This window comes from Colias eurytheme, chromosome 22 (genome assembly GCF_061535395.1).
Source record: "Colias eurytheme isolate Ceu_HAF_F1 chromosome 22, ilColEury1 Martin Lab GWU primary, whole genome shotgun sequence".
Classification (NCBI taxonomy): Eukaryota; Metazoa; Arthropoda; class Insecta; order Lepidoptera; family Pieridae; genus Colias; species Colias eurytheme.
In genome coordinates, this window is record NC_143001.1 from 2,954,679 (window position 1) to 3,015,027 (window position 60,349).

Genomic DNA, 60,349 nt, shown 5'->3' on the forward strand with positions numbered 1-60,349 from the left:
ATAATTAAATCACACAATTGATATTTACAGATAAACCTATATAAACAATGTACTTACAAGCTTAAAAAATCACTTAAATCAAGCATGATTTTATAACTTATAACTTAAAATCTATATTTTGACATAATTTTGATTTGCTATTACGTTTTAAATTATTATAAAAGTTACATGCAAATGCTTTATAGAAGCTTCAAAACTGAAAAAACGATTGCTTTTAAATTTCCAAATGCAAATAATTGAAATATGTTGCAGCAACATTATTTACTTATTTTTAAAAGCAAAAAAAAACATGCGTAATGTTTTAGAACATAATCTTTAAACCAATATTTAAAACTGGCACGACATTTTATATGATGAAATAAATAAACAGTATATTTTATTTTGTTGCTTGTTTTTCCATTTTATAAAGTTGAGTTTTTTAGCCTACATTTACAAAGTAATCAATTTAAAAAATCTGTTTGAAGTTTTTTCCAATATAAATGATCGGAATTTAAATAATCATTACGTATATAACAGTATGTTATTGCTTTATTTCCTCCCAAATTAACCTGAAAGACAGAATGATACAAAAAAAAAAAAAACATTAATTTTCCTTCTCAAATTTTTTCACATAATTTTATCTAAATGAAAAACTGTATATAAAATTATATTTTTCGATATTTTATGGCAGTTTTTATTTCAAAAGTTAAGTGATCTAGGTTTTAAAGCGGTTTTCCGTAAATATTGATGAGCCAGCATTGTTAGGTCCAATTGGTCTTGAGTTTTTCCACATGCGAAGGTTTCCCATTGATTTTCCGTCTGAAATGTAATGTATTGTTAATTTGTTAGTATATAACAATATTTTTTGTGCTTAGTTTTCTTATTAATAGTAAAAAACTACTACAATACAAAGAATTATAATCTCGAAAGGTACGGATCTAGGATTGCTATTTTTGTCTAAAAAATAATAAATTATATACTAAAATCTTCATCTTGAATCACTCTATCTATCAAAAAAACCGCATCAAAATCCGTTGCGTAGTTTTAAAGATTTAAGCATACATAGGAACAGAGAAAGCGACTTTGTTTTATGCTATGTAGCAATGTAAATTTCAATGAAGAAAAGAAAATAGAATGTATCTAGTCAGATAATCACTTTAGCTTGAAAGAAAGAAATAATAGTTAAGTTTATATAGGTTATTTAAATAATATACTAAATACAAGTTATTCTGTTTCCTAGAATATGTTCATATTTATCAATCCTTTTAAAACGTAATATTTTAAATTGGTTGGACCGATATAGATGAAATTATTTTTATACCCACTTTATTTCAAGTACTTTTTAAACTCACAATTTCTACATAATATACTAGTATATGTATACCAGAATTTTTTTAGTAATTATCTACAGAAAAAATACAAACCAATATAAAAGACGGTTTCTCCTCCTTAACCTGCGGCTCTTGATCGAACTTTATAGATCTTACTGCTGATTTCTTCAATACCACCGGTTCGTCGGATTGACGTCGTACCTATTTTATATTTCATGTTAAATATGTTTTAATTTAAATGATAATTCTAGTTTTTATGAGGTAAATTAGGATATTCTAGAATGTTAGGAAGTAATGTTTTAGTGTGTTCCATAGAATTTTGAATGTTGTAGATGTATTATTTATCTGTGCCTGTCTTAACCTCATATTATCATACTTGTAAGTTTGAAGAAAAAAGCTATTTATAGCTGAGTTGTGGTTATTGAAACATTTACATTTTTTTTTATAGTTTCACAGTAAGTCTATCTATGGTAACTATCCAATTTTCGTCGTTGTAGTTGTCGTTAATTGTGTTAATTTATGTAGACTATAGTTTTATACCTTATTAAAATGCTTTATTATGAATAATTATCTTTGTATACTTTCATTGATAACAGTAATCTTATGTTTTTTTAATTTGGACAGCAAATAAGCTTAAACAAGATTTATTTTTCAGAATTCTCGGGATTCGAACCCAGAACAATGTAAGAGGTAACCATTATTATTCATCAAATGTATTTGAAATTAATACTTGTGTAGTAAGTAAGTAGTTAATGTATTTTTCACTTCTGGCAGCCTAAATAGTTGTTTGAAATAAAATCATGAAAAGTCATAGTAAATGTTACCAGTTTAGGATATTGTTATATTGTGTTGTCTCATGTTAATATGGTCAGATTCAGAAATATTGAATTCATTGCTTTAGCTTGCATAATTTGAGTAATAACTCTCATCGAAATCGGCTCAGTAATTAATTAAATAATATATATCTACTGAAAATATTGCTCGCTTAAAGTAGGTATCTACTTTTCGGAATATTGTATCATATTCATAAAAATATTTATATAACCTGTTCTTTATAAATTCTACAACCGAAAACCAGTTTTTTTAACATTAAATATATAAATGGACATTGGACATGTTTTTCACTTTAATACCAAAATATCTACGATATTACCAATATATTACGCTTTCGTTTCATAAAAATTAAAAAAGAACACTTTATATTAATAAGGAGTAACTTAAATAAATGAAAACCAACAGATACTGTGATAAATAACTTTATTGAAATAAACAATGACATCGGACTATATGGAATTTTGGATTGGAAACTATCAATATTGACAGCGAAACAAAGTAAACAGAAAAAATAATACAAAAAACATAATTACAAAAAAAATCATTACAGCTATAGAATAAATTAAAACAATTTAAGACATAAATTAATAACAAAAATATACAACAAAAAATAAATATGTTTTTAAAGTATCAACACTGGTCTGTCAATATTGTAGGAGAGGTGTGGGATAGAATGGGACAAGGTGGGATTCAAATGGGATCAAGAATGTCATTAATTTATTTCAATAATTATTAAGTAGCTGCCGATTCAATATTTAACAGAGATAGAAAATAAATAGTTCGTAATTATATTACATAATACGTAGGACATAGCAAATTACAAAGCAAATAGACTTTTAAATAATAAATATAAGGATGGGACAGGTCCTAAGGGATTGTTAGTTTTAAGCCTTCCAATTTATCAAACCGCAATATATAAAATTAACGCAATACTTTTGTTATTTCATTCCTTCCGCCAAATTATTAATTAGTCGAATTATTATTATGTCTTTTTATTAGCCGAAAACTAAAACTACCAAATTGGTATAACGATCAAATCCGTTCGATCGCGTAACAAGTATCAAAACTTTAAATCTCGCAAAAGAAATAAATTTTCAACACACATAAAATATATTAGAACCTATAGAAACCCGAACTTAACCAAATAAATAGCCGTTAATACTCACGAAGCTAAACTATAAGTAATACTTGCAACTTAAATATAAATTTGGTGCGTGGTAAACATGAGGTATCGACTTTAACCTAAGGGATTTGACGAACAAGTTATTTTTATAGTTTAAAGGAAATTAAAACTTGTAATAACTTACTTTACATACATTGTAAAAAGTATAAAACCAGTCAGTCGCTGTCGCTGTCTGTCCGTCCCTATCTTTCGAACTACGCAACGGGTTTTGATGATGTTTTTCTAATAGATAGTGATTTTTGAGGAATATAAAGGCAGTTAAAGAAATACATAGTTTCCAATCAATCATTATTTCTATTATACTTTTTTTCCGGTCTAATTCTTTTCTTTCTTATATATGCGTTAATTTGATTTCACGTTAAAAAGTTTTAAGATTGGTTTTTTTAACATCAACTAACATGCAAAAAAGAAAAACCAGTAATATTTATACCCAAAAGTGAACTCTATATGTATAACATGCAAGCTCCAATTTCCTTTAAGCTTACTTTAAACTGTAGCGTAAAATCCCAATAAACCTAATTAACCAATATATTAAGAAAATTCATTTGATGAAACGTTCATCTTTGGTCGCTTATATTAATTCCGTCATACGTTAAGTAAGTTCTTAAACAAAATTTTACAATCGATTATATATCGATTCGAATCGAGTACATCGATAATCGAGTTAATATATTAGTGATTCTAACTAGAATCAATTTTACCGTAATATACAAATTCAATTGACATTATTTTTAACGCAATTGTTAAGTCCGATATTGCTATTTGCTTCAGCAAATTTTATTCGTATCACTACATAGTATAAAACAAAGTTGCTTTCCGCCGTCTGTTTGTCTGTATGGATCTCTAAAACTACGTAACAGATTTTGATGCTGTTTTTTAATAGAGTGATTCTCGAAGGTTTTAGTATATAACTTATTAGATTTTAGACAGGTCGAAGTCGCGGGCGGAAAGCTAGTTTTGTATATAAATAATTACATATTAGTAAATATATAATAATCGTTATACAGATCGTCATTCTGTTTCTCACTATCCGTGTACGTACTTTTTTCCATACTCCACCACTGATTTTCCTTTTCGACCTCATTATTTTTCATTTTATTAGTTAATACTTGATCTATTTGTGACGTAGACGGTTTTTGGTTAGTCACCTTATATATGTGATCTACTAACGCGTTGGCTAACACTTCTTTAGGAGCTATTAAATTATCACAAACTAGATCACTATTATTTATTGTTTTTAATCTATCCGCGTTGAGTCTAGCGAAGCTTCTAGGCGATTCTATATTAGTTATGTTTCTAAAGGGAGTCTGATACTCGTAATTATTACAAATTAAGCTCGGAAGGGTGTTAGGTTCAGGATTAGTAGGGATATAGGACCTGTGTTGTACCTTGTTTTGTGTGATAACGTTCTCTATATCCATTTCCTCGTATTTCATTGGTTCTGGCGTGTTTTCCGTGCTCATTAAACTATGGAGGCTCGTTGATTCTTCTAGAAGGGAGTTTTTTACGATGGAAGGCGGAGAGAATAGTACTGAACTGTCACCGGCTAGCGTTTTGCTCTGTAATTAAGAAAAAGTTATATAAGTTGTTGGTATAGCAAATTACTGTGCGAATTATGATTTAAAGTACATGATGAGGGGCGGTATGAATTTTGTAAGGCCTATGTTTCGATTAAAAATTCGATTAAACATGCGTATGTATTACAGTAAGTTCTAATGTTTTGTGTACCCTTCTTTACTAAACAAAAGAGAGGTTATATAACTGTACATATTGCCTAACACGGCTTTGTGAGGGCATACATTATTGAAGTGAAACTTCTTTATTGGAAAAAAATTTAGTGTAACATTTTTTCGTTACGCGCCATCTTTTTCTTATCCCTACCACGCGTATTTCTGTAAAGTTGCACATAGTAAATAATTTTTTTACGCGCGCACACATTTTTTTTATCACCGCAGTTGTCATTTTCACGCAGCACCCAATCGCGTCGGCATCACTAGCCAAAATGCATGCATAGAATAGTCTACTATGTGTAGTGGACTGTGCTCTATAATATATCATATAGAGTATGCATATTCTGCCGCCACGGTACACATTGCGTCACTCCACTCACTCCATAGAATCTCACTCTACAGCATATAGAGCAGGCACGTTCCGCTGCCACACGTTATACACTGTAACTCTACACACACGGCCTTCGTCAGGAGGTCGTGCGGGGAATGTTGTTCAGGACGATTCGTCCTCTTCAACAGATATCCCGTCCGTGAATACGGGCGGGTCATTGTGAGGACGAATCGCCCTGAATATGAATTTGGGGCACAGTATGACTGTGCCCGACTCTGATAATTTCAACCTTTTCGCATTTTGCGAAGACTTTTGTGTTGACCTTTGTTTTGTGCGGCACGCTCTGTTGTGCCGCGCTATACACCCTCTCTTCACCGCTCTACACACCGCTTGTGCGCTGTATTACGCTTTTTCGATCAGGTCACGTGTCCTGACGCGAGTTTAAGATCTTATACCCACCGGCGTCTCTAGCGCGAAGCACACGTCGGGCACGGCGTGCGCGTGCGGCGTGCTGGTGGCGGCGCCCCAGCTGTGCGCTAGCGCCTTGCGGGCCCGCTTGTGGCCCGGCACGTTCTCCTTGCCGCGGGACCCGGACCCGATGCCGCTGTCGTTCACCTGCTGGTTGTTATGTAGAGTTATAGGTAGAGCAATAGATAGATAATGATATATATAATAGATAGATAGATAATGATGTACATACAATTATAGATATATAGCTACATAGAGTTATAGATATAGAGCTATAGGTAAATAGACATGTGAAGAAGAACACAGAACAAATAAATAAGATTAGAAGAGCCCTGTTTTTAGGCGGGACAGGCTCGCCGCAAATACATACATGTAACGCGCATGTGTCAACTTGTATGTTCACAAAAACGACACAATCGCAAACCGAGTTCGTATTTGTGGGTCTCTTGCATATTATAAAGTTAAATAATGGCACAAATACACGTGTTCTAACACAAGATTTTCTTTCTAAGCTGTTTTATCAGTTCTGTGTAAAAAAACACATTGTTGCTATTTATTACTTAGTGTAAAATAGTTAATAAGAAACTTTTTCATTTCTAGACCTCTTATCAGTTCTATGAAGAACAATCGCTATTCACTTGATAAATGAAAATATACTATACCTATTTTGAAGATCAGAAGACATCAAAAAAAAATTGGTTGTTTGTAAAGTAGGTTTACGATCGAGATGTTTACGTGATAACGTCTTATTGGTGGCAGCGCTCGAGATGAGACGGGAGATCGGTCCGTCTCTCTCTCGTTATACCTGCGATCGCGCTCGTGAGGTTTTGGTGTGACACAAGTTTCTGAACATGTCACCCGACTAAAACGATTTTAAAAACGTTATCACGTCAAAATTAAAATATCTCACCTGTACATCATTCTCAACATTGGATATAGCGGAATCATTATTAGCACTTTCTTCCCGTTGAATCATTTCTGTGATATCGGCTACTAATACACCAGGACTTGACGGTGAATACTTAAGCCCGGATTTCTTGCCGATTTCAGCCATTGCTATTTTGAAGGGGGTTGGTGTTCTGAAATAAAGTAAAATGTTTATTAAGCTATTGCATAGCTTCTATCGCGGGCCTTGAGCGCGGGGACAGAATCGAGAAATTCCGTAACGAAAAAACCTCACGCTCCCCACGGGGACGGGCGCGGAGGTGTGGCTTGAAGGCATAGCATGCAATAGCTTTACCGCGGCTGTCCCCGAGTGACACACGTCTTTTTAGATATAGATTAAAGTATTTGGTTTAGTTGTTTGTGTAATTTGAATATAATCTTATATTTTATTTAAAAGTTAGAAGAATTTTCGTTCTTTCCGAGATAATAATTTGTCTGAGAACTGTTTTCTTTGTCATCATGTTACACTGTACAAAAAGCAGTTGAAAAACATAAATTTATTTATTTATTTATTTAATCATTTATTATACCACACCATTTAATATTACAATGTACAGTATAATATATATTTGTATGGATGCGAGGTAAAGTACAAAAGGCTGACCTTATCGCTTAAAAGCGATTTCTTCCAGGCCACCTAAATATACCGAACTACTGTTGAAATTTCTTATGATAATAAAAACTTGTCACAACGAGAATTTATCGCAGGATTTGCATGTCACAACCACGAGTTCATTTTCTTTCTAATATTCATATTATGTACCAAATTGCTTATAATTTTTGTACTGGCTATAGTAAAAATATACTCACTTTGGTGTATTTTTAAGTTGCGTTCCTCCGGGTGTAATATTGGCGGGTGTAGGCGTATGTAATAGTGGACTTGCTCCCCATTCCTGGAAAATTTTAATGTATTTTAGTATATTTATTAGGTATATATGTATTATATATTTATTGAATTGAGGCATGAAAGGGATTATGCAGTTAATGCAGTTAAACTTTTAAATTATTATTTATGTAAGTATTAGGGGTCTGAAAAGTTATCACAGTGCACAAATTAAATCAATTTTATATTTATTTTCCTTAGTTTTGAATTGATAAATTATTTTATCTAATTTTGGGTATCTTCTTACGGTAGAAACAATAATGAAGCAAGTATCGTTAATTTAACAGAATGGATAATTTAATAAGCACTTATTGAAAATATGCTGCAATATTTTAATACACTCTCCATATAAATAAATAAAAAATAAAAGAATGTTAATATTTGTCTGTATGTGAAACTAAAAATACTCTTCTAAACTTAGAAGAGTATTTATTTTAGAAGAGTATTTTCGATTTTTTTGTGATAATTTGTAGTAAGTATATTTGCCTGGCAGAGATGGCTTAGAGCCATAAGGCCGCCATTTGTACATTTTGAATGGTTTTGTTGTACTTTTATTTTATAAGACTGTTGTACAATAAAGAGTAAATAAATAAATAAATATATTTAATATACTACAAATTATCACAAATTTAAACCTACCTTACTAACAGCCTGCCTCAACGGTGTAGAATCGAAATTAGGAAACGACAAAGTAGCCGGTGAATTCAAAAACTGTGATGGACTAAACGGTAAAGCTTTTATGGGAGTCGCTCCTTCTATTGATTTAACGTTTTCTGTCCAGTTGTTCTGAAATATATTAAGGTTTTATTAGGTGGATATTTCTATGGTAGATTTTAATTTATACTTTATAATTTATATAATAATTATTTGCTTTAATATAATAATTAGTACAGAAACTTTAATACATATTATGTCATTTATTAACTAATAAGTTGTAAATAAAAGTAATGATTGTTTGAATATGATTTGATTGAATTCAATGGTCTATTTTATTGCTAGAAATGAGAATTACTTTCTATTCTATTGTTGATTGCAAATAATATTTTTCGCTTTTGCATTTCCAAATAGTTTACATTGCATGAAATATTATAAAAAATTTCTATTAGATCTTTGTTACATGATAATTTTTACACAAGCGAAATTTCTCAGCCATAAGGCCCATATTTGTTGAAATAAATATTCTATTACCTATTAATTCCGTAATTTTCTTACAATAACTCCTTTACCAACTAGTTAAAACTCATAAAACATCAAAAAAGAACTACATCCTCTTTTATCAACTACTAACAAGCATCAAAAAACAACTACACCGATTAAAAATCTAATCAAAAACAGTGATACAAACTCACATGTACTGGTTTCTTATTCTTTCGCCTCAATATCGGCGGTGGACTGGATTCCGTTAATTTCTTTTTTGGTGACGAATATACAGACGGTACGATTATTTCCTTACTTGGTTCTGTACATACTGAGTATGTTACTGAAAAAAATAAATATAAATTTAATAAAATTTTTATTTAACTTATAAATGGGAAAACTTCTATTAACCCGTGACGCGTCCTATGTACAGACGGTTAATCGTAACTCAAAATGGTACTGTAGCGTCCTGCGTAACAACGACTGTTCATAACGCGGCCAATGACTTTGAAGGTCACCTGTAGTTCTTACAAGTGAATGTTTCCAGTATAAAAAATATTTCTCTATGCCTTAAACATTTATAATTCGAATCGACACGACTCCGAGACAGGCAATAGAGACCAAAACCACAAAATAAAAAAAAAAGTGAATCATTGATTGAGTTGCGTCATCGGCCATAGTTTGTGACATTTGTCTTGTTCAACGAATATTTGGATTGTGAATTATGCCGAGAGGAATAATTAGATGAGTGATAATTGAGACGTATATTACTGGAAATTTTACGTAGAATACGTTTATGATATTGGTTTTAGGGATATTTGAAGAATACTCAGTGAAAAAGTGTCTCAACTTTTCAGTGCGGAAGACGCAAAATGGCGCTTTTTTTCTTGTTTGTGAATAATGGAGATTTGTTATTATTCATAGTGAAATACGTTGTGTTAAATGTGTGAAAATATAAGTGAATGTATTTGGCAATCGTGTAGTGATATGAAAACGTGAATATGATCATTTGATGACTCAGCATTATCATGTAAGTGTTAGTATGTAAGCAATTAAAATTAAAACAAAAGAAAATCAATTTTTTATAATTTTATAGAAAAAATATATCGTCATGATTACATTTTTATGCTATAACTAGTTTCTTCCTCTTTCCAAAAATATATCATACATGGCATATAATTATAGAACAATAGGGTAAATAAAATTTTCAAACTCGGTAGTCATAAAAAAGCTAGATTTCGTGAACTCCCTTGACACTATCGGGATCGGTGCCGGCTGTGTGCCGGACGCGTCACGGGTTAAAATTTGGATTAGGAATATCTAGACGCAAATAACGAATATAAAAGTGTGATACTTATACAAATAATTTTATATTGTAGATCTACTAAAATACCAAAACATTTTTACTAGGAAAGTTAATCACTTGAAATTGATTAACAAGTACATAGTATGTCAATTTTAAATGAGATTGATCACAATATTTTTTGATAAAATGATATTATTGTTTAAAGATCCATCGGTAAATCCAAATTATATGTCTGTTCCAAAATTCATATACTATACTACATAAATTCATATACTTACTGTACTAATAAATAATAATTTACTATGTGAAGTTTCTGTTTAAACTCACCGCTATTTTGATTATTATTGCTAGTGGACGACGCTTGTGATAAATAATTTTTTATTGGCGAATCCATTGGCAATGTTTCTATATTCACGAATCTGAAAAAATAATTATTTATTAAAATTGATTATTTTGGGTAAGGACATATTTTCAGATAGAAGATTCCCTAGTTCGGTATTAAATCTTATTTAAATAGGGTCATTTCTTGTAATATTTTACATGTTCTAAATTCTAACAAATACAAAATAACATTGTTTATATTTCGTAGTATTTTAAAAAGTTTATTATTGTTATATTTTTTTAGGATATCTCTGTTCGACATTTATACATACCATCAGCTAATTTTACGTGAACAAAACATATTATTATTTACCTACTAATTAAATAACTTACTTAAAAGGCGATTCAACGATCTCAATATCAGCGGCCACCAACCCGCCTCTATCAGGCGACTCCCTTCCCGAACTCTGTACACTTATATTTTGTTGTATGTTTGTCAGTTGGTCCTTCAGTAACTGCCGGAAATGTAACACTTGTTTGGACGGCGGCTGGCTTGTTGTTGATGAGTTGCTTTGGATTGATTCGTTGAATGGGTCTGACCAATTGCTCTGGAATTAATGATTTTTATTGAAATTATTGGGTATTGAAAGTTTTATGTAAAATTTAAATACAGTAATATAAAATTGGATAAATGACTACTATAATGAGCACATAAAGCATGCCAAAAACACGCAACAGAAACGAAAAAAAAGTACTGCTATTAAACATATCAAAATGGTGCATTAAAAATGAAAATAAAAGCTGTACTTCTTTGACCTACTACTACCAATTTACAAAATTTTAGAGAATGTTTCTGACTTTGCCTAATGCCGAGCGTCAAACCCGTCCATGTACAAGTATTATTCACTTATTTACGACTAGCGGTCCGCCCCGGCTTCGCCCGTGGTACATATTTCGCAATAAAAGGCCTATGTTCTTTCGCAGGGTCTAAAGATTGTCTGTGCCAAATTTCATCAGAATCGGTCCAGTAGTTTATGCGTGAAAACCATACATGTACATACATTCATACATAATTACAAACCTTTCCTCTTTATAATATGTATTAGTATAGACAAACACAACTTAATACTCACACCAATGCCCTAATCACTTAGCAAGAGAAGTTATTCACGAAAAAAAATTGCAAAAAATCACAAAAAAAAACATTTTTTTTTAGACAAAACTCAAAAATAACAAAAAAAACACGCAAACTAACATCGTTATAAGCAACAGCGACTCTATCACTACTGGCGTTCAACTCGAAGCGCTTAACCTTCGCCTGTCTCCGCCGAGCATCGAACCCGTCCATGTCTGGTTCGTATTTCCTGCGCATTGTCGAGTTCCAGTGGTTTTTGATTGCATTGTCGGTCCTGGAAAAGAGTTTTTTAGTGTTCAATCATCTTCTAGAAAATAATAGGTCTAAGCTTGCGTTGTATGGTTAAACCTTGAATGGCAACTCCTGATCACATTCAGGGAAATCTTAAATTGTTTTAAATAGCATTAAAAATAATGAAGTAATATATTTCACATGATAAACAATAACATAACATTATAACATCATACTTTAGTTTAAATATTAAAGTAGAAGAACCGGTAACCATTGCTAGTAGAACCCCGGTGATTGCTAACAAAATAATATACGGTATCATCATTACCTTTTATTTGAAACTAGATTTCCGCCCGCGGCTTCGCCCGCATTTTCAAAGGAAAACCCGCATAGTTCCCGTTCCCGTGGGATTTCCGGGATAAAAACTATCCTATGTGTTAATCCAGGTTACCCTCTATATGTGTGCTAAATTTTATTGTAATCTGTATCGGTTCAGTAGTTTTTACGTGAAAGAGTAACAAACATCCATACATCCATACTTACAAACTTTCGCCTTTATAATAGTAGTAGGATGTCTTGTCTGGATCTGTGTCAGTAAGTATCTCAAACTCACCGGTCACAACTTTTAAAATAAAAATATTATTAAAACTAACTTACCTGCCAGGCAATAATTTAGCGATCTTAGCCCACTGGTTGCCCAACTGTTTGTGCGCTTGGTATATTATCCTATCTTCATGTTCCGTCCATGCTGTTTTCTTTATTGACGGGTTTAAATGGTTGTGCCAACGCTCTCTGAAATATATTAAATTATTTATAAATAAAATATATAGTTAGTTGTTCATATATAATTTCAGTAGAGATTGTCTAATCTAAAAATGAACGCCCCTCCACTAAACTTAATTGTTTCAATGTGTGAGGACAAATAATTATTGAACCACTTTATATGTGTGCGCGCGTCGATTCTACTGCAAACTTTGACACTCGCGCACACTGATTTGTCAACTAATCGGGCGATCAGTTCAGGTGCCTAGCATTGTATGGCGGGGAGAGCGCGCTATGTACGGAATGACACGTCCGTTCTGTCGTGCATCGCGTCATTTATGCACTAGTTGGCCAACTGGTCCTGTCGTTCGGGCATGGACGGGACTGGAGGACTGAACGACCAATGAGGCAGACCAATTTGTGTGTATTGCGTCTATACACGTACTTTGAATGTGAGCGTAAACACAGTGGAGGGGCGTTCATTTTTAGATTAGACAATCTCTACTGTTATAAATATGTATGGTGTGGAATATGAAGATTAATTTTGAAAGAAATTTTAATGTATCGATTTGGTTGAAAATAAGTATTATGTAATGTTTTATATTTTATGCATCCTAAGCTTAAGTTTATATTATTTGTAGATATTTATTTTTATGTAATCTTGCTTTGTGGCTGCAAAAGGTTTTGTCATATATTATGAATATGTTTGTCAGGATATTTGTATGTTTATTGTAAGGAAAAAATGAATTTCTTACATAAAATTGTATTGATACATGTTTATGGTAAAAACAATATTGGCGGTAAAATTTCCAAATTGCAAAATTAGTCTATAATTACTTCTAAATATGAATATTAAATATTCAAATATAAATGATACTTTACCTGCACTGTTTCCCTATCCTGCCTTTTAAATGCCGCGCGATGAGTGTCCATTTCTTTGGCCCGTACTTAGCAACTAATTCCATAACTTTCTCATCCTCCTGCAAATAAATACTTATTTTAGTAAAAATCATATTACTATAGCAATTCTTTGTGCAACAAATTTTAAAAGTCATGTAGTAACATAGATTCAATAATTTTAATGCGGAAGCAAGTATGTAATCAAATTTAATTGGCTTACTTAATCAATTGTGCGTTATTATGTTTTGTCTCGTTTTGTCATTAATAAGTAATTGAACTGTGGTATTATTTTATATAATTTAGAACTGGAATGAAATACTTAAAATTGGTCATAATATAAACTTTTTGAATTAGATATGAAGTAAAATAAGATACTGTAGTGTATGTGAGTGAAAGAGAGGGAAGTATTATGTCATCTCTTGCGCACGTGCAACGGTGACACCGCTCACACAGCTCAGTTGGCTGCAGGCGGTCGGAGTGAGAGGTCGTGTGCGTCTAAGAGCCGATAATAGGGAAGGACATACACTACATTTTTGGCGACGAGGTAAATCGGGAATAAATGTAAGTAATTTTTTTTTGATAATAAAAAAAAATTACAAAACAAAAAAAGGGAGGAAATAGGTGTGCTGTGATAACTATTGAACTAATTATATCCACAGTCGAGTTACATCGAAGGGAATATTAAAGTTAATAATAATATACACACATACCTATTTTCATTATGATATTTTGTGCCGCTTACATAAAAAAAAAATATCCGCACAAAGTAGATAAATAACATGTGCGTGCCTTTCGAGAGGCCTCCGGCCTCCGCGCCGTAGAAAACGAAGGTTTCGTTTACATAAAGATTTAGCAAAACCTCTTAAATAAATGTAGCCAGAAGGATAAAGTAGGTGTTGTCAATTGTTTCTCGTATACATAACTACACTTATACCAATGCATACGCGGGCTGTCTTTATTGCTCGAGTGTATGGTGCCTGTTTGATAAATACACTGTACAGTGTACGGGTATACAGCTAGCGTCGTCCAGTATATGTACTCACGTAGTCATGCATAGGACTGTAACTGCGTTATGCGAGACTAAATGTGATATTTTGTTTAGTCGAGGCTGTAGATTATTATTTTGGGACATTTGTTTACATATAAATTTATTGATACTGATATGTAAAAACCTGCTTAAAGGATTGGTTAAACATGATTAAATGAGCTAAGATGGTTCGATTCCCTATCAGCTCAGAATAGATTTGTCTGGTTACAAAAATATAATTATACCAAATACCCACTTATATCTTATTTAATTACTCGATGTGAAGTTGCATGAGTATTATTTAAGATTATTCATTATTGCATAAAGAATTAATTAATGGTTATCATGCAAGGAACGTAATTTTCCTGGACAGGCTAATATATTATGTAGTAACATTATGGAAGTTCATGTAAGTTGATGTATGTGTTTCGATGGTGATGTGGACCACGACAAGGGATTTCTAAAGTTGTTGTTGTTAAGCTATAATGTTACAAGATGAAGCCTGACAAAAAAAATGTTGTGTGGTTTTATGAAACCACGGTAAAAGTGAAACTGTTCGAACGGTTCCAAACACTGCTTTATACCTACTCGGCAGCTGACCGTCACGCGACATGCGCTACACAGACCAAAAAGTTTGAGACGATGTAATAAAAGTTTCACTTTAAAAAGGGTAACGCCCGTGTATGTAATTTGTACTGTGTTACCAGATAATGCCTGGTGGTCAAGAAAAATCGGGTGACGCCCGTGTGTATTTTATAATGTTGTACCAGATGATGCCTGGTGGTACAAAAACAAAAATCGGGTGACGCCCGTGTGTATTTTGTAATGTTATACCAGATGATGATGATGCCTGGTAGTGCAAAAACAAAAATCGGGTGACGCCCGTGTGTACTTTGTAATTTTATACCAAATGATGCCTGGTAGTCGTAATATAATTACAATACAGGTGATGCCTGTAGTGATGTGATTCGGGTGATGCTCGTATAAAATGTTTATATTTTGGGTGATGCCCATATTGCGAATTCATGCACTTAAATACGCGATCTTAAAAAAAAAAAGTGATAGTTCGTCACCATTTCACAGTGAAGTATTGTTCGTAAGATAGATTGTATCTTCGAAATTACTTACGGTTAGTATTGATATCCCAATAAAAAATGGAATAATACAATTTTTAAGAGCATACAGTAAATACTAAAATATTTACAGTAGATTTTATTATTCTTATCTAAAAGTGATTTAATATTTTCATAATTACATAGCAGATTTTGTTAAACAACGAAATAATAATCATAATGATAACAATACCTAAAATATCTGCGATAGGTATTGCACATTTAACCGACAACTATAAAGTTAGACAGGTTAAGTGATAATATAATAATGATAAACAGGGTAAGGTAATAAAACAATGAATATTCGAAAACAAAAATAAATGGAATGAGAGACATACAGAGTAGTCTCAATATTCATTATTTCAAACTACCCACCTGGCAGACGTTGTAATGCTCTTTCGCCTTTTATCGGTTCGTTAAACGAATTGGAACATGAATATTATCCGAATTGGTCGAGCCGATAACGCTGCGTGCCGAGGTTTGAGTTTTACACTTAGCAACTATATTTGGCTATTCATTTTTATTGTATGTATATACTATGTGGCGTTGTAGGTGAGGTGGAAACAAAAAATAATAATAATAATAAGAACTAGATACTCACCATACAGTTGGCAATTAATTTAGTTATTTAATAAAATAAAATACAAATATCAGTAACAATAAGGTTCGTGGTGTGCCTAGGTCCAAACCCTCTGGTAGGGCTCTTACTGATATAGGTGGACGTAAGATGGAGTGCGCGTCTCGTTGCGAAGGCTAGGCGGTAGGGTGTCTTTAGGGTTGGTCGCTGAATTCCTTCAACAGGAATTAAGGAGCCGAAGCAAGCAAGACGTAGAAGGATTTCCTCAGCGGCAATCGTAGCAATGTGGTAGTACTACTGAAGATGGGTCTTAAGCGGTATGTAGGAGCGTATGAGGTTCCTTATCGGAACGTGGCAAGGACGCTACAAATCCCTGCGCGGGAACGTTGCGGGTATGTAGAAGCTTTCTAAACGGAACGTGGCAGTAGCATAACACCACTCTCTCAGCGGAAATGTTGCACCCCGGTTTGGGGTTAGGTATAACACACTGTTAATCATTACCTGTTGGAACGTTGAAAACGACTTTTACGTAATTTATACAATAATATACCGTGAAAGACAAAAGTTGGACAATAGACAGTTGGCATAAAATATGAATCGTTAATTGTTAATAACTAGCAAACCTGGCGAAGTCCGTTTCGCACCAGAGACACCTTTTCCTTGTTATAAACCTCACGGAGCCCGAGACCTTTCCAACGAGTGCAAAGCCGTGGAAATCGGTTCGTGCGTTCTGGAGTTGTAGCGTCAGGAAGGAAAACCCGACTTATTTTTATATAGTAGAAGATTACTTTGATAGATAGTGTATAGTGACAAACAACCTGTCAAATATACACTTAAAATTTTTAGATAGATAATAAAGGTCAATTTCAAGACGAACATTTAATGTAAAATAAAAAATGGATCATAACCACATCATACCGCAAATATTGGTATATGCAAGGTATATGTAAGAACCATGGTAAAATCATACACCATGTGCATCTAGTTATTACTATATTAATAACGACTGTTTTTAATTAAAAAACACCAATTTTCTAATAGACGAGAAAATCAGCAACACAAACATCACCGTGAATAGTATTATAAAAGTCAATACACTAATAATTTTATTTACAAGTTTAAAAAGTTATTAAGAATTTAATAAGATTTACAACGTAGTAATTCATATAAAATCCAAGTTTTAATGGTGGTTTGTAAGACTGGTCTGATTTCATATTCATAAAGTAGGTACTTACGTAATACATCTTTTAAGAGCTCATCTTTTGAACATTAAATATCGCACCTAATGCATTAACACCGCTGCGAAAAAATAATGGATATCGTACTAGATTGAATAAAAGATTATCAATTAAGAAATACGGTAAAGATTTCTTGTCAAAGCAAAAAAAAAAAAAAAAATGTATTATCGCGAAAAGGCCACCATTCGTGCCTTAGTCAGAATATAAATTCCAAGTATTAATCTCTACAATATTGAGGTGGTATAGTGGTATTGATTTCGAAATGCAAAATTGAATATTGTAAATTCAAGTTTTATTGATTGTTACAGTTAAATTTGTATTACTGATTGTTACAGTTAAATTTGTATTACTGATTGTTACAGTTAAATTTGTATTACTGATTGTAACAGTTAACATTGTACAGTTAAAAAAATATGTATCCAACTACTTATTTTCAGACCATTAATGTGTGATTAATGTCTAGCCATTATTATTGTCATTAAGTTATATTCTTTTTCTTTTTCAAGTGGCTATTAAGTTGTCAGCAATACAAATACAAATGTTATCATAAGTAACAAATAAAAAAAGTCATCAACAAAATGATACATTTTGATTCGTTTTAGGTTCGTTACATTAATTGAATTTTAAATACCTATGTGTTATTAATGTAATAATCATACAATGAACAACACCGCGTGTGTGTTGAGGTTACAATAAGAAGTATAAAAAAAAGTAATTCATTATTAATCACGCTTTACTAAATATTCATTATTGTATTGTCAATAAATTGTTGTAATATTGTCACTGAAGTTAAATCTGTACGGTTTGGGTAGGTCATAAGCGAATCGAAAAGATTCGGTTGCATACAGTCATACGAACATACAGGTGAAGCTAAAAGCGGTTCAATAGAAGTCAATGGCACAGTATAGTAATGATATTGTACTGTTGCAGAGCAAGCTCCACTAAGACTATAATTCTGTCAGAGTGGTTTATACCCAAAAGTTGGTATTTAAATAATTGATAATTATGAACCTTAACGTTGTAACTATGTATCTGTATGAATTAAATATATTTAATGCGCTATAAAAAAAGGCTGCCACTTTCTAGCCTCTAAACTATCACCCAAAAATATATCATAAATCGCTTTATTGCGATATGAAAGAGAGACGGACAAACGAATAAATAAACAAATCTTCCTTGTGCCTAAGGATCATATGATAAGTTGTTGTTGCTTAAATAAGAATAAATAATGAACCAATTAATGTTTGGTTACAATTTTGCCGTATAATATGTATTATATTATTTAGGGTACAGATATATACATATTATATTACATTCCGATTTTATTAGGTATATTGAATTAAAATCGGAACATATATTGTTTTAGTAACGAAGTACATATACAGAATATAGATATTAAATAATAACCGAGCATTTAAGTATGTACCCAGTCTATAGGCATTTCACTTGGTAATAATTCGGTTTGCAGCTATCGTTTATTAATAATTTTAATATGTGGGAAAACGGTGGTTACTTAGATGGTGCAGATGCCGGTGCAGGTAAAGTGAATTAAATTAGACAGAAGAAGCAGCATTCACCTCTTCTAAATGACCTGGAGTGCAGGTCATGATAAATAGTGAGTGAAACATATCAACAAGGTAGTGCAATAGTCATGTAAGGAAAAAATAAAACAGGTTAAGTACAGTACAGGTACAGAACAGGTACAGTACAGTGCAGGTACAGTACAGGTACAGTACAGGTACAGTACAGGTACAGTTAGTCAAAAGTATAGTTAAGTTACAGAAGGAACATTAAGTTACTGAAAACGATTTCGTCCCATTGGTTAATAAATAAATAATGACTTAATAAACTTAAATATAAGTATACAACTTATTCATGATAGATTGTCGTATACTTAAATAAATTGTCATTATTGTTATTATAAATACCTATGTAAGATGTTACATTTCTATGATTTTGAAGGAGCGACTACATGCCTATATATTCTTGCCGGCTCTTCTCTGTTGAGGCGGCTTTCCGAACCAGTGGTAAATTCATATTTTGTCCTTATACTGACGAAACGTTTTAACGTTTCTGGACGAGGTATGGTTGATGAATGAAGGTTTGAGTTTGAAAAAATTATTAATTAATATCGATTTGAATACATATATTGTAAAAATTATTATAATTTTGAATATACATATACTTAATGGAAAAAAAAAAGAAAAAAAAATGAAAAGGAGAGATGTTGCATATAGATAGAATTATATTACTAGGCCAGGTGACACATTCTACTCTATCGCTGGTATGGAGCGGACGTGTCCCCGAGCTGTGTTTACTAACTGATACCTATGATATATAAAACAGCTAGATACGTTACCCGCTCTCTATTTTGGCAAGAAAAAACTCAGCTAAGTGCCCGAGTTTCACTTAATCACGCACCATTCAGCGTCGTGGCTGGACGTTCTTTTATATTTTAATCGGCAGTTGTTATTACGAAGTACAGGAGTGAGACATGTATTATGTCTCGTGCGTGAGAGTGAAAAAGAGAACAACTGTATTGGTGATAATGCGTTAGTAAGTAGGTATGTATTAATTACGCTGTTTTTTTAGTGCAATGATGTTGGCGTATGCCGCGTCTACTAGTATAATAGGTCATTGACTGATACTGGTGCTTAGGTATAGACTAGAATAGAAGCATACATATAACATACTCGAATACTATACATACTAGAACATAATATTTTATTTAATAAAATTAATTGAAAAAATTAAAAATTTCTAAAATAAAGGAGGGATGTAGTGTATGTGAGTGAAAGAGAGGGAAGTATTATGTCATCTCTTGCGCACGTGCAACGGTGACACCGCTCACACAGCTCAGTTGGCTGCAGGCGGTCGGAGTGAGAGGTCGTGTGCGTCTAAGAGCCGATAATAGGGAAGGACATACACTACAGATACCTTAAGTAAGCTTGAAAATTTAATAAACTAAACATCATTTGCAATGTTTTTCTTTATCGGGTATTTAGGTTATTTTTCATATATTTCATAGGAAGTAGTTTAGAGATTTTACGCACATTTATATTTAAGGAAGCGAACACGAATAAAATCCTAAAGTCCGTTAGCAAATTGCTCCAATTCGAAATCACCAATAACAATTCTTCATGCATTACCAATATGGCAATACATAATATTGTTATTAGTTATTACTTAACAAAAAGTGTTTATAAAAAGCTCCGTGTGAAAATACGTTACTTTACAAGGTGAACCACTGCGTGGGTGTGCTAAAAAATATGAATCGAATCAGCTGAGTGCTGAGTGACTAAGCTATCTGCATATTGTTTGATAAATACTTTGATGCTATTATTCGTACAACTTAAAGATGACATTTCCTTTTAGGTTACGTCATTAATCTTATAAGACGTTGTTATAAATTATACGTATACGACTAATATTATATAAAGAATAGGAATTACCTATAAAAAGGGATTATTTAACAGTAACAGTTTTTTTTTTAATTCAGCTTAAGTTATTCCTTATAGCCAGGTTCTTATGACAAAGAAAAGTCTACCTACTCAAAACGGATCAAGAATAGTCGGAAAAAACAGAGAAGGTTTTAAACAATCATCGAGGTATTAATGTAAACAATTGATAATTTTTCATGTTTTAAACACCGTGCATAATTTTTATTTAATAACGCGGCTATATAAAAAATGATGAAAAATGTCTATATAAAATCCTTAAATAATCATTTTTTTCTTATCTATCTTTAATAATTGTCACCTTTTTGCGGCTAGCCTTTGAAAATTTAAATTTCATTGTAGCGATGGGTGATTATAAACACGAGTCCATTAACAAGTTATTTGAACATACAAACAGACAAAAAATGACCCGCCAAGGTTAACGAGTGTGTCATACATCTAGATCTAGTTACATAAGTCATCTTATTATTATGAATTACTGTGTACAATTGTACAGAAACGAGACGAGCCATTATAATATGTAATATGAAACATATTGTATGTTTTTGTCTTGATTTAATGAATAATAATATAATTTATTTTATAATAATTTACAAGTCGCAAAGAATGACACAAATATTCTTTGCGACTTTCACCCAAAATTTTGTTTCGGTACAATAATATGTATACAATTTACTTGTAGATAAGAAAGTCATTTCTATTCTCCAGTTGTCTTTACTATCTATACTTCTATATCTATACTAATATTATAAAGAGGAAAGGTTTGTATGTATGTATGGTTTTCACGCATAAACTACTGGACCGATTTTGATGAAATTTGGCACAGACAATCTTTAGACCCTGAGAAAGAACATAGGCTACCTTTTATTGCGTAATATGTACCACGGGCGAAGCCGGGGCCGACCGCTTGTTATGGATAATTTTTTTTTAGAAATAAGTTAGTGTAAAACTCTGGTTTATAAAATTAAAAAAATACCTACTCGTAAATTATTCAACTTTACGATGCAATTGATTTTTGATGAGATACAAAAAGCTTCTGAGGTTGCATAGCTAATAAAAATTTAAATAAAAACATACTACAAAAATTTCTAAGCATCAATAAAATTAGAAAATCAACGCTTTAACGATAAAAGCTTATCGAGAAGTAATGAACTCATTAAAATGTGTTTTTTGTTCGCAAGGGCAAATATTATCGCAGTTTATTTGTCTGGTTTGCTTAAATAAGTCATAATGCATACGATTTAGTTTGGATTCGTTTATAAATTCGCGTTTTGGTGTGGTGTGGACTATAATGATAGACAAATAATGATAAGATACAGCAGTCCAGATATAAGCTTAACCATACAAAATAAATGTTTGCTACTTATAAAAGCTTAATTACATAACTATATAAAAATTATTAAGTCACGCGTTATGAGTTCCTATTCAGTAAAAATATGGCAAAATTTGGTGAATATTTTTTTGATATATTCATAATCCCATATTTGGATCACTTTCGGTTGATTATCAAAAACCCCGATTGCTTTGTCACGCTCCTTTGTTATATTTATGAATAAAACATACATATTTTATTTGAGTGTTATAATATATATCAGATATCTATAAGAAAACCAATCCTTTTCACGATTTTACACTTATTCATCAAAAAACCAGAAATTCCAATACGTCTGTATGGCTTCCTTTCAAATATAAATTATTTCTTTATTTGGAAGTCAGGTCTTAATGGATGTAAATTGAAAAGCACACTACGAAACAGCTTTTTAATCAAAAACCAACAAATTAGGCAGAACTGAAACTTGTTTTTATATTTTAATTACGAAAAGAAGAAATTATGTGTCTTTTAAACATGAGATTCGGTCATAAATTAATAATTCAATTCAATTCAACTCAATTCAAAATGTATTTATTTTTCACAATTTTTTACAAACTTTCACATAAATTGTAAATCCCTGGCTAACCCACTAGGAAAACCTGTGCGGGGTCAACCAGTGACCTCCGTCGGCTTAGCATATTTTTAACCTTAGTTGAAGTGAAACTTCTTTATCGGGGGTGGACAAAAATTTTGTGTAACATTTTTGCGTTACGCCGCGCGCGTGACATTTTTGCGTTACGCCGTACTCGTGACATTTTTGCGTTACGCCGTACTCGTGACTATATACATTATACATGTTATATTAAAGTGATCAGCAAAATCAAAGGGTTTGTTTTAATTCTAATTCCAGTGAATTTCTAAAAAAAGTAAATAAGTAATTACATCTATTTTTCTAATACTTAGGTGTAATAATGGTATTTATTTTTCTAAGTTATTTATGATTAACCTCACTTTTTGATTGTATTTTTCAATACACTAACACGTGGGTGGAATTATGGTATCAATTTTTTCTAATACTTGAATGTTGATTGTGGTAAGTATTTATTTTTCTAAAATTGTATTTAAAGTTAACCTCAGTTTTTGATTGAATTTTTTAAAACACCAACACGTGGGCGAGATCATGTTATTTATTTTTCAAGTTATTTAAGCTTAACCTCTGTCATAATATGTATATACTATGTGCGTCATTAATTTCTGACTGTTTCGAGATTTCGACATTAGGAATTTATATTTATTACCTCTATTGTTCGAACAAAAATAAGTTACCGCCTTTAAGAACTTGCCGACAATGTAAGTACAGTATTGTTTCTTAGAAAACATTTTAGGAGTATACGATAATAAATCTATGACTCACGTTAACACGTGTTTGCTTGATTGGTGTTCAATTATGATTTTGTGAATTCAATATTTATAAGAATAAACCTCAAACTCTTTATGTCCAATCAAAATCCGCCTAAGTCGAAATCCTTTATAAGTTGAAAACTCTATATAACTCGAATTTTTTGGCGTCTCCCTTGGTCTTTTGAACTACCGCACGAGCTGAGCGAGCGAAGCGAGCGAGTCGCGGCAGTGGCCGGCGTAAATATTCAAATAGGTAGCGAGGAGCGAAGCGACGAGCATCTTAGGTTAACTTTTGAACTACCGCACGAGCCGAGCGAGCGAAGCGAGCGAGTTGCAGTAGCGGCCGGTGTAAATATTTAAATAGGTAGCGAGGAGCAAAGCGACGAGCATCTTAGGTTAACTTTTGATTTTTGAACTACCGCACGAGCCGAGCGAGCGAAGCGAGCGAGTTGCAGCAGCGGCTGGTGTAAATATTTAAATAGGTAGCAAGGAGCGAAACGACGAGCATCTTAGGTTAACTTTTGAACTACCGCACGAGCCGAGCGAGCGAAGCGAGCGAGTTGCAGCAGCGGCCGGTGTAAATATATAGGTAGCGAGGAGCGAAGCGACGAGCGTGTTAGACTAACGTATTTCTGTAATATTGTATACAAGCTGTGCCGCGCGGTTTCACCCGCGTGGCTATGCTCCTGTTGGTCTTAGCGTGATAATATATAGCCTATATTACTCGTGGATAATGTAGCTTTCGAATGGTGAAAGAATTTTTAAATTCGGTCCAGTAGTTTATGAGCCTATTCATTACAATCAATCAAACAAACAAACAAACAAAGTTTTCCTCTTTATAATATTACTGTAGATAGTAAATTATTTTTTGAAAAATAAGGTCATAAAGAAGTTTCACTTCTTACGTGTGTACTCTAGTACACGCACACATTTTTTTTTTGACAATATAATTTGTATTTTGTTGAAATATTGAGTTTATAAACAAAAGTTTCTCCTTTTTAAAGCTATAATTTATTATTTATTATTACATTTTCAAGTATTATTTATTACAACGACCTTTTTCTTATCGTAAACATTTGGTAAACTAAGTAATTATAAGCCCTGTAAGTACCACGTCATTTGAGTAACACATGTTCACAACTTGTGAAGATTTATATTATAGTTTCTAAGTAGTAAAGAAAAGAAATAGCCAAACACGGTCATAAATAAAAGTGTAATGTTGAGTGTTGAATAGACCCTTAAAATTTAACACAATAAGTTAAATCTTTTAGCTTTAAGCGTTAGTTTATTTTGTACCTTCAAAGTGTTAAGACATACCTTCGATACTCTATTTGAAGTTAAATAAAGTGATAATATTAAAACAACAAAGTTCTTAAATTATTTAGTAAAAATTAATCACACCACCACATATAATCCCAATATATTTAGACACAGAAATTTTTATGTACAATCTTTAAACTTAGTTATTGTTTTTATTCGTAAGAATACTTTTTAATTTCTGTATAATCCTAATCAAAATATGCATAAAACTTTGAAATTGTTTCAAAGACAATACGCTATAAAATCATAACCAATAAACCATAGACAACATATAGATGATATCAGCTGTTCCACAAATAATAAAAGAGCATAGCTATCGAATGACATAGTGCTATAAATAGTATATTTATTTTGTATTCACAACACAATGCTCCATTGATGAAATCTAAGAAGCTTTGTGGGCGGAATTTGAAGTTATTCCAACGTGGGATGTGATGTCATGGTAATTAACATGTAGCGTAAACGTAGTGCTTTTGAATTAGAATATATGTAGTTAGGTACATTAAGCACTTGTATGGTTTAAGTTGTTATAAGTTTAACTGGTAAATGTTAAAAATACTATGTAATGACGATTCGAAAGTGCTACTAAATAGTAGTCTAATTGAATAAATGAATTTTTGAGTTTGAGTTTGAGTTTGAGTTTGAACTATTAGGTATGTTAATTTGTTAACACGTTTTTTTTTTATTTTTATCGTAATAAAAAATTACTCTTTATAATTATAAATCTTATTTCTGAATTTTAGTTATATTTTGACTTCAGTTGAATTACCTTTTAATATCAAGCCTTTTAAAGTAAAGTTTTACTTGTGTTAGACACTTTTATGTGGTAAATTTTTACGTGGATAAACCACAAAAATCTTTTTTTTGCAAATATAAGTTAAGACAATTTTACTGAATTTCGCATTATTTACCAACTTATTTATGTTTTCAGGTGTAGAGAGAGGTCAAGCACATATGGATACAAATTACACAATATAAAAAATTACTTTATAAGGAAGTTAAAATAATTCGTATGCAAAAATGCAACGCATGCGCCATAGACGCAGTGTTAGTGACCTCTGATTCACCTTCCTGAGCTAGACTGAATGGCGAATGCAGTTATTTCTAGATATTGACGGGAAAGTTCATTTTAAGAGGAAACTTTTGCTGATTTTTGTAAGGTTTTTTTATTTTGTTGAACTGTGTTAAATTCATTGGTATAGAAAATGTATTGATATATCAAAGTTAAGTCGTTAAAATGCATGTTTATTATCATACATCTCGTTTTAATTCTACAAATTACAATTATAATAAAATATGCATCTTAACCCAAATATGATTTGCATACAAAATATTAAGCGTATTCGGAATAATCATGCAAAAAAAATCTGTTAGTAAAAATAAATAAAACCGGTCAAGCGCGAGTTCAAAATTCAAATGGCTAAGTTTTTTGACGAAATTCTACATTCCTATTTGATTCTTAATTTAAAAACCTACATTCGAAACACAGTCTTTATTCATTATACGTTTTGTTTTCTCTTCAACCAGTTCACAATCGAGCTATTCCTAATTCAAAAAATTGGTTTTTAATTTTTATTTTCTAACCAGCCAGTTCGAATTCGAAACATCACAAAAAAACATTCTTAATTCAAAAAAGTAATCTATTTTCTATTCAGCCAGTTCACAAAAATCATTTATTTTTTCAATTTTTTTTTTGCAAACAGCCAGTTGCTTCCGAATAATTCCTAAAAAAAATATGTTTAACCTCACCTCCTTGGTCCATGGGCCCTTGACTAGTTTGGGGTCGACCACCTTGGTCCATCTCTGCTGACATTGTACATCGGATCTGTCCGGGAACTGAGCGGCTATCATCTCCCAATTCTCTTTGTATATGCGCACGTACATTTTAAGTTTCGCGTCCTGGAATTATTATTAAATTATTTTTTTATTTATAACAGTTTTAGTTCTGTGTTTTGATTTTCACAAAACAATTAAAATAAAAAGTAAATATCGATCAACCTATAACTATTTAACGATAACCTAGCGGGAATTCGTGCAACATATTAAAAAGACAAATTCCAAGTTGTAAATTAATTGATAATGGTATTATACTTCGTTTTTTAAATTATTTATGTTTAGGTATTTTTTTAAAGAGAAATCATTCCAATTATTATTTTCGAGTTGTAACCATCCTTAGGATACGTCTACAAATAAACAAAAAAACTTAATAACAAGACGTGATTAAAACATTACACATGTGTGAAGAATATGTAATCCTACTTTTTACAGATGTCACAGATAATTAATTGCCTCTACCTCATCTTTGGTCCATCTTCCCCTATTACAGTTCTTCCTCGGGCCAGAACTTTTGGATGAAAGTAACGCATCGTCGTATGCCGCCGAGTCGTCGCTGTAGTCGCTCGACTCCGAATCATTGCCGCTACGTCTGTAACAAAAAAAATAGATAGGATGGGTGCGTAGTCGAAATTCGATAGACTAGGATGGGTAAAGAAGAAGAAGTCGAAATTCGAAATTTTTAACACGCATATAATAGCTTCACTTACATTGTATGTTTGTATACAGTAATTGACTCCTTTCAACAAGATTTTGACCAACTATTGTGAAAGACTAAAAAAGATTTTTAAAATCAAATTTTGTACACTTATCCAGGAGCGTGTTTATTTATTTTGGACTACGAATTACGATGTATTGGTTAACTCGGTAGTCGAAATTCAACATTCTTAATGACAATAACATTTACATTTGACAAATCAGCATTGTAATACGAAAACAACGATGTATAATATAATCGCTACAAGTAAAAGGATCATTAAAATACATGTGAGAAGACCACCCACGACGCATTAATATAGGTACTTACTCGACAATTAAAGGCTTTATTTAAATGAAGGTATGAAATGACATGCAATATCATCAAATAATATAAAGAACCTACGGCAATAAGACTACATACAGTTGTATGTACAAAAAGTAGTTTAATGTGACAATAGGTACCTAGGTAATTTAAGAGTGAATTTAAGGCACAGGTTAAGGGCTTATAAATGATATGATAACATTAAAAACACCTAGATCATTGTTCCAGAAAACTTCCTCAGGCATATTGACAAATGAAACCAGTATTTTATGTATTTTTAACGAGCAATATAGCTTCCAATGTTGTGGATGAAAAATACGTGTTACTTAAGTGAAGTAAAGGCATTCATAGTCATTATAAAGACCTGTTATTATTCAATTTGAAATAGTATTCTATCTATTGAGCAACTTGATTATTGCGAATCTTTCGAGAAAGTTTTTTTTTACGTACAAGTAAATAATTTCTATGTATTATGACGACTCAAAAGTGCTTCTAAGGAAGTCTATGCTAAGTACGAAAATGTTTTAGTTAGAGTTTATCAATAGCTATAATAATACTGTACGGAACTACACGCTATATCGAACTTGACCGGTTTAACATAACCTTGGGAATGCGATGAAGCTTTAAATTTTTTGTACCTTGATAAGTAAAAGACTATTAAAGAAATCAGCAATTCAATTGTTAAATTATCTTAATTAATTGTTAAGAAATGCGTATTGTTTTTGTTTTCTACTTATTAGGAAGTCTTTACGGTCGTAAACAAAAGAGTAAGAAGTAAGTTTTTAGAAATCCTAATCGAATTTCAGCCATGGCAGCTAATATCGATTGAGACTAGCCAACTGCAACTAGCAGGAGATATAATTTTACAGTGCACAGTACAAATATATAAGCAGTTTCATAAAATTATTACAAATGTAAATCGTAATCTCCTATCGTATCCGCTACGAACGAGCTACATTTTCAATCGATCTACGAATCTTTACAAGGTGAAGGCGGCAAGGCAAGCTTTAATCTTTATCTCACTTTTACACATCGCACATTCGCTTAGATGGCTTTAATCTCAAAGCTATTTATACTTCAAAGCAATTCCCTTTAATAACTACCAGCAAATTAATCATTACGACATTACATATACGTTCATCAGAAAAAAGTGGCGCCAATCTTTCTTTGGCGCGTGAACGCGTAGAATAGGAATTCTAGGAAGAAGGACAGTGCATTTTAATGCATCCTTTCTACACGTACTTATAGTCAAATATGAGCCTTTTGTTGCATATTATAAAGCCTTAAATAGCACCCGTAAGCTCGTATTAAACGAGTTCCCGTAATGGCTATTGAAAATACGTGAATACCGGTTTTAGGTCCAATAATAATACTCGTCTCCGTATTTCGATGAGGTAAGAATTGGAATAAATATGTGTTTAATACCGGCATCAGCTGATGGAAACATGTTTCATTCATCGACTGGTTTTATATTTTATCTGTCACTTTGAGTCGCGCCGGTCGCTTTTGTCTGGTGTGATCCAACCTTGGGACAATAATGGGTGTCAAATAAGCTATTGCTGTACTATGGTGCAATTGTATCCAGCTAAAATTCTCAACGCTCTAACGAAAAATAGTGAAAGAACAATCAAAGCCCCATATGGGTAGACCATCAAAATCATATGCCTAGAATCTGTAACGTGGTTTGTCTATCGCTCAAAAACAGGAATAACTTGATTGAGACTAGTCTTTAAAAAGCGATTTTTTTTTCAATTCTTTATTTATCTAAACTTAAATAAAATATATATAAAATAGCATTACAACTGCAAGGTGTTGCTGTTACACTTTACAGCATGCTTGGACTATTAATTAATTTTATTTATGTGGCGTCTTAAATTAAGCGTTACAAAAAAATTGACCTTTTAATTAGCATATAAATAGACCTGTAATAGAGCGTTGGTAACTTTACGAAAATATAAGAAGTCAACACAATCTTAAAGCTTTGAAGAAATATGTCTCCACATTCGTACATTATTCAGCTGATTTCAAAACAAACAGCATACTAGACGTTACATATTACAATATCCTGCATAATTGAACGAAATGTTTTCAAGGATGTCTCAGTCCTTTGTTCATACATATCCCAATATTCATTAATTGTATTTATGAGTGCTATTTATCCGCTAAGCTTACGTCATTTTAACATCTAATCTCCAGTGAGGCCCACCAACGCTTACCGACAATAATTCTCAAACGAAACCGGAATCGCTGATATGAATGTTTTGAATGAACACATATTTCTTATCATTTTTGCCTTCACTAAACGCAGACTTGTAACTGGAACTTGGAAGTTAACTACCAACGTCGTAAGATTTTGTTAATTCTTATAAATTACGACGAGGATTTTAATTATAGGGTTAGTTTTTTCAATGAAGTTTAGGAGATGCCTTTCTTCTCATGCATTGTGTATTTGTGTATCATCTGATATTAGAAGTATATAATCTTGTATACCATCAATTGAAAACATTACATGATTAGTCGCAAAAAGATCGCAAACGTACTAAGTAGGTACATGTTGTTATTGTATTGTGTAGGTTGCAGACGTACAGCTGAACGCAAACTACCTTCAAACAAATTATGAAAAACTTACTCAAATAACATCACGACGATTTATCCAAACCAAACAGAACACTCCATTATTCACTAAACATTACAGACTAGTTATTAATTGCACAAGATTATCCCGTGGTTCCCGCCAAAACGACTCACATTCTCCGACGCACACGCATTGAAAGTCACTGGCACACTAATAAAAGAAATCAGCACTTGCATGTGTGGGTATGTATGAATACAATGCACGCACACACCCACGTAGCAAATAAGGGTGAATACAAAACCCCTAACTGTGCTAGATAAGGACGAATGATATATTTCGAATGTGTGAGCGAGACATACGACCAGGTACCCTTCAGCCCTCTGGGAAGTGACGCAATGGAAAGGTGCAAGCAGGTGCTGGCAATGTGTTTAGAAAAAGAAAAATATATTTCTTTCTATAGGATAGGTCAGCGCCGTAACTAAGTTATATTATTACCTTCCGTATGCTATAAAATAAATTAAATTGAACAAGATAGTTTTTAATGCCTCAATTGGAAACCTATTCATGCAGGTTCTACAATGTTTAATTCATCTAAGCAATTATTTACATGCAATAGTTTGTAATTCCTCAATTCTAAAAACTATAGAAGATTGTACAAATTTAAGTTTATCCGTATAAATTTATTACAAACCCACGAACAATAACAAGCATGAAGTGACGAATATTTGCAATCTTTACATACCTTATTCTTTTTAAAGTCGTATAGCGAAATTCTAAGAAAATTGCATCTTTTCGATCGCAAAACGGGCCCTTGACAAAATCAACAAAAAATACGGTTTGAACGGATGCTACGCTAATTCTGAAACGGGGGGTTCTGTTTTTGCGAAATTCGATGAGTTACAAATGTCAGCTGATTTGAAACATGTTGGTTTTAAACCGTTGTTTAAACAGTTAATAGTCCTGCATGTTATGCAGTTTATTTATATACGAATACATGACTTGTAGTATTTTTACGTGTGCACATAAATTATATAACAGATTGTAAATCAACTTCCCGTCATATTAACAATGATAAGACTTCAATCAATTCCTAAAATTTAAGGGCAATGCCAGATACGAAAGCTTTTAATCAGATAAGTAACTTTTTCACATAGCTTTTAGAGTAGCGGCATGGTCTTAAAGTATTTCGCTTTAATTTTTGAAGGTCAAAATGTAAAGAGAAGGTCAATATTTTAAAAGAAGTACATATTATAAACATGTATTGAAATTTCCGTCAACATAGCATATTGGAACAAGGTACCTATTGTGTTTTCGATTTATTACTATTTAGGTATTTAGACTTTCTTATGGTTTGAAGTTTGAACCTATGTCCTATCCATTAATAAACGGAAATAGACTATCAGAACATAATACAATGAAATCATCAGGACCCTAGCGTAATTCTAATTACAATAAGGAAGCTTTGGTTCCACCTGCCACCCTTGGACAAGATCTTGGTCGCGATTAAACGGAAACTGTCTTAACTAAATCGGTGAGGTCATTAACAATGGCAGGAACAAAGAAATTTTACTATTGGCAACGGATGTACATAATATTATATAGGTATGTAATGATTACAATAGACTATATAGGGTGGCTTTTGTAATATGAAACGTACGAGCGTAATTATGTAGGTACGTCCATGTAATATGAAGGGGCAATGCTTAAAAGTCTTAAAACTATTCGAAGCTTTCGAAGCATTTACGGGGTAGATCTTCCTTTGATCAAATATGAAAAATTGAAAACCTCATATTTGGTATCCAACCGCTTTTATAAAAGGTGCTTCAGACCCACGAGTATAGCTATAAAATACAATTACAACGAGAGAATATTCATTTCTAAGCTTGATTATCATAACAATCGATACCATGTGGGCTCGCTTTTTGATGTTTACCCAAATTAATTGTAAGTTTATAAACAAATTTAAAGATAATTAACCGTTATTTCATCAATCCGTTCTCGTCACGCATTCTAGCAAACCAACCACGCATGAACCATCGCAAATAACCTAATATTTACGAAACCTTAAGACCGTCAACTTCCTTGCTTCACGAGGGTTCTAAGGAAGTGTCCAGTTAATACACTCATATTCCGTACTTCCTGCTCGTCCCCCAGTGTTCACTGCGTCGCTTTCTAATTCAAACTAGTTTTAGTACTGTTTACTGATACACATAACACAACGTATTGACAGATCTCTATTGACAAGTTTCAGGGCCAGTGACCAATACTTTGAAGGAGTACTATTCAATTTAAGAAGAGAAACAGAATTATTAATGTAACGTGTGTCGTTTTTAAGAACAAGAGAATAAGAACAAAACACACTTTTCTAAAATGTCATTAGAACTTTATGTTGTTGTGACTTTGTTGATAAATTCCCATAATTACAATGCAATCTTGTGCAATTTACACAAACATTTAGTCACCATTACAACCATATCTGTGGGATCATTTAACATTATACATATCTGGACGCATGACTAGTTTCTGTTCCCAAGACACTTTTTCTAAGACACGACGTCTAGAAATAACAAATGAATGGGCAGAATTACATTGCGATTATTTCTAAGAAGTATTAAGTGAAAATGTATAAATACCAATAGGATTCTATAAACATTTATTGAATTTTGTAACTATTTACAAATCAACATTTTTTATAAGTTTGCTTTTTGTTATCCGATTAGTGGTTGAATGCATTTCATACAACAACAATTTGAGCGTATTTTTATACGTAGCTACAATTTATTTATTTATAGCTTTTGCGAGCCATAACCATAATATAATTTTGTTAGAACAAGATTTGTTTATGGATTAAATCGTTTTTAGAAAATACCTACTTGATAATATAAGTTAAATAATAATTCCTCGATTTTATTAATTAACTGCTATTATTATTTTTCATACTAACAATTGAATATTATTAAAATATCGATAACTAAGAGAAGACGATACATTTAATAAAACCATTCATATGTGAGATGAAAACGTGATAGGGATTGTGGAATCTCGTAAAACCTGTTCTTAGGACGGCATTATTGTATTACTTTTCCCATCCTAACCTATTTTCTACGGAACGCCTAGTGGGTGGTAAAAAATTGATTATTTACTCATTACACGCAAAAAAGAAGTTAATGAAAAAAATTTATGTCCTTTAAAAGACATTAGCGAAGAAATATAAAATCTATAACAAGCTATCTGTAACATAAGCTTGTTTTTAGTTTTATTTTGATCGTAAAGTGAATTAATAAAACTCCTTCGCGGGAGATGTACATTGTAATTTGTACACATCATAAGATTAGCGTAATTGTTTGATCAGTTACGCACATGTGATATGGGTCATACAAGTCTACCAAGCTGGCATGTTGTTTTCGAGATTGAAAAAAGCTAAAATAGTATCTAAAAAATAAGCATAGGAAAGCAAAATGGTCTGTACTTCAACACCTCTGCCTACATTTGGACAATTAGTATATAGACATACATGTAAAACTGTAAGGTATTATGTACTCTTACAACGCGCCTACAAAGTACAAATGGACGATTATTATGAAGGTATACGTAAATGTAATACTATAAAACCTCTTCAATTCCACCAAGAAACAAAGGCATGTCAGCTCATATAAACAAGACCACAGTGACTGATAACACGACACCGGATTCTGTTTCGAGAAAGCACTTATGAGGTCTCGCCATGTAACAGAATACGTTCAATGGTATGGAAGTAACAAGTACTTGCGCAGTTTCACACAGTTTGGAAAAAACTGCTATCAGGTTTAAGATGTTCATTGAGAGTAGCGGATGCTTTGGGTAAGTTGTGGTTGCTATGGTAAACGCAATCTATACTCATATTGTAGAGGTAAAGGTTCTTTCTTACTTTGTAGGGGGTGATATTCGGAAGTACTTGGTTATGAAAATTCTTTCACTAACAGAAAACTAAACTATACTATTGAATACTATTGTATTAAATCGGGGCGTAGCTAGCCGAAGCAAGCATGAAGCAACTAGTAATTTACCATTAGTTAACTTGTCTATCTTTCTCTGTCTTAGAACAAAAACATAATCTCATCAGGTAAATTCATATGGTTTTATAATTATTTCAAAATTTGGTATATTTTATCAAAAAATAAAATGTGATTAATATCATGATTAACAAACAAGGTAAAAATATAAGTTATGTAAGGCATGATTAAACTTCAATAGACATTAAACTATTTATATTATAATCAGTTATATAGAAAAGTATACTTTTAATATACATATCCTCACTGCGCATTATCATCAATGATACAATTGACCAAGCCCATAAATAAATTTGACAAAAAGAATGTTATTAGATGAACCTATTGAATTCTTCTCAAGTGTGAGTTGAAAACCGTGAGAGCTTACTATTTTGTCTGGTCACTATTACTCTAGCGAAGGGATTATTTTAAATAGGAAAGTATAATAGGGTTATTTGAAGCCACTATTCATGAAGCAGGGATAGCAAACCTTTCAATGTTAATAATGTTGATAATACATTGGCACATAATTTATTGTAATTAATAGGTACAAGACAATGTTTTGTAATTTACAATGGTATTACTATAATTATCGCCAAAAAATAATACTACCAACATTTCTGATGTACAAAAAGATAATAATTAAATTGTTAAACAATGTTGTCCAGTAATTCATAAAAAAACTCTTCACCTTGAAAGAAATATGATGAGCCTACTAAAATTAAAATAAGCATACAGATAATTATCAAACAAAAAACACCTTACATAATCTTAACCAGCTTGTACCAAATGTTGATAGCAGCTGGCATCTATGATAGCGAGGCTAATCTAAGAATAAATAAGGGTAGATGTTAGAACAGGTTCACTATATTTTGTAAGACAAACGAATAGGGAACCAAGTACACATAAAGGAGTGTGTCTATTCATTTTCTCACGGACCATGATTTAGCGCTATGGGATTACTTTCATTGTGTGTATTGCAGAAAGATTTTTTTATGAATGCAACGTCAACATGAATTAATGAAGATAAATATAGAGATGTATGAGGGATTATCACATACCTATGAGCAAGACTTGATGATTAATTACTAAAATGAAATCAATTTGTTCATTTGAATAAATATTATTACTTAGACATAATCTCACTTGTCTAGTTTTTAAATACTCAGAAATTAATTTCGATAAACTTAAAGATGTTTAAAATGTGGTGTATGATTTATATTCCGAGGGCCTAATGAAAGGTAAATAATTAAAAATTAAAATATAAGAACGCAGAAACCTTATACGTACGTCGGCTACGATAAAAACAAAATTATAAAATCTCCGGGCAACTTCCGACGTGTTTATTAAACGTGGGATCCAGGTTTTTGTTGAAAACTTAAAACCAGTCCACCATATGCCGTCGATGACACATTAAACACATTTTGTTTTTGCTTGTTAGCAAAACGGACCACTTAAACCTTCAGTTATCGTGTGATAAAACTATTTTTGGATGTGACGATATGTTTATGGTGTTCGAATCAAAGATAACGACAGCTGAAAATGTTATTGATTCTGTGGGGATAGATACAGTTACTTTTCAAATGTCTGCGCAAATGGCAAAGCGCAAAAGTTCAATATTAGTCTGCATGTTCAGGACTACTTATTAAATTTACCAAAACATTATAAAAAGGACCAGATAATAGTTTGAAAAAAGGTTTTCTAAAAAAGGTACAAAGCGCAGACTTATAAGACCTTGTATAAACTTGGTCCTTCAAGTCCGACCTTAGCAACTATTAGAATAGAAAATAAAACCGGCCAAGTGCGAGTCGGGCTCGCGCACAAAGGGTTCCGTAGCAGCAAATATAATAAATTACAGTTAAATCAACCTATCTCAAAAACTATAAGAGATACTTTGATCAAACCAAAAATCGTTGAAAGAGTTAATTAGCATGCATCACCTCTATTTTTTTTAGAATTTTATACCCCGTAGTTATAAAAATAGAGGGGGGGGGACATACTTTTTACGACTTTGAGAGCTGATATCTCAAAAACCGTTCACTTTAAGAAAAATGTTTTTTAGAAAACTTTATATCATTTTAAAAGACCTTTCCATTGATACCCCACACGGGTATGTACATCGAAAAAAAAAATTTCATCCCTCAGTTACATGTATGGGGGGCCCCACCCCCAATTCTTTTTTTTACTATTTAGTGTCATATTTTTGTAGCGGTTCATACAACACATATTCCCATCAAATTTCATCACTGTAGTACTTATAGTTTCCGAGTAAATCGGCTGTGACAGACGGACAGACGGACAGACGGACAGACGGACATGACGAAACTATAAGGGTTCCGTTTTTGCCATTTTGGCTACGGAACCCTAATAAAACGGTGACATGCCTTATACAATAATTCTTTAAGTACGTCGAAGGTAATGTAGGCATTTTTAATTTAAAAAGGACATTAGGCTAGCAACAAATGTGGGGTGAGGTATAAAGGGACAGCTGTTGTATGATTACCATCGCATAGACGATGGGTGGTTCTCCCTTACAGTGCCCTAAAACGTAATATCCGACCATTTATAACTTGTACTTTAACTACCAGAAATTTAAAGTTTTATTATACATGTAGTGTGGTTTTCAAGGCTAAAGTATATTTCAAAATATGGATCCACCTGTTAATAAGCAGAAATTTATGATTTAAATTAAATTTTAAATAATGAATGATCATTTCTATATATTTTTAATAATATACGACGATAAGATCACATAAAATGATATCGAATTAAGAAGTACAAAGATATTAAGTACATTTATTCCTAAAACATGCTATCATCTTCATATAGACGACTCAGTTTTACTGGAACCTATAAATCCTCATAAATGATTTGTCTAGAATTCAGATTAAGTAAACCATGACATCATGCACTCCATCCATTCCATCAACGCACATGTAATTTTATCAAGTGGTCACCCAAACTTCCAGGGCTAATGAAAACGCGCGGGATTCCATAAATTGTATCAATCACAAAGCCAAGACATTGACCGGTTGCAAGCAGCTTTCGTTATAAAAAATTGTATTATTATATAACAAAGGTCTAAGGGTTGTTCACCTGGGCATTACCCCAAGATTAATGTCTTGAACAATGACTCCTGCGCACATGGCCTGACATTTCTGAACCCCGTGTGTTTTTTACGTTTTTTACCCTACTTCCTCCCTTTCTTACAATTATTGAGCACGCGCTAAAGGTAAAGGTGTCTAGAGAAAGCGCTAATGAACCATTTACTGCTTTTGTTGTGACGTTTTAATAAATAAAGGTCGATTCGTTGTGAATTAATAAATAAAAAACAGGACATGTGTTGCGAATTCCCAATATAATATGTAATTTACTAATTGATATTGGCACGTTTTATGGTATATTCTAACTACCACATTTTGTGTTCAAATGTTAGAAGAATATTAAGAATGTGTTTTTAATTAATGCTTTCATCGAATGATAAATAGTTATGCATGAAATTAAATCTTATTTTTGATGTTACTATCCTTTCAAATGCTTTTGAACAGTATATAAATATAACAAGAATCAAATTTGTACATTAAATAATCAAATCCGTGTTCTGGATATTTCGCAATAAATTTAATTTAAGTATAGCTACCCACACTTTTTTCTGTTAGTAGTAAATCCATTATTAAAACTATTTCTCCCAAACTGATCTAGTCAACACCCAAAAACTAAATCAATAAAATATAACTCAATTTACGAAGTATGTCACACCCAAAGCTCTCATGAGACGGGCCCCAATGAGGTCATCGTTCGACACAAGCGCCACTGAACCAAATTGCTTCAGTTTATCATACTATCGCAATTTTGATATGTTGAAATAGACGAAATCCGCCCGTTGATTGTGAATTATTTACTTATTGAATAATTACGTGATTTATTGCTTGACAACAACGTTTCGGTTGGATATTGTTAATGGATTGATAAATATATTTTGATTTTAAGTTTTGAATTATTATAATTGGACGGTTTATTACATAATGAGTATACAATTGAATACAAAAGCTCAATGCGAAGGATGACTTAACAAAAAATCATCTTCAGAAGCACGGAAAATAACTAGTCTGGTCATAAGTTCTGTCATTATGTTAGATTTTCAAATATTTAATGTTAACCGCAAATTTCTTTTTCACATTCGATTTTTGATTATTTTACGCGTTAAAAAACGACACATTTTATTAGAATAACGTATTTGTTACAATGTAGTGGACGCAAAAAGAAGACAGAGTCGCTGTTCTCGCTCTGCATCGCAGCGGTTACGCGCCAAGAGAAATTTTCAGTTTGCTTTAAATTTTATAAATAACACAGAGATTTTTATATTGCACTATAAAACGATTTAAGTAAGATTCAAGAGTAGAAGATAGGAATAGAAGTGGTCTTTGTCGTACGATTTGGACGACAGCAGTGATAAATGCAGTAAAGGTGTGAATAAGAAAAATTCCGGTTCGAAATCGAAAACAGTTAGCACTGCAGATGGGCCTCAGCAGTACCACAATTAAAAGGGTGTTGAACGAGGACCTAGGACTATAGGCTTATTGTAGAAAAACATCGCATTTTCTTAACACACGCCTGAAGATATTAAGACTGGATAAATGTCGCGCTTTACTTAAACGATACGCGAGAAAAATGTATCGTGAAATTCTGTTTTCAGATGAAAAAAATTTTACAGTGGAGGAGTGCTGCAACAAACAGAATATCAAAGTGTATACCCACAGTAGTGAAGAAGCGTGTCAACGTGTATTTCGAGTCCAACGAGGCCATCACCAATAATGCCATCAGTAATGGTTTTCCTGGGAGTGTCTTATTTTAGCCTAACAGAGGTGTTTTTCTGTGAAAAGGGTGTGAAAATAAGTTCCAATGTTTACCAAAATACGTCCTGACAAACCTTGTGAATCCTCCTTCTTAGACCATGTTAAAAAATCAGCACTGGGTATTCCAGCAGGACTCAGCACCTGCCCACAAAGCCAAGAGTATCCAAAATTGCCTTGCCGCCCATCAGATTGACATCATTCGTCATGAAGATTGGTCATCTTCTAGCCCGGACCTGAATCCTCTGGATTATAAAATCTGATAATATTTAGAGGAGAGACTCTACGCTAAATCCCACCCAAATTTGGAGTCACTCAAAGCATCCATTATTAAAGTAGCTTCTGAAATAAACATGGACATGGTGCGTGCTGCGATAGACGACTGGCCGCGGAGGTTGAAAGCTTGTATCGCAAAACATGGATGCCATTTTGAATAATTTTTATACGAAATTATTAAGTAATATGTAAGCTTTATTGCCACATATAAAACAATAAATATATAAAAGTAACTTTTTGTTTATTCAATAAAACATATGTGACAGAACTTATGACCAGACTAGGTATATTCAAAATAACTCCGCACGTAAGCTTAGAATGTCCTATTACTTTACCAAAATAATAAATCATTACAATTTATTTGATCCTTTTCGCGAGCCAGACGGTATCGCATTTCGTATGCGAAAATCAACAGCAGTCAACGACCGGTACTGTAGTAATGGGAAGATAAAGAATGCAGTCCCGAAGCCCGGGTTCCGTCATCGGGTAGCCAAGCAGGTGATATGCCATGTGGTATCCACGTGTCAATCGAATTTACGCGATACCGATCGCAAATTATCGAAGATTACGAATGGTTTTAGAATAGGTGGCTAAAGGTGTGAACGCAATATTGATTAACGTTTTGTTCGAATCAAATTAGGTAAAGGTCGAATTGGTAATTTTATAATTGATTTATATGACCAATAGGATTATTGGTTTCCCTTTACGACTTTTTCACTAATTGTGAAGAAAGTAGTATTTATTTATTTATTTATTTATGACACTTTATTGTACATATAACAGAAATTTAAAATAAGTGAATACACAAAATTGGAAAGTGTACAATAGGCGGCCTTATTGCTTAAAAGCAATCTCTTCTAGGCAACCATAAAAATAAAGGACATGTAAGACATTGGTAAAAAGCGAGGGCGCATCAAAAAGATAGTAGTTACCTAATTATAAAATGAACTTTTTCAAAATTTATCGTCCGCTTTAAAATACATAAATCGCATCGCAAGTTACACGCTTAAGTGTCTAACATGACCTATCCTTCCAAACATTTGCATCATGACACTTTTAAATTCTAAAGTTTTACACTCAATTGCAGCGCTTCAGTATTCCTAATGGAATATCCATTGACACAATAATATCTGATGTACAAATAGAATACAATATACCGTGCAATCGGCGGGAGTGCACGAGCCATCTGCGACCCCCACAATACCACGTTGATTGTACACAGCTGCCGATCGATAAAAATATGGTAGCTTGTTCCTTTGGATCGCTTTTGGGGACACAACAAATTGGCGGTGTATGGATATTTGGACTTACGATAACATTATTTTAGTTGCAACTTTTAAATTGTAGTATCAAAGTTTTTCTTATAATCCGGGATAATATAAATAACCATGACAATCGTCGGAAATTACACATAAAACTGGAAAACAAAACCATGTAGATAAAAGCAGTGCGCTTTGTCATTCTCATATTCCGAAGAGATTAAAGAGATAACGGGTCAGAAACCAAAAAGAAAACGAAATGAGACCTAACCTTAGGTTTGTTAACATGTTATTAGCCGCGTTGTCACTAAATACAAGCACCAATAATTCCCAATTCTACAGATAAATTAAAGAAAGCTCTCTAGGACAAGCTTTCAAGAAGTAGTAAAATCCAGACTTTAAATTATAATTTCAATCGACCATTTATAGTCTCTCAATAGTGTGTACATAGCTTTTAATTCGAGATAACAATTTCCTTGTAAATGTTTCCTTATATTATCAGAATAATTTGTAACCTAGTTAACTAGCTTAAAGAATTGAAGTTCAAAGGTTTAAAAAAAAGCTTTTAAATTACAAATGTATTGGTAACCAGCATTAATAAATATATCTTAATACTATTATAAAGGCGAAAGTTTGTATGGATGTATGGATGTATGGATGTTTGTTACTCTTTCACGTAAAAACTACTGAACCGATTACAATGAAATTTAGCACATATATAGAGGGTAACTTGGATTAACACATAGGATAGGTTTTATCCCGGAAATCCCACGGGAACGGGAACTATGCGGGTTATCCTTTGAAAACGCGGGCGAAGCCGCGGGCGGAAATCTAGTTAATTATATTTTTTAACTACTTAACTGTAATAGTGACAAGACATGCACATACAACATACAACTCAGCTTTATTACTAAACAACATTTCATGAGCAATTTTCGTGTTTATAGAAAATTCTCCAAACAGCTGTTTCCAGCAATGCATACAGTGCAAAAATAAAAATCGTCAAAACAAACGCAACTGGCCTATTCAAAGGGCAATGCACTTTAACACATAATAATGCATTTTAGGCTCTTTTGAAATCTTTCCCCTAAATTATGTTTTACCATAAAGCAGGTTTTGGACAAAGGATATATGCAAATGGTACGATATGAACATTTGGGTTTTCTTTGAAGATTAATATTAATTTCACGCTCTCGTTGCTTTGAGAAAATATTCGAAGGAGAAAAGTATTCAATCAACTGTACGAAAAATACTATGTCATAGGTATATCAAATATTAATAGGCTCACAAACTAATTCCGAAAATACGTGAACTGATTGAAGCGATTATGAATTCTGTCTTAAATAAGTAAATCGTTCTTTATTACATGCATTAATAGAAAAAGACTATCGAAAGCATAAAACCAACATTAATATGTATCAAACAAAGAATTATTCAACTTATAAACTTCTCTTACCCTCACGCTCTCGCCCATAAAATCGATCAAAACTCCAACTCAAAACAATTATATTCAATACAACTCCTCAGATATGGGGTCAAAACACCATGGGAACAAGATCATCTCGTTCCTTGTAAACAGAATTTGTACAACATGCACCAAGCTCTATTGTCCAAACCAATGCATGCCCCTCGTGGGAACTCCGACATTAGTTTGTAATTTGAGCCCCACTTTAAATAAATACAGGTGATAACTGCACCCTTTCATGAGCTATAAATTACAATTAGTATTTTGGTAACATCCACTTACAAGCAAAGTACTTAAATGTACTTTAGAAGTTGTAAGTAGGTCTTAAGTATAGGTATCTATCTATATGCATTCCTACATGGTTTCGAGATATTAAAACTTGAAAGTTTATATTGATTCTTAACAGCAAAGTATTTCTTTACTTTAGAATCTGCTAAAATTTAAATAAAGTTTTCGCATTTGTTCGTTAGTATAAATATGCCCTTCAGATATTTAAAACTAATAGCTAATTGTTGAAATATTGATTTCATTTACAAAAGTTTCACTCAACACTTGGTAACACATGTTAAACCTTGTGAATATTTATTGTATAGATTCCTAGAAGTAAGGGCAAGAAATACTCGAACAGGGTCATAAATAAAGGTATCATTTTGTGTGTTGTATAGACCCTTAAATGGTTGAGTTATATAGCTCTCTGTGTGTAGTTCACTTGTATCCTTCAGACTGTTAAGACATACCTCCGATACTCTATTTGAAGATAAATAAAGTGACTATCTTCCTACAACAAAGTGCTTGAATTATTTACTAAAATTAATCACACCACTAACCATAATCCCAATACTAATCAATCTAATAAAGAGCATGAATTCTATAAACACGTGAATACCCCACTTTTTGATGAATCCTATTATACACGGAATAATTGAATTATGTACACATTTAAATGGGTCAGTATGGAGTCCAGATGACCCATTTCCCACCTCTCCCGTCAACCATAAAATGATGTGCAATATGGTCGACACGGTTGTTGGTACCTAAACGATTTTAATTAACGTTACATTAAATTAATTCATACATTCATAGGGCTTGTATGAGTAATTATTTAGTTACTCATGCATGTATGTAACGTGTGATTTATGAAGAATTTAGTATACGTACATTTTTTGCTTTCTGTAAACAGACCGTTTAAGATAAGTAGGTAAACTTAGTTTATCTCATATACATAGTTGCAAAAACATGATAAAAAGAACCTACATGAATATATAAAACCTTCAATTTAAATTTAAAAATAATACGAGAAGAAATTGTGTTTTTTTTTTAATATCGTTTTTAATAGGAGTAGAAATAGTTTTGCGATAAATTTATGACATTTATGATAAAATAAATAAATGCTTATTAGTTTTTATACCATGTTAATTTAACAGGTGTTTTCTGAAGAATTTAATTAGATATCTTTGAAATTATTAGAATAAGTTTAATTGAAGTTACTTTAGTTTTAAAGGGAAATAGATATAAGCCCACATGTGCGATAACAAGACACGTATAATATGTAAAACAGTAAAAATTCTATATAGGGGTCCTCTTTGCCTTTATATGGCATAAACAGCCCGCATCGTCTTAGAAAAGGTGTTTCATGTTTTAATTTACATTTTACTATCGGTAATGTGGTTTAGCTGTTGGCTATATTATATTTTAATCACGTTACAATTCGGGTAATTTAACACTCGAATTATTTAAATTTTATGGTCTTGACACATGATTACATTATTAAGTAAAACTCAAACATTTCGTCCATTATCATCAATCTTTAGTTAGCTCTTTCAAATCGTATTATGTACCAACTTTTAGATCATACAGTTAAAACTTCATCGTCTCACTATTCATAAGAACTTTAACTTGAAATACTTCATACTCAATATTTCATGACTAAAAAATGAGTCCATCCCCAGCCACAAGACAGCAAAAACATTTCCGACCCTCCGCTACGCTTCAAGGATCAATAATTTCTGAAAAAATATGAACTTTGACACATTGCGAACAGCCCATGTTACGTATTCATAGCAGTACCTTTGCCAATCACAAAAAGGCTAGACTAGAAAAAATACCCCAATTTCTTAGCGGTATTGTAGCCAGACAGCTGGCCTTGAAAGATTTGATACGAAATGTTACCCACGTGGCAAGATTGGGACATTTTTTATGGCTTTTGTGAATAATGTTCCAAGGAACAGCAAACGTGTTTCATATCTCTCCTCTATTGATAAGTTGTAAAGCTTTACTTAAGAGTTTCAGTGTGATGGATGGATCCCAAAGCTATTCATTTTCGTGCGTTTAAACAACATTCAAGTGTTAAAACAGGACTACGTTTACAATTTTAAAAATCTTTCATTTTCAATCGTCTACAACTTCCCGTTTTCGTTTTAAAAACAAATTTTCTTCAATTTAAAGTTTTTACGGTATGAGTGTGTAGTGAAAATCTACTTTCTCAATTCACATATCAAACCAAAATCCAAAACTATACTCAGGTTGTAAAAAGTCAGAGGAAATAAACATAAACCTACTGGCGCAAATCGGATAAAAATTAAACCATTTGTTTCATGGTGTTTTCAATTTAAGGTTCATTAATTACGAGAACAGTATTTTTTACGCATGGAAACAATTTTGTTTGTATTCAAAGACAATAAAAGTATGAGCTATGTTATTATTGACTACATATTTTTAATGCAGTTGCATCGTGTGAAAGTCACGTCCTACAGTCACCCCAATTATATCAGCATTCATAGAATTGTCGTATTAGACACGACTAGTGATGTGCACATATCGATGCTGAATTCAATTAATATTTTTTTTAATTCGGTTTGTGTTAACCCGTTCTCTTGCATATTTTATTTTCTTAATATGAGCAAAAAAGGTTACAGTTTTCGAAAAAAAATATTTAATATAAGTAGGAAAATTTCCAATTTGTAATAAGAATTGGACCAAACTTTCTAAAGAGTGATTACTGTTTTAACATAAAATTTATGATACGTTCGAAATTACAACATTACTCAACCATACCTAATACACAAAGAGCGGTAATACTGCGGTATCCCCTATCACTTCTTATCAAAAAGGTCTCGACATATGGCCCCTTTAATTAAAAAGTAAGTTCATAACATTTCTATCCACAAGTGACAAGTCGTAGGTAATTTATCGATAAAAATTATCACAAGCTAAAAGCTTAGTATGGGATCAGATGGTGCCGTGTGTGAAAAATGTCTGAAATATTACTTATTATTTATTCTAACAGGGCTACATTCTATCGATATAATTTTATCGATAAAAGGTCAGCCCTGGCTCGCACCTTGTGTGCCATCTGCAGACGCACGTGAAGTAATTATTGTACCTTTGGGGGTGGCACCCTCGGTCATCGGTCTTACCCCTAGGGAAGGGCTCGGTCAAATTATAAGGAAGATTGGTATTGAATGAATATGTTTAGAGTCTAAACGCTTTAAATTTACGTATTATCCGCATTGCTATAGACGATGAAACAATTGAATAGCACGTGTTCTTGTTTGGACAATATTTTCGTTTAAAATTGTTACTTTTTAGTTTTTATAGACTGGGGAAAATGGTAGACGCAGTCCCTAACAAATGATAACAGTTTTGATAGCTTTTATGCAATCTTTTGAATAAAAGCTTCAAAATCTTGCCGATCTTCTTTTACAGGAACATAATGTTAGTACTAAGAATACCTGTATCTAGAAATTCATCTCACAAAAAGGGGGTTATTGTAGTACAAACGAAACTGAAAATTCAACATACCTAATTTAGCTCTTTCTCAGGGCTGTCTTTTGTCCGGTTTTCTGAACCGGTTAGTTTAATTCCGCCTCAGGTTTGTAAGTTTTTCATGTAGAAACCATCATATTTTATTAATAAAGGGTTACGTTATTACGTCAATAATTGTGCTATGTTTAGTACTAGTTTAGTGTTAGTAATATTCCATATTCGCAAATAAAGATAGTACTACTATAATACCTACTTATACGCGCTGTGGCAGCCTTTAGAGTCAAACTATTCGAATTAAACTTTGGAAACTTTCGTGAGGAATAGGTAACTATGTAATTTACAAAAATATTTATTTTAAATCTAATTTTTCAAATTGATTTTAAGTTCAGATTGGAAATGAATTCATAGAAATTTTGATATAAGTACCTACTTAGGTATCGCTGGTTTCATAATTTAATTCAAAATTGCCAATGTTAAAATTTTCCAAGGCGCGGCTGAATCGAGCTTTTAAATTAAAAGTCTACATCGCGGTGTTTAGATAAGCTATAATATAACATTATTATTGCCATAGAAGTGTTTGATTGTTCGTGTTCTCTGAAAGAGTAAACCACTCCGGAAGTTTATGCGATTAGGCCATAGTACACTTCATTGTTATTATGGTATTTAAATATTAAAGTACATGCGATAGTAAAACTAACAAGATTTATGTTCTATTGCTTGGTACCTGCGATTTTGTTCGCGTAATAAAATGGCACATAGCGACAAGGTTCACATTAATATTTAGAATTTATATATTTTATACATAGTACAAAAATGCTGACTCAGAAATTTGGAGATTATTTCGGATTTTCGTATTATAGGTACCTAAAACTGAAAGTTGTGTTAATAATTTGGTAAAGCGGCGCGGCGCGTGCGGGTACCGTACCTACTTAGGTACCTATTTTATTTTTCTTCGAATTCCATCTTTATTCCTAAATTAAAAAATGTCTATTGAGAGATAATTAATAGCACGGGTTTTGTAAACATGCTATCATTTATTACAATCTCCAAAAGCTCTACGTATCTCTTTACCTATTTTATTTTGTTTCTATGTAAGTATTTAAATTAAATTAAATAAATATAAAAAGTAGCCTGGATGAAATATTACGGATCTCTAAAGCACAAACTTTTCGCACATAGTAATGGAAGTTTATCACAAGCTGCTATGAAAAATCGTAGTGTACCTAACTAGTTATTTGATAATTTAAGCCAAATAATTCAGGTTATTTAATTAGTAATAATTACTCTTGGTTAAAAAAAGTGTGTAAGGTTACCTTAATTAATTTTTTAAACACAGAAAAACAATCGCTTTACAAACTTAGTTAGTTAGAACCAGTTACATACATCATTAGTTTTTTACCCTTTAAAAATATATCTACGAAAGCTTTTAGAAATCTTACTTTACCGAATAAGAAACTTATTTATTACCTAATTAATACAATTCAGTTGACTAGATATAAATTAAGGTTATTTCATCAACTATTTTATCTTTAGTCATTTAATTATTTTAAAAAAGCTTTCATAATAATGTAAAATATACGAGTACACACGTGGTGAACAATTTCGATACGATCTACCTACAATGGCAAATGAAATGAAAATCAGACTTACTTTCTACGCCGGCCGGCTGAACTGCTGTTCTCTGATAGTATGTTATAGGATTCACCAAAAATCCGATATTGTAAATCATCTTCCTCAATACTTTGATATTGCATCGCTTAAACACTAATTGAGATGCGTGTGACGAAATAAACCACCCTTATCATTACTTAGGCTCCGTACCATCGTTATAAAACACTATATTTTATTAATTTACACGCGGAGGTATGCATATTTATTTGATCTAACCTAGTTTTTATTTTTCCCGCCAAATTGGGAATAGACAATTTATTTTTTCGTTTATTTTTTTTTAAACGCGACGAATCACGGCCGTAGCGCGCGCGGAGCCGAACTGACTGATGAACGAAAAGCGACTGGAAGTGGAAACCGGCATGTTGTTGTGCCCTCGCCCCGTCCCGTTCTTCCCTTTATCGCATACAATGGGTACGAAATTCCTATGTTATTTTTCATTCATTTTAATATTTACGACGATTCAATGGTTTTAACTTTTAAGTTATGACACAGAATACTAAATAGTAGCTAATGCTAGTTAGGACCTACTCAACTACAAATCCTAGTAACTAACTAGACGTTTATGAATCTGCAAACTGCAGTGTTTTAATATTATATCAATCAAAATTCGAAAGCCTTTCATTTTTTTGGTAATTTATGTTGTACTTAATACTTACAAGGTTTCATCATGATAATCGCATCAAAGAGCTAAATTTCACTCCAAAAAATAAATTTCCCTGAAAAGCCAGCTTTTCAACATTAAAATTGCATAAAAAAAACTACTTACGGTTCAGCTTTAACAACATATTGTTCTTCTATATCTGTGCTGAGCTTCGCCTTCAAAACTTGTAGCCGCTCAATTTGAAACTGTAGATATGATTTGGTACCTTTTTCTTCTTCCATACTGTAACAAAAATATTTTCAAATTTTATTTTCTCGTATTTCTGATATTCTGAATCATTTTATTTACAATCCTCAAAAGGATAGTATAAGTAGTAAATTACAATTAATATTCGCTTGATGATTGAATTTCACTGCAAAAACTACGATTTGTGGCCATAACCACAAAATCAGAAATTGGGTAATAAATGTAATTTCGATCGATCGATTACGAATCGGATTCGAGCAATAAGGTTACAAAATCGTAACATGTATATTTTATTTCAATGCCGTGCTGTTCTGGAGCATGCAAAATATTAATATCTAACACGCTTAAGTATATCCATACCACTTTTATTCTTTTTGAAAATTTAAAAAAAATCAAAAAACGCTTCTCCAGCGCTAAAATATCGCTATCATCTACTCAACCAATTATAGGTTCCTGTGACGCTCGAGTAAATCCACATTTTGCATCGTGGGTTCCCCTACTATTTCATCTATTTGGATGAAATACATTTTAATATTGATTTTTATATTTACCGATTTTGATAAGTACTTAAGCCGTTCAAATTACGTTTAGGTATTCGATAGCTTCGTTTAAAATATTTATAAAATACCTTCCTAATACCACTATAATTATACTATTCCTATACAAAGGTTCAATCTTATGGAAATTGTAGAACAGCCTTTCCCAAGCTGGGGTCCGCCGAGAAATAAAAAAAATTACTAAAGCCTTAGTGACCAGACTATTCTGACGGCCGGACTTTGTATTTTTCAGATTGAAGATGAAAAATCTGTCAAGTGATGGGTGGCTAAGCTATTCCATCGAAAAACACTGCATAAGAGTTCAATGAATTTTTGAAGTGAAAACTTCATTATAATTGTTCATTATAATTAGTTGGGTATAAAATCTTAAACTTGCGTCAGGACACGTGACCTGATCGAAAAAGCGTAAGACGGATGTTTTTTTTTGCCCTTATATTCGATGTGTAAGACGGATACCATTCCAAAATAACAAACATGCTGAACGTTAATAATCAAGTTTTCACTTCTGCCGGCACTCCCGGAGTGCAACCCGTCTTTTTTTTAATAATCAAGATTAGTTATGTGAGTACTGCAAATAAGTTTTTAGGGGTCCGCGGATCATGGACGTGGCGCTACATGGGTTCGCGGATCATGATAAGGTTCAGGTACAGAATATTTAATACATAGTAGCTAACGCTAGTGAGGTGGCGCTAGGGGTCCGCCTTTGGGATAGGTTGGGAAAGGCTGGAAAAGAAAATGTATAATTTCATTCCAAAATCGGAATCCTACCAACCGATAGGTTACTTTTGTAATTTGTATTTGTTTTTTTGTTTGGTTGTCCAATAGCAATGTTTAATACATAAAAATATATTTTTTAAAGAATGTGCTTTCCAACGTTTCCAACAAATACTGTTTATATATTATACCGACCTAGGTAGTAGCTCTATAATTTATACGAAACAAAACAGACACCTAAATTGTTTTAAAAATGTATCGAAAATGGATAATTTATTCATAGACTGCACAGTAAGGTGCGTAAAAGCTTAGGTTTAGGACTATAATATAATAGTAGTTACGATGAAAAATTTTTTTGGCTCTCCATGACGCACTGCAGGTCACAGTTAATTATTGGCTTAGAAATGCAGTAATGTGTTCATTTAGGTAGGTATTGTTTTCTCAAAATAATTTGTCTTTAAGGTCTTGAAGTTAAGTCTAATAGTTATTGACTATTGTTACCTACATTATGAACATTCTATACACAGAGCGCTGTAAACAACTTCGTGTGACGTAAGATCATTAATGATATTAATTGATTGTTTGTGTTGCATCATGCATTCCAACCCACTACATTATAGTTATTCTAGAAAAAATAATAGTTATTTTCATATTGCATTCCGATAAGAATCTTGAGTGGACATATAAACGCAAAATATAACCTAACATTTTGTGCGTTCGTGTTTATCAAAGCGGTGATGCATTTTTATCATAACCCCAATCACCTCAAATGCAATGCAATTATTCATTTATAAACGATGTTTTAAAACTAAAACTACTTAACTAATTACATATTATGATGTAAGTATCCAAGTATTAGGCGCAGTAGAAATTGCATAATCGTATGGCATTGAACTTATTTTATGATCTACGTATCTCTATCTTTACGGTTCAGAAAAGTCGGAAGTCTCTATATTGTTCATTGAAAGTGGTAATTGCGAATTGATCTCTTTAAATACCCACACGCACAGATGTCAATTTAAAAACATTTCAAAATAATAGGCCGTTAAAATATTAAATTTGAAGAAGGAACAAGTCGTTACGCGAAATACTTTGAGAAACATAGTCAAAACCAACGTTTATTGAAACGTAAGTGCTATTATTTTGAAATTATTCGAATAAAAGTCTATTATATTCAATTGTGCAGGTGAAAACCATCCGTGGAAATGTTATTGAAAGTTGTTTTTGTGGTTATATGATGACGACACTATCGATCGCACAATTCATTCACATACCTTGATTTAGCATTTTTCTCCATATATTCAGCTTATTTTTAGAAATATAAACAAATAGCTGTGTACAATAAAATTGGAACCGATATTTGTTTGTTATTAAATAGAAATATATTAAAAATTACACAAGAAATTAGTAAAATAAATAAAACTGCGAGAAAATAACCACTGTACGTTAATATTCGTTACAATCAAACCAGGACATTGTCTATCTCTATCAGTCCGTATGTGCACTCAACGATAGAAAGGGATAGAAATATAATACCGTAAATAAACTTATCACTATTCTCGTTTCATCAACCGCCATCTTTGAAGGAAGTCTGTTGTGTTGTCTATGGACATGTTATTGCCATATCGTAAAATAATATAAACTTTATAATGCCCATGATACACAATTACAGTTCTTTTGCGTCCCTCTATCTTTATTTTATATCCAATTCTATATTTATTTTATTTTGATTACCATGGCTATGTGCATATTTATTTATTTTTCTTATTCGCATTTGTTGCACGTATCCAAACTGCGGATAATGTTGAGCAGTTATACCTGTATATTTTAGATTAGGTTTTATTAAAGTGAAACTTTTATTACATCGTCTCAAACTTTTTGGTCTGTGTAGCGCATGTCGCGTGTATCGCGGCTGCCGAGTAGGTATACCTACTCGGCAGCCGACCGTCACGCGACATGCGCTACACAAAGCAGTGTTCGGAACCGTTCTAACAGTTTCACTTTTACCGTGGTTTCATAAAACAACAACATTTTATTGTACTTTTATCCACTATTCCACTTTTTATTAACTCTATTAAAGAAAAATAAAAATAATATAAAACATTACAGTACATATTAACTTTTGAAGGTATCAGATGGTAAATTAATAATGTGTTAAACTGATGTTAAAATTAACTCTGAAGAAATTATACACTATTCTATTTTTGTTCGGAGCCCTCGGTGCAACTCGCAGTCGCCCTATTGCATTAGTAAAATCTAGCCTAGTATTACCTACATAATATTATGTAAATTTATTTCTACAGCTTAATTTACAAACCCAATGTTTGATAATAACATTATCAAAATAATTTAACACCTTTATTACATTTAAAGAACGCGTGGATTTCTGAACTTATGAGCCCACGGGTGCCCACCTCCCCTGGGATCGCGCCTGGTAAGATAATTTTCTACACTAGCTGCTCCGCGCGGTTTCACCCCCGTGGCTACTTTCCTGTTAGTCGTAGCGTGATGATATATTATAGCCTATAGCCTTCCTCGATAAATGAGCTATCTAACACTGAAAGAATTTTTCAAATCGGACCAGTAGTTCCCGAGATTAGCGCGTTCAAACAAACAAACAAACTCTTCAGCTTTATAATTTTTTTTGATTTGCAATGTGACACAATAAAAATTATACAAAGTTCTTTAACTTTTACTATTGCAATCACAATTGCAATAATATCTTAAAGCTGTTTTAAAAACTCTTGACAACTCAAACTCCAAATGGCAATCCGCTCCATCGTGTAGTACGTTTTTTAGAACCATAGACCATAAGGTCATCTGTCTAATTATGTCAATTGTCATTTGTCATTTTTACTTTTAAATTTTTCGAATAGAAAAGCCGCAAACTGTAAAGTTAAAGAAAAAAGGCATTTTCATTTTAAATAGCTCAGCCTTTGAAATCTAGCCGCTACTTCATTTCTAAAATGAAGTTTAGGGCTATCATGATCGATACTGGCCCTATGAGGGAATTCACAAGTACCGTATTTTATTAAAACAAAAATGAGTTACTTCTTTCTCTGTAACTGAAGTTGTAATATAGTTCTCATAGTAAACAATACTTTCAGATATCGTGTCTACCATTTCAAAACTATCGAAAGAATGTATATTAAGGTTGTCTTCGGATAAAATGTATTTTATAGTAAGTGAGGATAACAGTGGTCCTGCGCCTCCAATGCTATGGTGTGAGATTCCTCAAGCTATGTTCTTCTCGGAGTATCAAATAGTTGGTGTAGATGAAGAATACAAGGATATTTATTTAGGAATTGTATCAGGTATGTGGAGTTGGAATTTAAATATGTAGGTACTTGAACACTGTTGATTCATCTGTTTATTTGTTACATTGTTACACTATGTTGTATACATTATAAGATTGAAATATTTGTCTATTCATACACTTGCCAAAGAAAAAAAAAAGACGGGTTGCACTCCGGGAGTGCTGGCAGAAGTGAAAACTTGATTATTAACGTTGAGCATGTTTGATATCCATCGATATGTCTTACGATTTTTCGATCAGGTCACGTGTCCTACCCAACGCCGCTAAAGAAGTTTTCACTTCAAAAATATAATAGCCTCTGATTATGGTTAGCCTAGATAGAAATTATAGTTTACCTTTTAATTTTGCTTTTAAGGTGCGCAGGGTTATATTTTACTTGAGGTGACATAATTTAAAACAAGACGATTAATTAATTATAGAGAATTAAGATGTGCAATTTTTTTTCAATTGAATTTGCCTGAGATGTGCTAAAAGCTAGTTTACTATAGAAAAATCACTAAAGCCGCCTATTGTGCAAAATATTTGTACCTTATTAATTTGTATTAGATTTACTTACATTGTTTTATACAATAAAGTATTATAAATTGTCTTTATTACAGCTAATTTGTCAAGATCGTTGATAACACTGAAATCGGCAAAGTGCTTGAAAATGAAACTTACTAAAAAGCAATGTCCATGTTTGACATTGGAAATTGAAATGGTAAGTAGAAAAAGGTACTGTTCAACTCAAATTAAAGTTTAAACTTTGAACATTTATTCATTTAGTTCACTTCTTATTAAAGTACATTTGAATCAGCATAGTATGTAGAAAGTATGTACCAAGAGTTAGAAAACACATTGTTTGTTAATAAATGAATTTTAAAATATTTTAAAAAATTCATTTATTAACAAACAATGTGTTTTCTAACTCTTGGTACATACTTTATACATACTATGCTGATTCATCCCATCCAAACCATCAAATTTTCATTTTCATTTCTACTCATACATTTTACAATGTCAATAAAATAATTTAAAAGTTGGTACTTTAGCATATTATAAGTTTTGTTATAAAATTAACACAATTCACAATAATACCAAAGTTTAACTTTGGTATATATCTTAAGTTTAAGTTAGATGAACGAAAATTTAATAATAAAAACTCAATTTTTTGTATTCAAATCTTGCATTAATTTTATATCCTTCTCAAGTATTTCTTCTGTATATTTTTTTGCTTAAATTCATACATTAAAGTCATATAATTTAATAATTTTACAGCCATCATCAACATCACAGGAAACCAGACAAGTGACTCATGACATACCAGTTATAGTTATTCCGAGGAAACTATGGAGTGAATTCCAAGAGCCTAGAATACCTCAGCCAGATGTAAGATATTATTTACTCAATGAATGTGATATTTTTGGTTTGATGGCATTCAAATGCTTTATAACTGTAAATTTATAAATAATTGAAAAAAATCGATCACGAGGCGGGACTCGAACCCGCATCCTTTCATGTTTAATTGTAATATCAAGAAATATTAAAACTATTGCCTTTTTTCCAGCCACGACTTCGCCCGCTTTCTCTAGAACAAATAAATAAATTATTTTATAATAAAACCTTCCTTGAGAAATAGTCTAACTATAAAAAAAAGCTCCATCAAAATCGGTTGCATAATTTTTAAAGATTTAAGCATACATAGGGATATAGGGATATTTTGTACTATGTAGTGACAAAATGAAACAACAATTATTAAAATACACCTTTATTTTAAAGAAAAATTAAAAACAAGTCTATATCCATTTATTTAAATATTTAATATGACCTATATAATTACCAAGAAGATTTAATACATTATTAACATAATTTTTACATTATGAAACTATGCATTATTACTTATACTAGATTTCCGCCCGCGGCTTCGGCCGCGCTTTCAAAGGAAAACCCGCATAGTTCCCGTTCCCGTGGGATTTCCGGGATAAAACCTATGTGTTAATCCAAGTTACCCTCTATATGTGTGCTAAATTTCATTGTAATCGGTTCAGTAGTATTTGCGTGAAAAAGTAACAAACACACACACATACACACCTCCTCCATCCTCACAAACTTTCGCATTTATAATATTAGTAGGATTTATTTAAACAATTTTAAGTTTATACCTTTACTATTTCAGATATCAATAGAACTGCCAACACTATAACAACTCCGCAGCCCAATAGATAGAATGTGTAATCGGTTCAGTAGCATTTGCGTGAAAAAGTAACAAACACACACACACACACATCCTCACAAACTTTTGCATTTATAATATTAGTAGGATTTATTTAAACAATTTTAAGTTTATACCGCTTTACTATTTCACGACGACGCGGTTTGCGCAGTGGTAAAGTAACTGGCTACTGAGCCGACGGTCTCGGGTTCGATCCCCGGTCAGGGCAAATGATGAACTCAATTATTTGTTCTTGGGTCTGGGTGTTATTATCTATATATGTATTTATTAAATATTATATTTGTCGTCGCCTAGTACCCACAACACAAGCCTTAATCGAGCTTACTGTGGGACTAGGTCGATTTGTGTAATAATGTCCTAGTTATAATATTTATTTATTTATTTCAGATATCAATAGAACTGCCAACACTAAAACAACTCCGCACCACAATAGATAGAATGAAGGCAATGTCCGCAGAGGTAGTGTTACGAGCCTCAGCGGAAGGCAGGCTGACGTTGCAAATCAAAACCGGCATGGCTAAAGTGTCCACGAGGTTTAAGGGTTTGAGAGTGGATGCTTTTAAAGGTGTGGTTTGTGTATTTAAACATCTTTTGTGATATACTAGCTGTGCTCCGCGGTTTCACCCACTGTTTCACCCGCTGCTCCGGCTGAAACAGTGGGTGAAACATCTGCTGCAACCAACCAGCCAACTCACGCTAACTCACGCAAACTCAGGCTAACTCACGCTAACTCACGCCAACTCACGCCATATCTCAAAAAATCAGTGCAGCAATACATTTTAATTAATGGTTGATGCTTTGTTGATGGGGAGTCCCTTTTGCCACCATTGCTATTTTTTTTTTCTATTCTATGTGTTAGATTATTAAGATTTGTATTTTTTTACATGGTGGCAAATAAAACGCTTTCTATTTCAATAACAATAATAAATAATTTTTCTTTTTAGGTCCCATTGACCATTCAGATTCAGAAACAGAGACTCAAACGAACGAAGATATGACTAGAGTGTGCTACTGTAGAGTGGACGCTAAGAAGTTCTCAATGTTTCTTAGTGCGGACCAAATATCGCACAATAGGACGATATGTAGCATTGTGCATAAGAAATTAGTGATTTTGTGCTTACAGACAGAGGAAAATGTGAAGTTACAGTGTTTTATTAGTGGGATTGTTTATTAGATTTAGAATATTCCAACTATACATTCCTACTAATATTATAAATGTGAAAGTTTGTGAGGATGGACGTGTGTGTATGTTTGTTACTCTTTCACGCAAATAGTACTGAACCGATTACAATGAAATTAAGCACATATATCGAGGCTAACTTGGATAGGTTTTATCCCGGAAATTCCACGGGAACGGGAACTATGCGGGTTTTTCTTTGAAAAGGCGGGCAAAGCCGCGGGTGGATAGCTAGTAATTTATACTATGTAGCTTGTCGCCCGCATAGTCAAAGGAAAACCCGCATTGTTCCCGTTTTAGTTGGCTTTTTGAGATAAAAACCTATGTGTTAATCCTATTAATGTGTGCTAAATTTCATGAAAAATTGTTCAGCAGTTTTTGCGTGAAGGAGAAACAAACAAACGTTTACAAACTTTCGCATAAATTATAATATTAGTAGGATTACAATACTTTTGGAAAGAAAAATAGGCCACCAATTTTCTTGCTGCTTGCTTTTTCTTCAAGCTGTTTAGTACCAATCCAAAATTAACAAAAAAAAAATCATGCTCATATGAAAAAAAATTGTGAGAAAGTCCATTTTGGCCAATGTTGAAATACCGGTGGCTCCTATTTTCTTATGATTAGTATATAAGTTTGATTGTTTTGACCGCCTCATTGATTCAGTTGTTTATGTATGAAAGTAAGGCGCGGGTCAAACACAAGCGGCGCGGGCGCGGGCGTGCCATAAGCGCACCTCTTGAATCTGTTTTGCACCACGTCCTTCTTATACATTTTGTATGAAAGAATTTTGGACAGGCGTCGAGACGGCACGCCACGGTTGTGCCAAGGTTGCGCCGCCCCAAAATTATTTCATACAAAATGCCAATAGCGCACCCGATGCACGCCGGCAGCGCGCCGCTTGTATATGTCCCGCGCCTTAAAGAGAAAAAGTACAACTGATCATCCATAAACCTTAAAGAAAGTGTCAGTAAATGTGAAATTCGTATTTTTGTGTCTTATAAAATATTTACTTAAAAAAATTTTGTAATTTTATGTAGATTATACTTTTTTAATGTATACTGCCTAAATATTTGTTTTTGTAATTGATCGCAGTCTAATAGTCATACAAATATGAAATAGTCTATAATGTACATTGTATATTTTTTATTGTTATAATGGTTAGAAACCATTAAAATGTGTGCCTACTACTAAGATATGTATTTAAATTACTGTTATACTAATGATAAAAAAATAAGTGTGCCGATCACATTTGTCGGAAATGAAACTTCTTTGGAAAGATTAAAAAATATAATAATAATGTATGATACGAAAATCGATGCCTAACTCATTATTATATTAGTTACTAGCTGCTCCGCGCGGTTTCACCCCCGTGGCTCCACTCCTGTTGGTCGTAGCGTGATGATATATAGCCTACTAGCTTTCCACCCGCGGCATCGCCCGCGCAGAAGAAAGAAAAACCCGCATAGTTCCCGTTCCCGTGGGATTTCCGGGATAAAACCTATCCTATGTCCTTTCTCGGGTATCAAAATATCTCTATACCAAATTTCATGCAAATTGGTTCAGTAGTTAAGGCGTGATTGAACAGACAGACAGACAGAGTTACTTTCGCATTTATAATATTAGTATGGATAATATTAGTATGGATAACCTTCCTCGATAAATGGGCTATCTAACACCGAAAGAATTTTCAAATCGGACCAGTAGTTCCCGAGATTTGCGCGTTCAAACAAACAAACAAACTCTTCAGCTTTATAATATTAGTATAGACACAGACTAATAATAATATACTACGTATACAAGTATAGATTACAACGGTATTGCCATGACGCGACCTTGATATTTTACTCGCAACGCGCCTAAAGAAGTTTCACTCCAAAATTCAGTTGGTTTCGGTCATTAAATACAACTAGATATACAATCTTATAAGTATTGTAAAATAAACTTAAGAGTAGTTATTACTTTTAAAGGTGTAATTACTAAATTTACTGGAAATAATTTAAAAGAAATCAGATGGCAAATTTTCATCACAATTTCATGAACAAGGATCGCTTTATTGTCTTATTTCTTGTGATTACTAGGTATATTGTTATTATGTTAATACTAAATTATATTATTAAAGAATACCATTGAGAAAAGCATTTTTTTATTTTCCACCTAAGTAATTCCTCCTCACTGTTATTATGATAATAATCTTAACTAATAACTATGGATCGCCTCCCGGGTTCGATTCCCGATGGATACGAAGAAAAAAATTGTATCGGTCTCGCAGGCTGTTAACCGACTGGTCCTTATAGAAAATCGATCAGTGAAACAGATGTACGAATGATGCATCTGCCCCTGCCCCACAATCTGCCCCATACTACACGGGACTTTCTAAATATATATATTATAATATACAAAAAGTTTGGAGAATCCAAAAGTGCACGACTCAATGCTCATAGCTCGTCGGTCTTTTAAGATTTTAGTTTTTCGTTGATAAACGACGCTAAATAATCTCATCATTTTCAATAACAATCTCCGCATAGTAGATCTACAGCTAATAAAAAATAATGCCATTAAATTAATTAAGGTTTACACAAACTATCGATTTACATTTCAACCGAAAAAAAGTGTTGATTGAAGGGAAACTTATTTTTTCTATTTCTACATTTCTTTCGGGTTTAATTTTCTTGGATCAATTTTTACCAGTTACAGTATTCATCTCCATTAAATTATCTATAAAATGATGTGCAGATTAAGGATATTACGTAGTAATCCAATCGTGTAATTAATTAAATAGTTACGGAACCAAGGCAAAACAAATTTTTCGCATGCACTTAAATTTTCACTTTTCTTTTACCCACGTCCATTCATCCATGGGGATGTGAATACGTATAAAGTAGGGTTGTTGAGGATTCCTCTTCCGCTTCCTCATAATGCGGAAGTTCCGCAATATTTTGGGTTCCTCTACCGTTACCGCATCCTCAAAAATGAAAATAAAAAAATTCCTCTTCCGCTATCGCTTCCTCAAAATTTAGAGGAAATTTATGAGGATGCTGACGGGCGGCGAATTTACAAAGCCTGTTTAAACTATGTATTTGAGTTACGAGTCGGACTCTACTAACGAACAAGAGTAGAGTCTTACCGCCATATTTATATCTGCGCCTAACACTTATCTCTAAACATAATAATAATATAACATTTTCTCTCATACTCAGAAGAAACATATTTTACCAAATAATGTTTGTCAAAAGTCATTTTTAAAAACAAACAAGTGGTTTAAGCTTACATAATAATATCTCACCATCACCAGTTAGTTTTTTTTGTGGAAATCGCCTAATGTCGCTTCTGGCACTGATATAGATTAGGTTTTTTCTGTGGGTTTTTTCGAGTAATATGCATAAACAAAAGCTCATCTGAGTCCGGCTCGTGACTCAAATTATAGTATAGTACTTACAGGCTTTGTAAATTCGCGATCGGGCGAGCTAAACTCCCCTAACCTTAAACATCAATATGTAGAGACAGGAGAATGGCTTTTGTTTTAATTTTTAAAGTTTTTGTTTTTTGATTTTGATTATTCCTCTTCCGCTTCCTCATCCGTATCCTCTTCCTCAAAAAAATATCCTCTTCCTCATCCGCATCCTCTAAATTTGTGTGTGAAAATTCCTCTTCCTCCTCCTCTTCCTCATAATCACTTCCTCAACAACCCAAGTATAAAGTCATAATTTGTGATGTGATCACGTGTGGTTTTCAAAATTAGTCCGGAATTCTAAACGCATGTCAGAGTCAAGACACATTTTGTAATATCATAATGTGTGTTGGGGGTTAGGACACAGTAAAATTGGGTGCATTAGTTCATTTTTGTGATCTATCACAT

At 32.6% G+C, this 60,349-nt stretch overlaps 2 protein-coding genes across 9 annotated transcripts; one reads left to right on the forward strand and one right to left on the reverse strand.

The window, feature by feature from the left end:
* Positions 1-646: 646 nt before the first annotated feature.
* On the reverse strand, positions 647-51,304 carry Myb (proto-oncogene like protein Myb). Of its 6 annotated transcripts, XM_090114870.1 has the most exons (17): positions 51,063-51,300; positions 48,437-48,553; positions 27,217-27,346; positions 26,671-26,820; positions 13,459-13,556; positions 12,472-12,606; positions 11,704-11,857; positions 10,842-11,056; positions 10,455-10,546; positions 9,034-9,164; positions 8,324-8,470; positions 7,612-7,694; positions 6,767-6,935; positions 5,848-6,006; positions 4,716-4,886; positions 1,404-1,511; positions 647-798 (listed from the first exon to the last, which is right to left on the reverse strand). In XM_090114870.1, the coding sequence occupies exons 1-17, from the start codon at positions 51,083-51,085 to the stop codon at positions 679-681; spliced, it is 2,202 nt and encodes a 733-aa protein (XP_089970996.1). In that variant the 5' UTR covers positions 51,086-51,300; the 3' UTR covers positions 647-678. The 6 variants fall into 6 exon arrangements, with proteins under 6 accessions (XP_089970996.1, XP_089970991.1, XP_089970990.1 ...); XM_090114865.1 differs by lacking the exons at positions 647-798; positions 1,404-1,511 and having other exon boundaries at positions 3,658-4,886; positions 5,848-6,003; positions 51,063-51,304; XM_090114864.1 differs by lacking the exons at positions 647-798; positions 1,404-1,511 and having other exon boundaries at positions 3,658-4,886; positions 51,063-51,303.
* Positions 51,305-52,164: 860 nt separating this feature from the next.
* On the forward strand, positions 52,165-57,930 carry Hus1-like (Hus1-like checkpoint clamp component). 3 transcript variants are annotated; one of them, XM_090115007.1, is made up of 6 exons: positions 52,165-52,222; positions 52,896-53,102; positions 53,704-53,804; positions 54,362-54,472; positions 55,704-55,881; positions 56,261-57,930. In XM_090115007.1, exons 1-6 carry the CDS (start codon positions 52,183-52,185, stop codon positions 56,488-56,490), a joined length of 867 nt encoding a protein of 288 aa, XP_089971133.1. In that variant the 5' UTR covers positions 52,165-52,182; the 3' UTR covers positions 56,491-57,930. The 3 variants fall into 3 exon arrangements, with proteins under 3 accessions (XP_089971133.1, XP_089971132.1, XP_089971134.1); XM_090115006.1 differs by lacking the exon at positions 52,165-52,222 and adding an exon at positions 52,669-52,806; XM_090115008.1 differs by lacking the exon at positions 52,165-52,222 and adding an exon at positions 52,672-52,806 and having other exon boundaries at positions 52,880-53,102.
* Positions 57,931-60,349: the final 2,419 nt, after the last annotated feature.

Excerpts from the sequence above, each read along its gene's own strand:
- Myb (XM_090114864.1), bottom strand. The coding sequence starts at position 51,085 with ATGGAGAAAAATGCTAAATCAAG. Across the intron at positions 13,557-26,670 it reads AGGGCCCATGGACCAAGGAG|GAGGATGAGAAAGTTATGGA; the intron begins GTGAGGTTAAAC and ends ATTTATTTGCAG. Across the intron at positions 7,695-8,323 it reads TGAGGCAGGCTGTTAGTAAG|GAATGGGGAGCAAGTCCACT; the intron begins GTAGGTTTAAAT and ends AAAATTTTCCAG.
- Hus1-like (XM_090115006.1), top strand. The coding sequence starts at position 52,755 with ATGAAGTTTAGGGCTATCATGATCGATACTGGCCCTATGAGGGAATTC. Across the intron at positions 53,103-53,703 it reads TTATTTAGGAATTGTATCAG|CTAATTTGTCAAGATCGTTG; the intron begins GTATGTGGAGTT and ends TCTTTATTACAG. Across the intron at positions 55,882-56,260 it reads GAGAGTGGATGCTTTTAAAG|GTCCCATTGACCATTCAGAT; the intron begins GTGTGGTTTGTG and ends TTTTCTTTTTAG.